This window comes from Pipistrellus hanaki, assembly GCF_964339955.1.
Source record: "Pipistrellus hanaki genome assembly, chromosome: 4".
In the NCBI taxonomy this organism is placed as follows: Eukaryota; Metazoa; Chordata; class Mammalia; order Chiroptera; family Vespertilionidae; genus Pipistrellus; species Pipistrellus hanaki.
This window is the reverse complement of record NC_140506.1, coordinates 22,548,549-22,620,637: the sequence shown is the minus strand read 5'-3', so window position 1 is coordinate 22,620,637 and position 72,089 is coordinate 22,548,549. Positions and strand designations below refer to the sequence as shown.

General features: G+C 42.4%; 2 protein-coding genes across 2 annotated transcripts; one reads left to right on the top strand and one right to left on the bottom strand.

Annotated features, from left to right (window-relative positions):
- Window positions 1–20,150: 20,150 nt before the first annotated feature.
- Window positions 20,151–46,127, bottom strand: NSUN2 (NOP2/Sun RNA methyltransferase 2). Its single transcript, XM_084881659.1, has 19 exons — window positions 45,944–46,127; window positions 45,680–45,837; window positions 43,719–43,823; window positions 41,542–41,647; window positions 39,521–39,592; window positions 38,486–38,570; window positions 37,329–37,521; window positions 35,177–35,251; window positions 33,258–33,388; window positions 30,087–30,160; window positions 29,124–29,254; window positions 28,649–28,745; window positions 25,549–25,733; window positions 25,156–25,248; window positions 24,456–24,591; window positions 23,776–23,856; window positions 23,287–23,425; window positions 21,805–21,844; window positions 20,151–21,089 (listed from the first exon to the last, which is right to left on the bottom strand). Exons 1-19 carry the CDS (start codon window positions 46,040–46,042, stop codon window positions 20,798–20,800), a joined length of 2,292 nt encoding a protein of 763 aa, XP_084737785.1. The 5' UTR covers window positions 46,043–46,127; the 3' UTR covers window positions 20,151–20,797.
- A 211-nt stretch (window positions 46,128–46,338) lies between these two features.
- SRD5A1 (steroid 5 alpha-reductase 1) lies at window positions 46,339–66,339 on the top strand. Its single transcript, XM_084881661.1, has 5 exons — window positions 46,339–46,907; window positions 55,986–56,152; window positions 59,458–59,559; window positions 61,741–61,891; window positions 66,185–66,339. The coding sequence occupies exons 1-5, from the start codon at window positions 46,627–46,629 to the stop codon at window positions 66,249–66,251; spliced, it is 768 nt and encodes a 255-aa protein (XP_084737787.1). The 5' UTR covers window positions 46,339–46,626; the 3' UTR covers window positions 66,252–66,339.
- Window positions 66,340–72,089: the final 5,750 nt, after the last annotated feature.

Genomic DNA, 72,089 nt, shown 5'->3' with positions numbered 1-72,089 from the left:
TAGATGAGATGCCTCCCACAGGGCTGGGACACCCAAAAGCCTCCCCTCCAATTACAGTACAGGTGACTGAGGGAGAGTTTCTTTAGAATCCACTTGTAGGAGCAGGACTACTGAATCATAGGTATTCATATACTTTGCTAAATTCTGATGGGTTGCACTAAAGAATTTCACTAGTCTATGCTCCCCAAGAAATGCAAGAGTGTTCCCTCCTTAAGAACAAATGTTTGCCCAGCTTTCAAATATTTGCAAGTCCAATGGGTTTAAAAGTGATTGTTTTAATGAGTTCAAAGTGATAGTGTTTTCCAGGTTGCAATCCTTTAATTACTAGTGAGTTTAAACAACTCTACACACACTCTTTGAAGCTTCTTCTGTAAATTGCCTCTTTGTACCCTTTGCTCATTTTTCTAATAGGGTTCTTGACTTTTTCTTGTTCATTTCAGTATTTCCTTGAATAACTTATTTTTCAGTTATTGTTTTTAGGCATTACAGATATTTTTTCCCAATCAGGATTGAACAAAATTTTTTACCATAGTATAACTAAGTTCTTGAATAGTTTATTTTGTCATATAGTATTTGGGGATTTTATTTAACACATCCTTCTTCACCTCTGTATTACAAAGATACCCATTTACACTACCTTCTATTACTTTAAGGAGATGCAGCCTTAATTGTATACAATATTCCCATGTGTACAGCGTCTCTCTCTGAGCTCTGTCTTCTATTTCATTGGGTCCTTTTTTTCATTCAAAATACCATATTGTTTTTATTACTACATATTCACAGAATGTCCTGTTATCTAGCAGGACAAGTCCCCCTCTTTCACTTCTTTTTCAAAGCCTTTAGAGATTCCAAACAGATTTCAAGTTTATCAAGTCCCTCAAAAAAAAAAAAAAAAAAAAAAAAAAAGTCAGCTACCAATGTGTTTGGACTTGCATTAGGTGTGGTGTGGCTTGATTTAGGAAGAAGTGTCTCTGGTCATCAGTTCTGGAGCATGGATTGCCTCCTATTTTTTTCACATCAATTTCTAGGTTCATTACTGGAGTTTTAAGTTTTCACTACAGAAATTTCATATAGTTTTAGATTAACTCTACACACTTTGTATTTTTTGTTATCATTGTGAGTAATACCTTACTAGTAATTGTATTTTCTAGTTGTTGTTGTTGTTTTTTTTCTGGAATCAAGAAACACTGTTTATTTTTGTTACTTCATCAGGTATCCACCAACATGGCTAAGCCTTCTTGTTATTATAATGACTTGTTTGATTCATTGTTTTTTTTCTTGAAAAATGATCATATAATTTGCAAACACTGATCTTATATTAAAGTTATTCATGTGTCTGACTCCTTGGAGAAGACAGAATACATGCTTGACCTATTTTTTTTATCACCATGGCACCAAGCAAAGTGAAAAAAATGTTCAATTAATATTTATCGAATTCTCAAATGAATGATGAGTCATCAAAAGAATGTGGTGAGCATATTGAGGCTGTTCAGAAGTGAAAAATTCATTCAAATTGGGTTGATGTCTGGTAGACTATCATGGGTGTCTGATTGAATCTAATTCAGGGCCCATGTCTTTGGGGACTTATTATCAAAGAGAAAGCACAGTCAAGTCAGCAGACGTAAAGACAGTATGGATGAGCGAATGAAGGACAAACGATAACTAAGCAAGTAATGCCATGGTACGCATCAGCGCCACGCTGAGCCGCACTGTCCTCGCCAGGTAAGGCCTGCAGTGCCTGAGTCCCTCCAGCTCCGTCTCCCTCTCGAGAACCCCATCCGCTGCCACTGTGGTTTTCCATCTCCTCTGACATTCCTCATGCCCCAGCTCTGACCAGGCACTGCTGATTCACATGCTTCTCCACCACCTCTGGGTGAACAAAGCTGTCAACTTCACCTTCCCCCAAGCTGTGTAAACGAATGTTCGTTGAATAAGTAAGTTTACTGATATTTCTTCTTTGTCAGACAAGATCAACTGTTTGGGGAACTTTACTTTTCCACATTAAAAATTTAGAAAAGTGTCCAATTGTCGAATGAGAGGACCCCTGGGGTTCATCCAGGCTGTGATTCCCTGCCAGGCTGCACAGGAGGCCTTTGAAATGCGGATGCTCAGGCCTTGCCCTGGTCCATGAAGTAATGTCCTAGCAAGCAGGGATGGGGGGGGGGTGTGTGTGCAGGGGGGACATCTAAAGGCTGCCCAGGTGGCTCTAAGGTTCATGCCAACGCTGTCCATTGCACAGATGGAGAAAGCGGGGCTCAAACAGGACAAGAAATTGTTGATGGGCAACTGGGATGGGGTCACTGGTCCTGACTCCCTGTCCAGTGCTCCTCCTGGCTCACTTGGCACAGGGACAAGGGAACTATCTATGCCACCATGAGCCACAATCTACTCTTCCTCCACAGCCTCTGCCCGCAGAAGGTGCAGTACCCAGGAGGCAGGAGCCAAAGCAGCTGAAACCTCAGTCCCCTTGTTCCTTGGGCCTCAGCACACACAGCCAGCACCGAACAATCTGAAACCCATGGACCTCAGGGGCGCAGAGGGGGTCTGGGCATTTACAGAAGCAGCTGTCTCACGTTCCCTGTGCAGCCGAGGGCAGGAAAGTGGTAGGGGAGGACCATTGCTCTCCCAGCACGGCAAGGCAAGAGTGCCAGACAAAAGAGGTGTCTGCCAGCCTCTGCCTCCCTTGAACCCAACTGCAGAATGTCTATTTTTAACCAACAACGAAATGAAAGTGCTCTGTGGCTGCTGACCCAGCACTCTCAGTGTGCAGCTGCACAGTGTTGGCTGGGACCAAAACAAAGGCCAGGGTGGCTTCATGAGTCCTCCCACTTTTTATGCTTCTACTGAGTGCGTGAACAAGAAAGCAGGTGGCAGAGGTGAAGCGGGGAGGAGGGAGCATGGCAAGACCGACGGCTGGGCTTTGCATCCAGCTCCACTGACACTGGCTGTGTGACCTACTAAAGCATCCACACCTCGGTACCTGGTTTCTTTATTTGTCAAAGGAGATGGAGAGGAGTTCTGCCTAAGGCTACTTTCTATATTAAATAATCTAATCTGTGTGAAGTACTTGGCACCCTAGGTAACCTTGAATATGAACTGTGGCCAGGAGCCCCTCCCTTTTCCGCTCCACTTCCTCTTCTGTCCAAGAATTCAAATCATTCAAACCACAGCCCTCAGGTTGGCTTCCTTCACAGATCCATTCATCTGTCCCAGAGCGGACTGGAGTCTGCCCTGGGCAGGTGCCAGGGTGCTGTGGGTGCGATGGTGAGCAGGACACACGGAACAGGGGAATCTATCCAGACAAAAACAGATGGGTGTCACTCAGGTCGGGGCCAAAAGGCAGGTGATAGCTAAAGGGTATGGCTTCTTTTTTGATGTGATACAATGCTCGAAAGCCTGCTGAGGTTGCACGTACCTGAATATATTAAAACTATTGAGTTTTACACTTTCAATGGTAAATTGTATGGTATGTGAATTGTATCTCGATAAAACCATTTTCAGTCGTCATTTCAATGGAAGCTTTGGCAGAGTCTTGTGAACAACCTGCTACAGGAAATGACAAAGACGAAGGAGAAATCCCACTGCTATGTAGTGCAGCATCTTGGTCGCTGGAAATTTCCCTGATCGGTGTCAAAACCTCCTCCCTTCCTGGGGCTTGTCCACCTCCTGGGCTCCAGGGTACATAATGGGCACAGGGTGAGAGGGGAGAGTGAGGAACAACCCCCCCCCACACACACCCACCCACCCACCCACCCTCAATCCCCACGCCAGAGCACAAACACATCTGGGATACACTTCATAACGAAGCCCCTGAAAGGTGATTGGGAGGAAGGCTTTAAGAGCAGAATTTCAGCATTTTGAAAGCTGGCGTGAGAAAAGAAATTCAGCTTCACCTCTGAGTATTTAGTGTGCGTATCTCCAGGCCTCTCCATTAGTCAGAGATGTTTTCCAGATTTGGGCAAAATGGCAGGTAGATTTATGAGCCCGAGAGGAATGGAGCCCAAGTGCCGGCGTGTTCCCTGTTTGCTGTCAACAAACGGTCCCAGCTCCAACCCCATCCCTCGCTGCTGTGCACTGAAGGTCACAGGCGCAGATTTTTAGAAACTTGTTTCTGCTAAAATGTAATTTTTAAAAATGTTCTTGCAAAGCATTTATATCTGTCAAGTCTTTGAAAATTGCTGAGTGCTAATAAAATGGCCGAGATTATGATGGCCCCTCTCCAGGGAAACAGCAGCACAGAAAAGCAGAAAAAGCTTCTTACAAACTGGACGTGAGCAGGCATGAAATCCACCCCCACCCCCCCATCCCCAACCCCTGGCATTTTCCAAATTGCAAATGTCCTTTTTCTATTGCTGCTGGGAACAAAGCTTAGGCAGTCAAGTGAAGACCATTTCTTCCTGGGAAAACGGCTTTCTGTTGGGTTCTCTTACTATTTCCGCAGACTCCTCCTCTGGCGGAGTGAAGGCCCCGCAGTCATGGACATCTTCGTGATGGCCTGCCCCCACCCCCACTTCGGACAGAGACCCAGCAGGACACAGAGGAGCAGGCATCCTCATCCATCCCCCTAGTTTTCTTCCCACATACTTAGGAAGAGGGAGCTAGTCCAGGGCACACACACAGTGAGACTGAGGCCTTGCTTGCAGGCCTGCTCCCCACCTGTTTCCAATCTGACAAATAAAAACAAGAGAAGCAAGTTGCAAGAACTGTCGGTCGTGCTGGTGGGAATGTAATTGGTGCAGCCCCTATGCAAAGCAGTAGTATGGAAGTCCCTCAGAAAAACTAAAACTAGAACTACTATGTGACCCAGCAATCCCACTTTGGAGTGTTTATCTGGAGGAAACAAAAGCATACCCTGGACCTCATGGGTCTGCCCTGAGTTCTTGACACCCAGCACTAGACGCAGCCCCTACCACAGGGATAAACCCCTATGGTTGAGGCCCATGTTGTCCCAGCTGTGACACAGCTGTGCCCTACTCTCCCCAATGGGTGGCCCTTGGGTGGCAATGATGAGGCCTCAAATTCCCAAAGTGCAAAAGCCCTATCCAGGTAGCTGTGTGTCTTGCCTTGAATGGACATTGTGGGTACCTTTAGGAACAGGTCATCCCCAGGAAGGGAGATGGGTGCCCTCCCCATGTTGCTACAGGCCATTAAGAAGCTGCCTGCGATCTCCCACTGGGGCCAGCTGGAGGGATGGAGTGTGTCCCTGGTAGGGGACGGAGCCAGGTGAGGCCTTCGCCGAGCACAGCATGGTGCAGCAGGGGAACTGGGGAGAGGACAAGGTCCCAGCTCCCAGCACCCACTCTTGCCTCCCCTGCTGTCTGAGTCTCCCCAAACTGCAGAACGACCCTTCCTCACTTTCATCTCTTCCTTGGGGAGCCAGCCAGTATGAGCTGGTGTTCCGCAGACATGGATGGAGGGTGCCCTTCTCTGGGAGAGGAGGCAGCCCTCTAGCATGCCTACCCCGGCCTGGAGGGTTTGGGGTGAGTCAGCACTGAGAGCTCTGTGGTCCAAACCTGTCTGCCACCTCCCAAGTTTCACTTGACACAGGCCCTGGGTCTTGGCAAGCTGGCCGTCTAGACGCCAGGGCTCTGGCCAAGATGAGCTATGTTTCTAAAAGAGCTTGTGGCTTTCTTGGCAGAGGGGACAGAGAATGGCCTTCCCGCAGCACAGCCAGCCCATAATGCTCTGAGGAGCAATGACGCTGTAGGGATTTCCTCCTTGTGAAAGCCCAGTGGCCCTGGGTGTCATGCCTTGACTCAGTCCACAGGCAACAAATTGAAGAGGTGAAATCTGAATGGCCACCAAACCCCTGCAGGGACCCTGTCACCCTCCCTCTGGGATTGTTGCCTCGTATGATGGATGGACAGGGAAGTCTGCAAGGAAGCCCATGGGCTGAAGCCCCTGCCAGCTGAGGGCTTGGCCGCGCCCTCCAAAACACACACGATGGTGCTTGGGGGAGGAACCCAGTGGGCTTTGCTACCTCTCATAGCTGCACAGGGGTGACCAGCATCCACCCATAGCTGCAAGGGACACTGGGAACATTCATTCGTAGTAAAGCCTCAGATAAAATTGGGTTTCCATCGGTAAGAAAATGGGTGAACTCTGGACAGGCAAACAGCAGCATCTGGCCCAAACATGGAGAGGTCCTTTTTAAGGAAATGGGTGACAAAGTGACCCTAAGGCAGTGGAGGGGCAGGGATGCCCAGGCTCCTGGGCTGGGCAGTGAATGGGGTGGCGAAAGGTGGGCAGTGGGTGCAGGTTATGCTCTCAGATTGCAAAGGAACAGAATGAAAGAAGGTTTTAACTTTGCCTTCTTCTAAGAGTAAAGTGTAATCACCCTACAGTGGTGGGAAGGAGCTGGGGGAGGTTAAGAGGTGGGGAAGTGGTAAATCGATGAATAACATCCCAAGAACAGAGTCCCGTGGAGCCAACCTCCCAGAGAACATCAGGGGACAGGGCCTGGAGAGCAGACAGGGCCATCTCCTGGGGACAAGGGAGCAAGGGGTGGGGGGGTGGGGGGGTGGGGGGCAGGGTTTTGCCTGAGGCAAGGGGGAGTGCTGTCGATTGGCCCTGGAGCCAGGCTCTCTTCTTTCCCCCTCGCTGGGAGCCTGGCTGAGGCACATTCTCCACCCTGTGTCTACACTTTTCCACTAGCCTCTCCCTTTCGTCTTCTGACCCTGTCCCCAGAGTCATAATGAGGCACATGAGTGTGGGGCCCCTGAGCAATGGGATGATTTTCCTGGTCTTCATTGATCCACCTGCCCCACCTGCTTCTCCTGGGGAGCCAGTGGAGCATTGCAGCTGGCACCTCCTGCCTGCTCCCTGTCACACTGAATGAATCGGGAATTGGTTGGTACCTTCCGTTTGGCTCATTGATCTAAATGAACATCCTGATGCCTGGCTGCTCAATGGTCTACTGGTTTTTCACATGAGTCTGGGGATCTCTGACCACCAAATACAGCTGCTGATGCCAGAGGGAAACTGGCAAGGATTCAGATGCAGAAGGGAGCATAGGGGCCACAGTTGACTGACTGCCCTCCAGGCTGAGCCAAGGTAAAGGCTCCCAGGATCTGTGGGAAAAGTCACCCTTGCTGCCAGCTCTGGAGGCCTCACCACTGGACACTCTCACAACCACAATTTAACTCACTCGCTGGGAACAAGGGTGACTGTCCTCTCACACTCTAGATTGTGGGCAGTGGAAGGCCACCTGGACCAGCTCTATGTTCCATTACTGCATGTCAGCGGGGACTTCAAAGAGTGTTTACACAGCACACACTCTGGACCTCATCTACAACAAGCTCTTGGGACCAGAAAGACTAAACCAAAACAGTGTCAAGGAGGTTGGTGACAGCTGTGTGATGGCCCGTGTAGACTCTGTACCTAGAGTCCAGAGCAGCACAGACAAAAAGGTGTATTTGCTCAAGGTTCTTTCAGATTGTCTGAAAGAATTTACAGCATCGTAGTTCAAGGACCTCTTAGTCTTTCAAATGTACTCTTTGAATCAAGAGGGTCTGTCAATCTTGGAAGGGAGATTTGGAAACTCTTGTTCCCAGCCCACAAGACTTGTAAACAGTGCATTTGTTCCTGTGATTCTCGAATATGGTAGTTCTGCTAAGTAAGGTTTCTTTTCCATTTTTCTCTACTTTAAAAAACAAAACTGGATCTCAGATGCACAGAATCGGGCCTGCGTATCATCCAAAATGCAGGTAACAATATCATCACTGGTGCATATAGGGCCCTCTGTATTAGGTATGTGCATTTCCCTGTCTGTATTTTACAATGAATACTCTTGAGTTCACCAGCCAACACTGCTGATAATGATACCTTCACATGCACCTTTCCATTATCACTTTGCCTCTTCTCCCAGAGACAACTGGTATCTTAAATTTGGAGTTAGGGTTAGGTTATTGTACATCTTTGGATATTAACTTTTGCCTGTCAATCTTATATCCAGCTGCCTTGCTAAACACGTTTTTTTCTTAATGACTATAGACTTGTGTTATCTATGTAAATAATCATATCATCTGCAAATAAAAACAAATTTCTCTCATTTTCTAGCATACCTTTTCTCTATATGTAATGTCAAAAAAAAAACAAACAGAGATATGGGACATCCTTGTATTGTTGCTGATATTAAACTGGTGCTTCCAATGTTTCATCAGTAGAATAATTTTTGTTATTTTCAGGTAGACTTTATCAGGTTAAGAACATTTACTATTATTACTCATGCTTTAATAAGAAAGTTTTATTTTTAATCAGAAATGGTTACCTTTATCAGATGCTTTTCTACATCTACTAAGATGTTTTTCTCTTTCAAAGCAACGTCAATTTTCAGATTTTCTAATATTAAATCTTCCTTACATTTCTAGGCAGTTCTTAGATGTGGATTATCATCATTTTCCCACCCTCTGGCATTCAGTTTGCTACTATTTTGTCTTCATAAGTAATATGAGTTTGCAATTTGGTTCTCTTAACATTTTAATATGTTTTTTAAAATTGATTTTAGAGAGAGAGGAAGGGAGAGGGATAGATAGGTAGACAGATAGAAACATCAATGAGAGAGAACCATGGATTGGCTGCCTCCTCCATGACCCTACTGGGGATTGAGCCTACAACCCAGTCATATGCCCTGACCAGGAATTGAACTGGTGACCTCCTGGTTCATGGGTCAATACTCAACCACTCAGCCACACCTACAGGGAGCAATTTGGTACTCTTGTATTATCCTGGTTTTGTTTGAGTTTCATTCCAATCTCTCAAAATGAGCAAAGAATAAGTCTCTCAACTAAATTACTTTATGTCTCCACTGGTTGATTTACTCAAGTTAACCTGGCCATCTCAGTAAGCAAGATGGGAAGGCGTTCGAAAAGAAACAAAAGGGGCATTTCATAAGTTATTAAATATAAACAAGCACCTATTTTATAGATTCCTATTTCAGTTTACTTCAACCCCGGCTGAAAATTAGAATCACCTGAAGAGCTTTTTTAAAAAGTGCTTATGACAGGAACACCCAGGCCAATTAAATTTGAATCTCCGGGGTTGGGCCCAGCCATTGTATTTATTAAAAGCCCCCTGAGTGTGTCTAATCTTCAGCCAAGATTAGAAAAGCCTGGCACACAGGATCTGAATTTTCTTTTCCATGAAGCGGTCTCACAGATCTTCATCTTATTAATGGACCAGTCTGTCAATTTATCAACCAGTAAGTGTTTGCTTACTGCTGACTTATTCCTGCATGGTAGCAATAGTGCTGATCACAGCAAAAACAACACAGACACTCAACAATATGCAATCCAATGAACTATGGCTCATTTATTCAATGAAATCTAGGCAGCCACCAAAAAAAAAAAAGTTCAGCAATGATGTTAGTGATCTAGAGCTGATGCAGATGACAAAACAGTAGGTGCTGATTATAACATTTCATAAAATGTTTAGATACGGAACAAAGTTGCATGGGTAAGCAACAGATAACCATGTTCATTGTTGTGTGTTCAAAGTAGGAATTGTTTTTAATTTGCTTTTATAGGTTCTCCTTCCCCAGCCTATTTGAAAAGCATAGAAATTTCTAATGGAAAAAAGAAAAGCAAAAACTGTTAAATAGTAGCTTGTTTTATTTAAGCTACTAATTGTTTACAAAAACAAATTTGCTCATTTTCGCTTCATGTCGGGGCACAGGGGTTTTTCTTTGGACTTGAACAGATATCAAGAACTGAATTGAGTCAAACTGGCATTGAAGTCGACATAAACCTGGGAATTCAGGAGCAGCCCTTCTCTGGACTACTATCTCTGTCTGAGGACCTGCTCCTGCCTCCATCTCCCCAGAAGTCCATAGTATTCCGTGGAGGGCCTCAGACATTAGTCATGACCACGTGATTTTTTGAAGCCAGTGTGGTCCCTTTAGGCAAGTTGAGAAAACTCCCCAAGCCTTAGTTTGTCCTTTGTAAACAGGGAAATAATAGAAAGATCTCAAATACTTGAGAATGAAATTTCTACCTACTGCCTCAAAAAACGCTCAGCAAAGATTCACTATAAAACATTGTTATGGATCGTTGAAGATGTGCAGTTAAACCTCACTTTTCCCAGTAGGAAGAGGGGAGCAAGGACACTCTGGGAGGGCACAGCAGCAGGCACCACTGTTGGCCATCCAGGAGAGCTGGTGAGGAGGGAGGCTCAAGTTCAGTGGAGACGTGGCTGCCAGGAGGATGGGCTCCTGGACATCATACGGAGGAGCTGGATGTGGAAGGACCAGGACCCAGAGCCCTTCCTGAGCATGAGGCTGGGAAGGGCAGTGGCCAACCCTCCCCCTTTGCCATCACTGATCTGGTACCACAAGCCTGGATTTTACAGCCTTGGCCTTGAGGAGACACAGAGGCTGGACTCATTGACATAAACCAGGATAGGTGCAACTTCCTCATGGGCTTGGTATCCCATCGTAGTCACAGGTTCTGCTGGCCATCCTGGGAGGGGATTATAAAGGGCATGCTCACTAGGGAATGGGAATTTGAGGGAGGTCACTTTAGAATTCTGCCTACCTGTGTATGTTACCAAGTCCCACTAAATTGAACTTAACCTTCAATAGCCAGCGGATGCCCACTGAGGTCTCCGTTTGGCTTGCAGAGTCTCCTGGGAAAGAGGTTTCACTGTGGAATAGAAAAAAAGGAATAAAAATGGGGCTTTAACCTTCCAAGGGGCCTGCCTGCTTTGAAGACATCGGGAATAATTTGCAAGACACAGGTGACAGTCTGTTTGTTGCTTTATTGTCTCTGTATCTATCTTTTTGTTCATCAGTTAATAATGTTCTTTATTATCCATATAAGCATAACCAATGGACGCAAAACTCTGGGGAGGGAGGGCAAGTCTGGGAGTGTGTGTGTGTGTGTGCGGGGGGGGGGGGGGCGGGGAATTGGTAAGATATGTACACATATAATACCTTAAAAAAAAAAAAAAAAAAAAAAAAAGACAGGTGACTGGGCTGGGCCAGTGCTGCCACTCCATCACCCTGGGAAAGGCGGCCCCTGGTGGTTTTCAATTAGCTGTGCTTGCTGGTTTAATAGTCTGGCTTCAGCTGTTGCCTAGACTTAAAAGGAAAAAACTGGGTCAAACAAATGATTTTGAGAATCCGGAGCGGTTAGTTTTTCCGCTGATCATCCTATCTGTGCCTGGGCACTGTCGGTGCTTGGAGGATAGGTGGACAGCAGTCTGCACCCAGGCTACTGATGACAACCACTGGGGACCCTGAAGAACCCCCTGTGCCTGGGCCCCACCCACCCACCCAGACCAGGCGGGTTCTCTAGGCAAGGGCCCCAGGGTGTTCTCAGGTGATTCAAATGGGTGGCCAGGGTGGAGAACCATTGGGTTGGATAATCATTTGGGGAACAACTTCTAATAAGATGAAAATTAGGATTCTAGCTGGTTTCGTTGCAGGGATATGTAGCTTATTAGAGCAAGAAGTGGAGCCCTGCAGGGGGTGGGAATGCAGCCTGGAAAGAAATTGGTTCCCTGCAAGGGGGGAGGAAATGGCTTGTTTCAGCACAGTTATTCCCAGTCATTCCACGGGGGTTTACAGAGCCTCCCAAGTGCAGGCAGTAGAGACACAGCCAGTTGTGCACAAGATTGACAGGGCCTCCTGGAGCTGGCAGTCCCTCGGGAACACACAGTAGTGACATGATGTGTCCTTAAAGCTGCTGAGATCCTGACCTTAAAAAAAAAAAAAAAAAAAAAAAAAAACACTGGAGCACAACAGTACTCAACTCTGAGTCTTGCACTTTCTAGGTGAGAAAATTTGAACAAGGTGTGTTAAGAGAAAGTGGTGCATCTTTTCTCTGAGAAATTTATGAATGAAGTGATAGAATGACTTGGATTTGCTTTAAAACAATCTGGAGTGTGTGTGTGTAGGGTAGGGGGGAAGGGCAGTGTTACTTATTGGAGTTGGGTGATGGTTGTGTGAGGAGGGTTCATTGTACAGTTTTCCCACTTTTGTATGTTTGAAATGTTTTATAATAAAACATTTAAATTAAATGTATAAATCAAGAGACAAAAGAAAATGGTGGTTTTGATAATAACATAAAAAATGTTTTCAAGCTGAGTTCAAAGCTATCTTTCAAAGAGTATCTAGAAATGCACTACAGCCAAGGTCTGTCTCTCCTGGTCAGTCACCTGGTGACAGAGCTTCAGCTGCTGCCAGAGTCAGTGGGAGGGTTCTCTGCTGTGGGTGGCACCCAGGGCAATGGTTCCAAAGGCACTTGACAACAGAGAGGCTGGGGGAAAGAAAGGCCTAGATTACAAGGTCCTCCAAGTTGCTTGGGCACTCAGATGCTGTGATGGGGAGGTGGGGCACTGAGTGGACGCAGTTTAAAGCATTCCAGATGTCTGCAAGTACTTCTCAAACCACCTCACCACTTCCCAGACCAGTCCTCCTGGGGCTGTTGTGTTTTCACATGACGGAAAGCACAGATGAAGTGAGCTCGAGTCTCTAGTCTTTTCTATAAGGACACTAACCCATCATGGGGCTTCACCCTCCTAACCTAATCACCCTCCAAGTTCTTATCTCCAGATACCATCACATTGGGGATTATGGTTTCAACATATGAATTCTGGGATGACATAGACATTCAGTCTTTAGCAGCATTATTATTTTAATGTATCTATTTTTAACAAGTAATACATGCAACAGAACAAAATTTAAAGGTTATACAACAAATTCCGCTCCAATTTCTGTCCTCCAGATGCCCAATTTCCTCCCTAGAGACAAGAACAGTGACAAGTTCTGGGTATCTCTCCTCCCAGAGGTATCTGTGTCAAAATGAAAATGCTGAAAGGACATCTGGGCCATTCTTTACCTTACTTTTTTGCACAATGTATACTTAAGATACATACCAGGAAATACAGAACTGCCTTATTCTTTTAGCCATTACATAGTAATAGTCCATCATAGACACATGGTCATCTCGTTCATCAACTTCCTGTTAGCCAGTGGCTTCCAATCCTTTGCTCTTGCCATACTGGCGTATTTTAACTTGCACACTCACCCAAATATGTGTTGTATAAGTTCTGGAAATATAATTCCCAAGTGAAGAATCTGAGCACTTTAAATTTGACGGGGATTGTCAAGCTGTCATCCAGAGGAAGTAATCACTGTGGACCCCACCAGCAATGTGCGAGGGAGCCTTGCCAATACTGTGCTGCAGAGAGAAGGATGAATTGTATCTCGCTGCTCACATTTGCATTCTCTTATGAGGTTGAGCATAATTCACATTTACTGGCTGCTAGTATTTGCATATTTTTCCCATTTCTCTGCTTGTTGGTCTTTCCCGTTTTGATTTGAAGGCATTGTATTTATCGGAGAACTGAACCTTTGGATTTGACAAACCTTTCAATTTATCTATTGTCTTGACTATTTTATAGGGTGCTTTTTTTTTTTTTTTTTTTTTCCCCATACAGGAGATTTTTACGTAGCTGCATTTATAATCTTTTCTTTTGTGTTTCTGGATTTGGGGTCATATTTTTAAAAGCCTTCCCCAATCCAAGACTGTAAAAATTAGCTGAGTTTAAATCCTGTATATATATATATATATATATATATATACATATATATATACACACACACACACATACACACACACACACACACACACACACACGCACATACACACTGTATTCAATGTAACTCTACTGTAGTTGTGTTACTTAGTATTCACAGATGGAACTACCTATCTTCTGAGCTGGAAGGGACATCAAAGAGCACTATATAGAGCTTCTTATTTTAGTGGGAAAGAACAGAGAAGAGACCCTTTAAGTGACTGTGATCACCTGATTTCACATAGCCAGCTGGCCATGTGATTACGTGAGCACAGGGCACCGGGAAGCCACCCTGTGTCCTTGGAATTTTGCCCAGCCCCACATCACCTCCATGCCTGCTATCTCTGTAAACCCAGAAGCAGAGCTGAACTGTGGCTTCCACTTAATCATATTCACATACAGCTTCTAGTTGAAACTCAATTGATTTTAAAATAATACAATGCCTTACGTTGTGCGGGTTGGCAGGAATTTTGAGATACAAATACAATCTCGGAAAGTAGAGAAATGCTTTTCCTGCCAATTCTTTTTCAGGGGAATTTTTAAAAAACAAGGTTTTGAGAAAGCTCATCCTGGATCTAGATTCCCCTGGGAGAGTGGCACAGATAACAAACAGGATTAAGAGTTTAGAGAGGAGGGGTCACACTGTGCCACCCCTGGGGGAGTACCCAGCGGAAGACACCTGGGCCCCTGACCAGTTGGAAGGTGGCTGCTTTGCTGACATGCTTTTCTTTCCTCGTCTATAAAATGGAGTGATTCATTCCCATCCCATCGGGACAATTCACTTCTTTTTAAATATATATATATTTTATTGATTTTTTACAGAGGAAGGGAGAGGGACAGAGAGTTAGAAACCAGCTGCCTCATTCACACCCCTTACTGGGGATGTGCCCAAAACCAAGATACATGCCTTTGACCGGAATCGAACCCAGGACCTTTCAGTCCACAGGCTGACGCTCTATCCACCGAGCCAAACTGGTTTCAGCAACAAGTCACTTCTTAATGCCTTTAAATCAAAGAGCCACACTCTCTAACCTGCTGGTCTATCTCAAATAAACTCACAAGACCTGCTGTGCACACTGAAAGTCCTGGGGCCGAGTCAGGGAATGAGCACAGGGCCCCAGCTCCAGTTAAGGGAAGGCAAAGCCACCACCAAATGGGAGCCACTGTTGTGAATAAGGTGGTGGGAGGTCAGGCCTTGGAGAGAGGCATTGTTGGAGAGATGCATTGTATTCTCCCTGACTTCTCCCACCAGGCAAAGATGAAAATAGGAAGGCGGGCTGGAAGGGGAGATGGAAGGGGAACAGTATGTGGGGAAGGGGAGGGTTTGTTCAGAGGGTCTGATCTGTTATTTACTACCATACCCTAGGATGCCTTGTGGCCTGTGGCTGGAGTTAGTCCCGAACAAGAACATGCACCTGTATAACCTTCTATAATAAACTAAGGGTGCATAGTCCCCACCACCCCTGTGTATCTCACCTTCCCAGGCACCTGAGGCTCACTCTAGTCATCTCTGAAGAAGCATTATGTACCATCCTTCTCCCTACTCCTCCTCCAACCCCAGGCATAGGGAACCAATGAGCTTGTGGCTCACCTCGCATTTCCTTCACTTGTCAAGCAGTAGCCCAAGGCACCTGGTACACAGGTTCCTCCTCCAATCCAGCCCACCCTGTTGCAACTCCACTGAGTGGCCAGCCAAGGAAAGCCCACAGCTGCAGGATCCGGGGGAACAGGGCCAGGATCCTGGCAGAGAGGCCTCAGCCAGCTGGGTCTCTCTCGCACGCTCAACTGCAAGGTCCAGGTACCTCTACAGCTCCGGGGGATAGGTACACTGTTTGTCCCCAGAGACTTGGGTTCAAAGCCACACCTGTGTTTGCCCTGGGTGCACACACTCCATTCAGTTCTTCCAGGGGACAAAGCAAGAGAGGTGGTCAGCGGGCTCAGGGCCATCTGAGACGCACCTGGGTCTGCGTGCAAGACCCCAGCTGGCCTTCCTGTCCTCCAGCTCCAGGTGTTCTCCAGACCTTGTAAAACCCTTCCCACGAAAATCAGCATCGTTTTTCAACCCTCACCTCCTAGAGCTGTGGGTCCACTCCTTGTGTGGGTGGGGGTGGGATGGGGTGGGGTGGGGTGGCCCAGGTTGGAAAGAGCGTCTTCTACATACCTCCACCTGCTAGGATTCCCATGAGCTTAATTTTCTGCCGTTAATGTTTTTGAAAACGTTTTTAATGTCATCTTCCACATGTAAAATTCATAATCATCATCTGAGAAAGTAAGCTTTCCAAACCAGGCCCCCACCAGGCTCACAGGGAGTGCCCTCCTCCCTCCAGCGTAATCCTTGGGAGGCAGGAGAGAAACCCAGCGAGGGCCAGCCCTGAGCAAACCCACTAGCTTTACTTAGAGCTTTTCTCTGGAGCTGGACAGTTCCCCAGAGAAGGGACTTTCAGTTACTCCTCCGATTCTGGGAGCCAAGAGAAGGGCAGGGTGTGGATAGTCCTGACCTGAGACAAGTTAACCCCTGTGTGGCACCCAGGTCCTCCACCATGCTCAGCGCCCCCAGTCTGGGAGCTCAGATGAGGGAGACCTAGGATCCAGCTGCTTCTCAAACCACCTCAATCAATCCTGACTCACCAGGTCTGCGCCTTTTAGGAATTCTGTGGAGCACAATGGAGTACTTCTCCACTGTTCTCACCAGTGGCTTAGGGTTTTGCTCCTCTGGTTCTATGATTACCACCTGCCCCTTTGCCTTACAGCTTTCAAAGAACCGTTGCTTCTGTAACCCCCTTCCCTCTGTTGTTAAAACATCGTTACTGTCGTTTAACGAGGGATTGAGCGGCTGTGACATTAGATGCATGGATTCAATCCATCTCAACCCAGACAGGCCCTCCTCATTATCCTCCCATTGAGAAAAGTTCCTAAATGTACACTTGACAAAAAAGCTTAAAGCCTTTAAATAGCCTTAATTTTAAAAGAAGAAAACATACATGCACATATCACGTTTGTTCCTCTGGAGGTTCAAAGATTTCCAGAAATTTTGAAAAGCTGCTACAATCATGAAAATGAAATCACTAAAAAGCAGCTGTTGCAATACAATTGTCCATTGGAGGGAGGTGTCCTGGGCCAGAGACCCCTTGCCACTGAACTCTCGGCTCTGCTCCTGCTGGTCAAGACATTATAAAATTGAAATCCTGTCTTTGTCACTTACTCTGTGAGGTCTGGTTAGTTGTTCAATGCTGCTTCGCTTTTCTTATCTTTGTTGCTGTTAACTAGAGGTCTGGTGCATAAAATTCATGCGGGGGACAGGGGGGCTCTCAGCCCAGCTTGCACCCTCTCCAATCAGGACCCCTCGGGGGGTGTTCTACTGCTGGTTTAGGCCCAATCCCTCTCACAATCCTGAACTGCTGGCTCCTAATCACTCACCTGCCTGCTGGCCTGGTCGCTCCTAACTGCCCCCTCCCCACCAACCTAATTGCCTCCAATTGCACCTCCTGCCGACCTGGTTACCCCCAACTGCACCCTCCCTGCAGGCCTAGTTGGCCCTAACTGCCCTCCCTGCTGGCCTGGTCACCCCCAACTGCACCATCCCCTGCTAGCCTAATTGCCCCCAACTGCACCTCCTGACAATTTGGTCTCCCCCAAATGCACCCTCCCCACTAGCCTGGTCGCCCCTCATAGCCTTCCTGCCGACCTGGCCGCCCCACACAGTCTGCTGTTCAGTTGTTTGGTTGTCCCTTACTAACCCCTCTGCTGGCCTAGGCAGCCATCTTGTGACATCGTGAGAGTTAATTTGCATATTACCTATTTATTATATAGAATTTGAGGATACTCTTTTCCATTGATTTTTAGGGGGGGGGGGGGGGGAGAGAAACATTGATTTAAGAAACACCAATTGGTTGCCTGCCACATGCACCCAACCAGGCCAGGATCTATCAAACCTGCAACCAAGGTTATGTGCTCTCAAACCTGAGACGCTTCAATTTTCTGGTTGATGCTCTAACCACCGAGACAAACCAGCGAGGGCTCTTTTGTTATCGTTAAGTAGGGGTAGTAATGACCGCCCACTCCTCAATTGGGATTTTGGATTAAATGAGTCATGTCAGTTATCCATTTATAGTCTCCCGACACCAAGGTCTGGCTGCACCAACCCTTCTGGGAGCCAAGATTCATTCCTCATTACCCTCTCTGCCAAAATGGATCAGGGCTCTTGAACTATCTTTTGCCAACTGGCACCATGTTAAGTTTCATTGGTAGAAGGCACTCGAGAGTCATCGTGGGAAGGCGTGGTTTTTCTTGGTTCTAGTGCCCATTCCTTGGGCTACTCCACTGTATGCAGCTTCCTGATGCTGGCCAGCCACACGCAGGCACCAGCAGCCACCCCGTGCCTCCTTGATGTTCTTGTAGCGGGTTGCCTCTGCTGAGATACCTCTCCATAAAAGATCCCCAGCACCCTACAGATTGGATTTCCAGCAAGTTCAGTCCACGCACACACACAGTAACATTTCTGCCATTCACCGAGTTGTGTTCACACTCACCCAACACATCCCAGGGTTTGGGGTGCTCTATTGCAGCCCTGGGGGTCATAATTTCCATCTGTCATGCCTACATTCTTCAGCATTGTTTACTTTTCATTAGCCAATCCCTGTTACTCCAACCCCACCCCATTTCCCAGGACAAGGAGCTCTCCGCACCAGACCCGGCTATCCGAGGCTAACCGAGGCACCAAGGCACTGCTGACTTAGAGGCGTTAACTCAATCCCACAGATGGTAGTTTTGCCCCAGTGGTTCCTCAGCCCAGCACATACACAAATGTCTGAACTCTAGTTTTGATATCAGTCAGGTCTTACACCAACCATGTCAAACTCAAAGGTTAATGAGAGCCAAATAAACAAGGTTTAAGTTTATATGGGCTGCAAAAAAACAAAAGCTTCAATTTTCGTAGAAATTTAGGTTTATTTCAGTAGAGACATGCTGAATACAAAGGGCTGAAATGAGTAATTGTTAACGTAAAATAATAGCATTTTAATAAAAATTAGTTTGTCTTGAACATAACACACTGAATAACTACACAAATAAGCATTAACGCAAATAAACCTTTCTTATCCTCTGAAAGTGAAGTATTTCCTGTTGCGCACACCAAACAAATTAGTCTAAGATAATGACGTGGCAATCGGTTGCTAAAATATTCGCTGCTAATATTAGTGGAGAGAAATGGCACCTGCGCATAGGAGCGTAAGGGAAATGACTGCAATACGATTATAGTAATCAGTCATTAGTGAATGTTGTAGTTCATTATTAATAATGTATAACAGGATATTGTAAAAATTAAATTACAAAATTTTTATTAAAACTTTTCTTACATACCATATTATTGGCTGGGTCACAATAATATTCGTTTTGTCTTACACCAAAGTCTTGGCCATTTTGAGTTTTTTATGTATGGTGTAAAAGATTGTTTCATTCTTCTGCATGTGGCTATCCAGTTTTCCGAGCACAATTGAGGCTTTTCCCATTGTATATTCTTGGCTTCTTTATTGAAAATTGGCCATACGGGTGTGGATGCATTCCTGGGTTCTCTAACTATACTATTGATCTATGTGTCTGTTTTGATGTCAATAGCATACTGATTTACAATAGCTTTCCAAAAGGAATACAGTTTGAAATCAGGAAATATGATGCCTCTAGCTTTACTTTTTTTCAAGATTACTTTGGCTATTGTGAGTCTGGGGTTTCAAAATTTAAAAATGTATTTTCTATTGTATTTCTGTGAAAACAACTGTTTATAGGTATTGCATTAAATCTGTAGATCATATTGGGTAGCATTTTAACAATATTAATTCTTCCAATCTATGATAAAGTTAGTGAGGTTATTTTTATTTTTTTCATGTATTTTTATTGATTTCAGAGAGGAAGGGAGAGGGGAATAGAAACATTAATGATGAGAATCATTGCTAGGCTGCCTCCAGCACACCCTATACTGGGGATCAAACCTGAAACCCAGGCATGTGCCGTGACCGGGAATCAAACCCTGACCTCCTGGTCCATGCTCAACCACTGAGCCCCTGCTGGCCAGGCAGTGAGGTTATTTTTTTTTTCAAAAGGTCACTTTCTATTGCAATTTACTCTAAAATAGTACAAGTAGGTGGGATGGGAAATAAGGACAGGTATTAATGAAACAAGATTGTGTTAATAAGTGTAACAGCTAGGTGAAAGGAACATGAAGTTTCACACACTACTCTTTTTTTTTTTTTTTTTTGAAAATTTGAAACTGTCTGTCATGATCAGCCGTGCCCCAGCCCCCAGAACCCTGCCTGACACACAGCAGGAATGTAATAAGTGTTAAACTGAAATAGTCGTGCAGCCTGAATAATATCGCCTACAGGCTCTCTAACCATAGAGCCCGAGTTCTGGGCAAATTTCTCAAATTGCTACCAGTAAGTGAACCTTGATCTACCCAGATCTGTCTCACTGTAGCTGCAGCACTCATACTGCCCCCTGGAGGATAGAAGACAAACCACAGGGAAGCCCTTCAAGTTTGTTCCTTCTGCCTCATGAAGGTTAAAACAAGCCATACACACATACACGTTTATCATTAACTCTTTATTTAAATGTTCCAAGGATCCCAAACACCATTTAAAAATTAAAAGTGCAAAGCACTCCATCAACAAAAGCACATGAGTATCACAATTCACGATACAGCTTTTACTCCGACAAAGTTTATTTTACCCTTTATTACAAAGGCACAGAAGTTATCTGAGACCTCAGATATTTACCTCACTGCATGTTAATGTTGCACTGCTACGGTGCAACTTAATATAATTATTATAAAGCTCATAATGCAGTTTTCCATCAACTCATAGGAGATATAGACTCTTTCTATAAATAATTAAAAGAAATACTGGACTTAAGAGCAATATAGGCACAACAAAGGGGACCTGAAAATTTCTGTAAGAGCAGTTATGTTTCTCGATGGAAATTAAGACTTAACTGTGAAACTCTACCTGCAACAGGTAAACTGGACCCAGTTTGCCAAAGAACAAAGTAAAGTGAGCAATTTCTAACAAACTAAAAAAATATTTTTTAGTAAACTCCTTATGAAAGCAGTACTGAGATCATTCATAGATGCTTCCATCATTCTGTCAGTTTCCAGTCTTTAAAAATATGTACTTTGCAGGTCCAAAGTTCTGGATTTGGTTGTAGACACCAAGGTGGAGGCCCCGTGGTCTCCTCACCGGGGCACAGTGGCCCCCCCGGCTGAGTCACTGCCTGTGCTGGTGGCGTCTGGACTGGCACTCTGTCCTGTTTTCTGGTCGGCACTCACCTCCTCATCTTCAAGAGGTCCAGAGCTGGCTGCACTCTCGTCCGTCAGAGCAGTCCCCTCTTTCCTCTTTTCTGCCAACACCTCCAGCCCCATCATCCTGAGATAATGCAGCCTTTCATTCTTGGGCACAAAAGTTCGAATTGATGTCTTTCCCCGCCATCCACACAACACAATGGGACACTGCAGGGTATCTGGTTTCCTACAAACAAAGTGGCTTCATGTAAGTATTAAGTCTTTAATCATTGCCTCCAGAGGTTTAATATGCAGTCTCTCCAAAAAATTATACCACTAAGCCACTGGGAAGGCATTTCAGTCTGTGATCCTATGGGTTTTCTCAAAGATCAGCTTCCTCCCTCCTACTCTGAATATCATCAAACACTCAAATTGGTCAGTTTTTCCTTCACTAGGTGGGGTGCTTTGGCTCTCTGTCGTGTTCCTGGAAAGTGCTGACAATTTGGGACCTACTCCACTAAGCATTTCTGTCAAGCGCCAGTGGTTACACAAAAGCAGGGTTGGTCCCCTGTGAGCCACTGGGGAACCCCCATGTCCCACCCTAGAACAGCACTGATGCTTAACAGGTAACCCAGGCACTGAACCAATGGAAGAGATGGCAGAACATAATCTCTTTTAACTGTTCAATCTTTCCATTTATTGTTTACGACAGAAATTAGGATTAGGTTTCTAAAACACACAGAACACATACTATGCATTTTATTATCTAAATAAAAATGTTTGGCCTGAGCTGAACATTATATAGAAAATATTTTCATGATGATATACAAGAATGTAGTAGTTCAGTTCTAAATTTTCCCTATATTGTTTTAAGGAACATTCATAAAAGGCTTCTTTCTAAGCACAACCACAACTCCCCAACCATAACACCAAAGCCCAATGGCAAGAATATCCCCACTTACGTAGGATCAGGCTCATACTTCAAGACGACGCTCCCCTTGACTAGAAGAGAAAGAGACAAGCATTGGCCAAGCTTCCTACAGTGGACACGAGAATAAGCAATAATCTACACTTTGGGGTCTCCCGGATCTCAATGAAGAAAGGACTTTTCTTCTAAAAACATGAAGGCATCGGCCAACTAAGCACCAAGTAGGGCCATCAGAACAACATGGTTCAGGACAATGTGGGAGAAGACCAAGACAGACCATCGGGATTTAGGTGAAGCTACTTAGCAAGTCTCAGACACAGGGAGGTGGGACTAACTACTGGTTAATTCTCAAAGTTCAAGGTTAGATAAAAGCTCCAACTCCCAGAAACAGCATGAAACACATAAAAATTATCAAAAATTATACTTCAACCATCTATACGATTAAAAAAGTACAAATGGCTCCTTTATCCTTTAAAATCATCTCTACTCTAAATTGAGGTTATGCCTGAGGAGATAAGAGGATTCGGACTCAACACAGCATGTGCTATGTTCTCTAGGACTCCAGTCTTAAATGTAAAACAAACTATTATATGACCTCAATAACCCATTTGTTCAAGTTTTCATCAAATTGAGCCAGAAATAGTGAACACATAAAAGTTAGTAAGAGTAAAGGTGAAGGGATTAGAACCCCCTCACCCCACCCAAAAACAACTCACAGACAACAATATGGTGATTACCACAGGGAAGGGGAGCGGGGGGAAGTAGAAGAGGGTAAAGGGGCCAAGAAATGGTGATGGAAGGAGCCTTGACTTGAGGGTGATGAACACACAATACAGATGTATAGAATTGTATACCTGAAACCTACATAATTTTATTAACCAATTTCACCCCAATAAATTCAACTAAAAATTAGTAAGAGTAGAATTATTTTTATTCTTAAGTAAAAATATCACTCAAGTGATCTAAGTGGAGGTTTCAGAAATATAAAATCAACAGTGTTACAAAAATCTGTTTTGGGTGAGAATCTATTTTGGCTGGCTAGCAACACCATAGCAAGATTGCATATTCTGCTTTAACAGGATTGATAAAAATGCATTCTTTGCTGCCACATGGGTACCTTTCCTGGTGGGCAGTGACATGGAGCTCCAGCTGGTGGGCTGGCCAGGCCCTAATAACTGCACACCATCAATGCCACATGGGTACCTTTCCTGGTGGGCAGTGACATGGAGCTCCAGCTGGTGGGCTGGCCAGGCCCTAATAACTGCACACCATCAATGGCAGCTAGGAGATGCAGGATCTCCCAGAGTCTGAGGAAGGAGAACAGCCCTAAGGTGCTCTTGACCGTAAATACACTGAGACCAATTATGTTTCCATAAAACCCTCTGGAAACCAACAGTCAGTAAAAGACAGTCACAATGTACTGAACATAAGACTAAGATTCAACAAGAGGAAACAGCCACGGCTGTACTGTCTTTATAAGGACTAGTGAGGCCTCCACACAAGTTAAAATGCTTACCCAGGTCCTTGGCTTGGATGTATGCCTCACTGCTAAGTTTTCTAAGAAATGGATTTTCCTGGGTTAATAGAATTTTAACATCTTCCAATGATACAGTGATAATTCTTGAATTAATAAATGGATACAATGTATAGATTCCCTGTGGGAACAAAGAGAGGTCACTTTATGAATGGAAACAATCACCTGGTAAAGTGAGCACCCATTGTCCTCAGGGCCTTCCCAAGGACCATGTCCAGGCCTCACCTCACTATAGCCCTGGGCAGGTGCAGCAGCACCCTCTGCCCGGAACCTGTAATAATCTGTAAGCAAACTCTCCAGAGCAGGAAACCCAGCCTCAGAGAGTGCAACAGTGAGACTCAAATGGCTGGTAGTACTAGCCCAGCTCTGAGCTATCCAGACCTGTCAGGTTGGCTCAGAAGCTCCTATTTGTGCCCAACTGCTTCCCATTTATTTGTGGCTGGTGCTGTCCAAATCTGTTCCCCAAATTACCTCCTGTGCTAACCGGAAAGCACAATCAAACTCTTCTCCACTGCTATTTCGACACCAGACTTTTATCCCGGTATTAATAACCTATAAGTTAAAAAATATGATGAAACACACATAAATAAAAGTCAGGATAGTCAATTAAAATAATCCCTTCTACCTTGAGAAGGCAGAACTGTAAGTACCAATGAAAGAAGGAAAAGAGAAATGAAGAACCTTGGAAGACCAGGAAACTTTGAAAATGCAAGACTATGTCAGCACACAGAATGAAGGAGCAAGGATCCTGTCCCCCTGAAAGCTCCTGTGAACACCAAGTCCCAGTCAATGTTATGAAACTACTTTGACCTCATGGACCTCCAGACAACACTTGGAGATATAATGCATTAAGTACATAGGCAAAGGGAAAAACAAGTTAGGAAAACAGTAAAGCAAATGGAAACAGGGAACTAAAAGTAGAAACACTCTAGAGAAAATAGAAATGACAACATTATACCACAGCAGCAGCAGCCAGACCCTCCAAACCCGTGACACCTACCTCCCATGATACATTGAGAGGGACAGTGGGACAGAAGGGACGCAGGCTACACATACTGGACTTGGGAGAGGCAGTGCCAGAATCTGCTTCTCCCAAGGAAACCTGAGCAGGAGTCCTCAATTATGCATCAGTCCCCATCTGTGACCTGTACCTTCATCCTCTCACTATTGTTCAGCAGCACGTTTCTCAGTTCTTTGGAAACCATGTAGAGTTGTCTCTTCTTCCCTTCTGTAGTTCGAGTTAACAAATTCATCCTTGGGAATGAAGGATCCAAAGCATAAAATTTCCTACAAATAGAGCAGAGGTGCTTATGAATATAATTCAAAATTTAATAGACTGTCTTTAAGCACACCCCATTCTCCCCGACAAGACAACGTAAGTGACCATTCTGGTAAATATATACAAAAACTTAATGAATAAGGAAGAGAGAAGTTGAGACTATTATCCTTAGCATATATTCTCTCTGTTCTGCCTGGAGATTCCCAATCAAGGCTCTACCCAGCCCCACTATTCCTCATCTCCTAAATTGGAACTGAGTAAGGCAGCCGTGGCCACTGATTTCATAATTCAACTGAGTAATTTACATTCAGGATCTGAGTGAGTTCTTCCCTATCTCCACTGTCTTTACCTTTGGGCAGTCTATTTTCTCTGATTACTGCTCACTTTAAATTGAAGGGTTCAGTAAACACACCCTAAAGTTTCACCCAGCTGTAACATGCAATTAAAAAGTAAAAATACAGTTATACAGAGCTAGATAAAAATAAAACTATGGATAAATGTTATTAGTTATATATTTATAACCCCACAGTGAATTTATTTAAAGAATCAAAAAAGACTGAATTAATCCTTACTGGATTGGTGGAAATAATGGGTCATCTTCAGGAATAAACACAAATGGATCTTCTTTAAATCCAAATAACTTCATTTTCTTCGATGGAGGGGGACTAAAGGAAATGGGATGAAATCAGTCATCTGAAATCGGAAACAGCACACTCTTCCCTGCCCTCAAGCTCTGTGCATCACGGGGCTTTATACACACGCTTCCTCAGGTCTTAAATCTCTCCCCCCAGACACAAGTTCCACACCAAAAGTTCCTTAACACTGAACTGAGTACTTTGCCAGCCAAAATGTGTTCACACTGCCTGCTGAAAAACCACCACAGGAAAGGTTCTGAGATACCAGTCAATCTACACAGCTGGGAAGGCACTAGAATGTTAAGACTCAAGACAGACCGTGTTTCTTACCCACACACGCCATCTTTCTTATTTCCATTATTCTCTAAATCCTCAGTCCTTTCTATTATTTCTGCATCACCAATTCCAGTGTCCAGTTTCCTTTCCAGCTCTGAGGGGCCCTCAGCTTTCTCTCCCGTGGGAACTGCAGGGCTGGACTGCACAGGGTCTCTTGGCTTCGCAGACTCCCCCTGCAGCTGTCAGAGGGAATAGTAAATCTATTTACACTACAATCCACTTTGCACTGCTATAAAAAGTTAATAAAATGGAACTTACAAAATCAATCTCAATTATTTTCCTATAACATTTTATAGAAAATATAACATCTTGCTGTTATAAACAGAACTCATGGACATTGTTTCTTTTAGGTTAAAATCACTTTTCCATAATCCCGTAAAAAGCATAACAGCTGGCAGGTAATGCCAGCGTGTCTTCATTTAAAATGCTGCCGGCATCCACTCTGTATTAGGCACACTGAGAGAGGCAAAGGAGTCAACATAACCCCTAAATTGTAGGCAGGGCGGAAAAGACAAGTATAGGAATAATCACAACGTAGGAAAGGATAGTGATACTGTTCCAGAGCACCTGGAGAAACTTCGAAAATCAGAAGAATGTACCTCCAGAGATAAGGAAATACCTGTTGAATAATAACTGAACAGGGCAAAAGTATAAATGTGGTTTTGAGAAGGAGCAAAATGTTTTACTTATGTTAAATGCTCAGATACTTTTTATATAAAGTCTTAAATGAAAAATTATTTAAAACGATCTGTCCTTTCTAATAAGTCCCAAGATTGGTAAAAGTAGAAATTCCCAGTCCCTATGAAGCGAACTTACAAATTAGACACCTAAGCACAGAAAAGTTCCCCAGTTCACAAAGTTGTAAAGTGAACTAGCTGATTCTAAAGCTATTAACATTATACAACACTGCCTCCCAGAGAATAGTTTATTTAAATGTAGAAAAAGGCAAAAAACAAAACCACCACCTGAAACTGCTTGGCAAGGCCAGCAGTGGCCCACATCCTTTCTAGCCCCATCTTCGCTTCCTGAAATGCTGCCTCTTTTTCAGAGTCCATATCAAATGCCCCTTTCTCCACAAAGCTTTCTCTGCTCCATCCCAGCGATCTAATCTTACCCTCCCAGGAACACCAGCAGCACTGTGCAAGTACGGCTTTCCCTGATGCAAACTCTGGATTAGTGGCCACATGTTTTCACTCCAACTAGATGCCAGAATCATGAATACGAAGAATCTCAGAAAGGCCCAAGGAGCACAGGCAACCAAAATATATTTACAGACAAACAAAATAAGAAGCTGATATGAAAGAAAATAAGTTGTTCTAAAAAGTGTGATGCCACAGCAGAGACAGACTTAACAAAAAGTTCAAAACCCATTTACATAGGTGATCATAAAGCAAAATGTCAACATAGCCCCAAATTCAAGTGAATCTAAAGTACACTTATGTGAACCGATCTTCAACCTATGTGTGGTACAGTTGTCTGACCCCTGCAGAGGTGACTAGAGTTAAGATGCATCTTAGAGCATAATATCTATACTATTTTTAGAAACTTAGTATAAAAGCACATAAAATACCTCATTAATAACTTATTTTGATTATATGGAAATAACATTTTAAATATACCGGGATAAACAAAAAAAAAATTTATTTCACTTTTCTTGGGAAAAGAGGCTGCAAAAAAACCAAAACCACACATGTGGCTGGGGCTCCTTTTCTGTTAGCAGTGCTTTGATTGGCCAGCTCTCCTCCCAACCAGGGTGTTAGGGATCAATTAAAAGTCAAGACCACCACACAGAGACCTTCACTCTCTAAGGGAAATGCTCTCTAGCTTAACACCAATGCCATGGTGACTACCCAAAAGTGCCAGTTCCAATCCTGGGCCAGTTTGAGGCGGTATACTCCTATATTAATCTGGATTAGCCATATCCCAGAAAACTGTTTACTTACTATTTCTCCAGAGTCTAAGCATTATTTGTCCTAATTTTTAAGCATGGATCTGAAAGAAATGCAGACCTTCAGACTGCGACTCCAGGCTAAGTTCTATGAAGGCTGGCATACAAACTAACAAAATAATGCCAAACTGATAAGGAGGAGAGTACATGTTAAATCACAACTTTGTGTCAAGTCTCGAAAGGCAGCTCTTTCTCAGCCGTTCTGCTTCACAGTTGCCCTTACAATGACCCAGGAGGCAGTCTAGATCCATTGCAATAGGTCAGGGCCAATCCATTCCTTTTTAGCTAGGCCTGAACAAACTGTAATTATTCACAGCCAAGGTGAAGACAGGCTTGAGATTAGAAGAGCTCCATCAAACTTAAATGGGCTAAATGGAACAAACCTACAGGGAATTATAGGGTTCAGAGCCAGTTTGAGGGTAGGGTGGGGGATACTCTGATTTTGAGCCACAGAGCAGTCTTTACATGTTTTCAATTTTTATTAAATAGTTAGATTTAAGCCCTGGCCAGTGTGGCTCAGATGGTTGCGCAGTGTCCCGTGCAATGAAAGGTCTGCTGATTTGATTTCTACTCAGGGCACATGCCTGGGTTGCAGGCTCAATCCCCATTGGGGTGGACATGCAGAGGAGACTTCTCTCTCTCTCTTCCTTTTAAAAAAAATCAAGCCCTGGACAGTTTGACTCAGTGGATAGAGCATTGGCCTGAGAAGGGTCCCAGGTTTGATTCCAGTCAAGGGCACATGCCTGGGTTGTGGGCTCAGTCCCCAGTCGGGGGCGTGCAAGAGGCGGCTGATAATGATTCTTTCTCGTCATTGATGTTTCTCTCTCTCTCTCTCTCCCACTCCCTTCCTCTCTGAAATCAATAAAAAGTAAAAAATAAAATGTTTTAAAAAAAATCAATAAAAGAATCTTTAAAAAAAATTAAATTTAAGGTGCAGAAGAAATGAATTTTCCAGACTGCCTTTTCCACTTACATATCCCTTATAAGAAATTGCTTTTTGTTTGGAAAACTGAACATTTAAATGAATCCCTCCACACACCATCAGGCCCAGCCCCCAAAACACGTTCCAACTGACCTCTGTCAGCTCCTGCCTTGAATGCACAAAGAGATCACATGGTATGCTGTGGTATTTTGGAAGACGTTTACCTTTGGTGGACGTTTATTCCATGGCATTGAAGACTTTTTCACTAATACTGCCACAAAGAACCCTCCAGTATTTTGATGATGTGGTAATATTCTAAGACTAAACAAAACAAAACAAAACACAATTTTCACTTTTTAACTGATCCAGAATACATTCTTTTAGTATTAAATATTAAGACAAGTACTACAAAGATGGCCTGTGATAGAGAAGTGATGTCTTGTTAATATTCACACAGCCCTCATTCAAGGAACAGCCAATGTGTAATATGCAGAAAATTAATGCAATATCTAATGTATTACTATTAGGTTCTAACTACCTTCATTATTCAAAAAGGCTCAATGTCAGCAGCTAACAGGTACAGAATTCTCACGTGTTGAAAAGTTTACATATCTGAGGCCAGCCGGAGGCACAGCCCAGGCCTGTCAGGAATGCCCAACTTTCCCATTGTCCCCAAACTCTGAGAGCCCAAAAACTCACCACCGCTCTAGATGCATCGCCTGCAACTTCTCTGGGTCCTTTGGTGGGAACATGGTTGGCCGAATCTGGGTATGTCTGCTGTGAGGAACTTCATCCCATTCTGCAAACCACTGCCCATCTTTCGTCATTACCTACAAAATGAGAGGGGAAGATTCTAAATTACCAGCACTACCTAATAAAAAGGGGCCAGTGTACATATTCTCAAAAATGATAAATGATGATTTTCATTTCTCTAAAGCTAGGAAGACTATTTGCAAAGATAAAATTGATATAAATAGTCCAGGCCTGTTTTTCTCAGTAGTCAGAATTGTCAACCTGCACACTGAAGGGTCTGGGTTCAATTCCTAATCAAAGGCAAGTACCTGGGACGCAGGTTTGATCCTCACCTCCAGCTGTGCGTGCAACAGACAACCAATCATTGTCTCTCATATCAATGTGTCTTTCTCTCCTTATTTCACCCTGCCTTCTACTCTCTCTAAAAATCAATGGAATAAATATACTATCTTCAGGTGAAGATTAAAAAAAAAAAAAAGAAAAAGGAAATAACTGTTTATTCCGCTAAACAGGACAATTATTTTATAAAGCATTTTCCATGTGGAATTTAAAAAAAACATAAGCCTCATATTATTTCTAGTTTAAAACTGAAAAATGTATTCTTGTATATTACAAATGAAGCTTAAATCTCAGCCAATAAAATAAAGCAAAGTTGTACTTATAGAGATAAAAATAAACAGAGCTGATGTCCAATTAGGAAAATGAGGCAGGAAAACTCTTCCATGGCCAGAGAAAAGTATTTGTATAATCATACTATTTATGTATGTATAATCTTGAAATTGATTCTAAAAAGCATAACCAAAGCTATTATTCAAGTTACCCAAATATGGATGCTTAGAACTTTCAGGACTATGAAGGCTGGGTGGATTGTACCTACTCTGTTGAGCAGGGTCTTCACAGAAAGATTACCTTCCATTGTGTGAGTCCAGGCATCCATTTCAGTCCTGGCAATTCAGAAGACACATCAGCAAGCTCCAAAGCACCTACATATCAAAAAATAAAATAAAATAAATTTTCCCACATGATGCCCAGTGAATGAGATGCAGATCACATACTGCATGATTCTATATTTAGGAGATGTCTGGGTGGGGCAAAGCAGTATAAACAGAACATACATTCGTGGTTCTTAATGGGAACAGAGAGTGACTGCAAATGAGCAGGAGGGCTCTGCTTGGGGTGATGGGAATGGACAACTAGTAAAATCGGACTGTCGTGAGGGCTCTGCAACAATTTAGTAAATTTACAAAAGATCATAGAATTGTACAGCTGAAACCAGTGAGTGTTATGGTATGTCCATTGGAGCTCAATAAAGCTCTTGGACCAGGGAAGAGCTGCAGAGTCCCAGGACGCATCCAAAGCTGACTGATTCCATGACCAAAATCAAATTCCATGACCAAGATCAAGTTAAAGACATCACAAGGCTAGAACTCAGCTAAGGGAACCCTCCTGGTGTTCAGAATTGGCAGTCAGATGTTGTGGATCACCTTCATGCCTTTATGGCAATCCCAGAACCAAAAAAGTAACATTTTAAAGTGAACTGTGGCAATTTTTAAATACTCAGTTTTAGGTCCAAAATAAGTTTTCTAAAACTGCCCATTAGAAAAACAGCCTAGTTTTAAAAGCACACGTCCACAGTAGCAGTATTACCAGAAGCTGTGAATGGGGCAGGAAACCTTTCACGTGAACTACCACTCACAGGCCACAGACATTGATTTGACAGCTTCACAGAAGAGGAAACACCAACAAAGCCCTACATAAGCTACGAAAATTCAGACAATAATTATAGACAACAAAGCAAGACAATACCCAACAAGCATCTAGTAGTGAGACACCTTTGACCAAAACATTGTATTGACTTCCACTAGTATATCTGAAGAAACTTACTTTAAAAAGTGAACACTAACAGTGGAGGTTCCCAGAAACTGGTTTCTTCAAACACTGTCTATTGCTCAGTATGCCTGCCTGCCAGTATTTGGGTCAGAAGCTGCCAATGCTGGCTCAGTTTTGTAGACTGATTGTTTTGTGGGCTGTCCTTCCTCTAGATAAGTCTCTTGAGTACTTTTCAGGTGGGGACCACACCCTGTCCTGTCACAGCAACTGCCAAGTGCAAAGCTTAGCAAAGGTCTATGCTACCATGAAGCCATGTCTACACAGGATGCCTGTCACCAAGGACTGAGAAAGAATCTACAAGCCTGAGACAACCACATGTTTAATGGTGGCTGAGAGCAAGATCTAGACTGGAAACCCACCTGCCTAGTCACTGAGAGGGATGCCCAGTTAATCTATTCTATATATACTAGAGGCCGGGTGCATTAAAATTCATCCACTGGAGAAGGATCCCTCAGACTGGCCAGCCCCTTTCTCACAGTCCGGAAGCCCTCAGGGGTGGGAGGTGATCTAATGATCAGTGGAAGGCAATACCCCCATCACACCTCTGCTGCTGCCACTGCCGGCAGCACAAACCTTGGCTGGCCCTGGGCAGCTGGGGAGCTGAGGGGACTGGGCGCTGCCATCTTTGTGAGGGTGTGACAGTCAATTAGCATATTCCCTCTTTATTAGATAGGATAAAAGCTTAAGCGACTAGCCAATCATTCAACTAGTAGCTATAACATGTATTGACCACCAGTGGGCAGACACTCAATGCAGGAGCTGCCAAGCTGTGGTGACTTAAGAGGAAGGAGCCCAATTCTAGGGTGCGTCACATGAGAACTGCCCTCTAGCAATCAGGGACCTGTCAAGGGGATGTCAGAGAGCTGGTTTTGGCCCCAACCCCTCAGGCCAGGCCAAGGGACTCCACTTGTGCACCGGGCCTCTAGTTTTCTATAAAATTACATCACCCACAGTCTTTCTCTTCATATACCTTCTGAGATAAAGTATCAACATAACTGTGGAGATTATGACCATGTAAAAAAACATCACTCAGCTATCACATCTTTCTGTAGACCAACATAAGTACAGCGAAAACAAAACAAACACAGTAAATGCAGGCTGAAAGACAAGAGTGAGCACTGACTTACACATAGAACAACCAGCCAGTGAAAACCTAACTGGAAGTCCACAGCCTGTTGCAGATACCACCACAGGAAATGCACTCTTGTCTTAACTTCACAAAAATGCATGTAGTAAATTTGATAGCACTCTATTCTGGAATGAAATTTGCAATTTCATTCTATTTGAAATTTCTCATTATTTGCTTTAAGAAGAATATGACAGGAACCCTGTGCACTGCTGGTGGACTTATAAAATGGTGCAGTTACTATGGAAAACAGCATGGGGTAGGTCCTAAAACAGAATTATCACATCACCCAACAATTCCTCTTCTGGGTATTACACCTCAAAAAACTAAAAGCAGAGCCTCAAAGTTATTATCCACCATAATATAATGAGGAAGCAACCCAAGTGTCCATGGATGGTATACATACAATGGAATATCATTCAGCCTGAAAAAGGAAGGAAATTGACATATGCTACAACACAGATAAACCTTGAGGGTAGTATGCTAAGTAGGCAAGTCACAAAAAGACAAATACTGTATGATTCTACTCATGAGATACCTAGTCTGTTCCAACTCAGAGACAAATACTACAACAATGGGGAGAGGATAATAGGGAGTTGTTTAATGAGTTCAGAATTTCAGTTTTACAAGAGGAAGAACTCTGGAGACTGGCTACACAACAACGTGAATGTACTTAACACTACTGATCTGTATACTTAAGTATAGTTAAAATGATAAGTATTAAGTTTATGTATGTTTTACCACAATTACACTGATAGGATCTGACACAAATATTCACACTCAGATAATGGGGCAAAGCTTGTAATTCATGAAAAACATATCTATTATATAAGCTTGTTTTCTATTAGAGCTATCTCATTTTAGGGTTTACAGGTTAATAATATAAACAAATGCCCCAGGAAAAGATCTATAGAAGTATACAGTATAGCAGCAATTTTCAACTTTTTTTATCTCATGGTACACATAAAGTAATTACAAAAATTCTGCGGCACACAGGCTGAAAATCACTGCACTATAGCAATAGTAGTGAAAAGTCTATACTTTTATTAATACAGCGTGCTTACCTTCACTTTTTTCTAGTAAAGATGCTATGACTGCTTCATCTTCAATGGGATTCAGTGAACACGTAGAATACACCATCCGGCCACCTTCCACTAGCTGTTCAGCACCCCGGGTAGCAATCCGCAGTTGTAAGCTAAGGGTTGGATATACTAAGTCACTGAGACCGAACACAGCCAGAGTGCATTCTTTATGGGCACCCTTTATGTCACATATTCATTATAAGTTTTTATGACAGACTCACAATAAAATACAAAGTACTCTAAAATAAATAATTTCAATTTTTAAAAAACACTTAAATTCTAATGAATTTAAAATAAACCTACAAAAGATGTTTCATCTGTCCTATATAATAAAAGGCTAATATCCAAACAGACCGAACAGCAGAACAAAGTGAACTGGTTGCTATGACGTACGCTGACCACCAGGGAGCATGTGTGGAACATGGTGGGCATTGGCCACTGTGAGATAGTGGAGAAGATGAGCATGAGTGCCAGACCAAGGTGGGGCACTGTCTCTGTCACTCGGGCAAACCTCAGGTGGTTACTAATAATTCTTTGCTCCCACGTGCCAGTCCCACCCGGTGCTTGCACCCACTGCCAGCGCTGGCCCTGCCTGCACCCACAACTGGCATTGGAGCACCACTGCTGCTGGTGCCTGGCACCAGATCTGAACAATCGGTGCCATCAGCAGGTGTGAGCAGTGGCTGCCGGCCCTGACCACCGGAGGGCTTCTCCCCCTCCCCCTGCTCCTGAGAGGCGATCTGAGCAGCAGCTGCCACTTGCACCTGCTGATGGCGTCGGCCCCACTGGCATCCACTGCTGGTGCCAGCCCTAATTACTCCACACCATCAGCAAGTGGGAGAGGCTGCGACGGGAGCAGGGCTGCTGGCAGACAGGACCGTGGCAGGAGGGGCTGGAAGTTTGAACGGGGGACTGATTGCTTGCTATGATATGCTTTGACCACCAGGGAGCAGCGTGGAATAAAGGAAGTCCCTGGCAAGCAGCTGGGGAATATCAGACCTCATCACAGGCCAAGCCTAGGAACCCTACCAGTGCATGATTTCCATGCATCAGGCCTCTAGTGTAAATATAAAAAAAAACCTATTTATATAAACACTGGTTTGTGGATTTCCCCAGCATGTTGACAAGCAAAGCATAGTGATTAATGACTGAATTCAACATATTAGATGAATTTCACTATTAAAAAGCCTCATAAGTTATACAAATATTTGATTTTTCTTTTCTATGAACAATTTGTAGCCTTCAGCACATTCCAATTTTAATGCCTATTTCACAAAACAATTTTATTTATTTAGCAGAGAAATAAAATCTGGTGCTGAAGTTATTAATGATGAACATTCTTTAACTACTTAGACCATCCACTGTTATACATTTAAGTTAAGAATGTATAATTTTAATAGTAAATGAAGAAAAAATATAAAATATTCAAAACAGGAACTTAAAAAATCCATAGGAACAGAAAACTGTAATACACTAGACATGACAGAAGTTATTTTTGAGGTATGAGATTCTTTTTAAGAATTCTTCAAAAAAATTTTAGGGATAATAAATATCTGAGATAAAAATGTTGAACAAAATAATTAAACACAAAAGAACAGGAAAACAACTGGTAAGACAATAAGTAAATAGTCATTTCATTTTAAAAAAATTTGAAATGTTATAGGAAATTCTTATAAAAAGCATTTTTAATAAATGTGTATAATCTTCAGTTTACTACTCTTAAAGATTTTAAAAGCAACTATTTCTGATATACAAGCAAATTCCCATGGAGCAAGTTACATCATTAACACTCTGATGCTTACATAGAGTCAAAGATCTGGATGCCCAATTAGGTGATGCAACAATAAATTTTGGCCAACTGATTTGTCAAACAATGCTGCCAGCTATTAAGTCTTACTTACCCATGCAGCTGCAAGCTATTTAAGGTGGTCCACTTTTTCCAGACATCAATGTTTTTTCTCATGGTGCCATCTCCACTGGAAAGATATTTAAGAACTTAAAACTTTCTACAGGGAGATGATTAGAGTTTAACAAATATGTCACATTCAAGCGAAATTATAAAATAGGTATCCTATCTAATAAAAGAGTAACATGCAAATTGACTGTCACTCCAACACACAAGATGGCCTGCAGGGGAGGGCAGTTGTGGGAGATCAGGCCAGTAGGGGAGGGCAATTGGAACCAGGCCTGCAGAAGACAGTTTTTTTTTTTGGGGGGGGGGGGCAGTTGAGGGAAACCCAGGCCTGCGGGGGGGGGGGGGGGGGGGGGGGGGGGCGGGGGTAAAGCTATTAAACCCTTGTGATCATTGGAGGGGGCAGTTGGAGGACCAGGCAGCAGGGGAGAGCAGCTGGGAGGGACCAGACCTGCAGAGGAGCAGTTAGGCATCAATTAGGCTGGCAGGGGAGTTGTTAGGGGGTGATCAGGTTGTCTGGCAGAAGCTGTTAGGGGCAATCAGGAAGGCAGGCAGGCAAGCAGTTGGGAGCCAGCAGTCCTGGATTGTGAGAGGGATCCCAGATTAGAGAAGGTGCAGGCTGGGCTGAGGGACACACACACCCCTGTGCACAAATTTCATGCACTGGACCACTAGTAAATTTTATAATAGACTTGCTTCATTAATCTCTCTGAACATATCTATTTTTATCTACCCAGTTTTTCTGAGGTAATTCCTGCATCTGTTGCTTTTTCTGTCATTTCATTTTCCTTGATGGTCAAGTACCGTGGTCGGCAAACTGCAGCTCGTGAGCCACATGCGGCTTTTTGGCCCCTTGAGTGTGGCTCTTCCACAAAATACCACGGCCTGGGCAAGTCTATTTTGAAGAAGTGGTGTTAGAAGAAGTTTAAGTTTAAAAAATTTGGCTCTCAAAAGAAATTTCAATTATGTACTGCTGATATTTGGTTCTATTGACTAATGAGTTTGCCGACCACTGATCTAGTCACATGTCCTTGAGGTGCAAAGTTTGCAGGATGAAAACGTCTTGAGACATGATAGCTTTCGTATAACGGCAATGGGTTAAAAATCTGTATTTTAGGAATTTTTTTCAGCTCACAACTTAGTGCTCATAAGGTCACTTTACTTTTACAATATTGGTATAAGAAATGAGTTAGGCTCCCAATCAAATGAACAAGGTTTTAGGAAAACATCTGATCCAGAGGAAAATTATAAAATTGCAATCTAGAAAAAAATTCATTTCATGACCAATTTTAAATTTTACTTTAAAGGGAAAATTTTCCAGGTATTTAAAAAACTCAGCCATATTCAGCGCTACCAGCATTATTTTCAAACTCAGTTCTGTTACTAACAGTAAATCTGTCACTTGTTTAAACAAGATGAAGTTAATACTGATGCATCAGTTAAATACTACTTAGTGCTAACAAAGTTTTGTGGCAGTTTTTGAACTCTAACCTCACAAAATCATGTGTTGAAAAGCTATTAAACCCTTGTGATCATTGCCTATGTCACTGCCTCAGAGAACTTAACAGCCATCTTTAGTTTGACTAATTTCTTTCTGGAAAAACTCATTCAGTTATGGCATAAAACTTTAGTAAAGGCAAACTCTAAAAACCTAAAGTTTATATGTAAAATGTGAGGAAAGTATGTGAACAGATACAGTAAAATCAGTTCATCAAAAGTTTGAACTCCCAATTTCACTATGCTAAACAATATAAAAGTCACAAGTAAAAACGCAATGTGTTTTTATTTGATGACTGTTTTACATACTCACTGAAGTACAAGCATATACACTCAGATCAACAAATCACTCCAATTGACTACATCCTGAAATGCATGAGTTTATGATGCCCTTTTCCTCTCAAGTATTTTCTCTCTTCTTTTAGACTACCAAAACCACCCCTTTCTTAACTGTGCTCCACATGCTCAGTGTCTGTATTACTAAAACTCTGTGTCTGTCTTCTAATTTAGATCAGGATGTCTTTCTTCATACCAGCTACCACAAGAATCATACAGACAATGGTGTGTTCATGTGCAGTTTCATTTCAGTCTTTATATGATTTCTTAATGGATCGTGGGCTTTCTGGTCCCGATAATATAAATACCTGCATGGGACGTCACACAGGATGCGATCGTAGAAGAGAACCTCTTTCTTTCCATTCACATCTATCATGAGTCTTGGTATGCTGGACGCATCGTGGTTGACCACCATGATGCAGGGACTGCTCAACCTTTTGGCCTGATGAACAAGCAGATAGCAGCGCTTGTTGTCCACATCATTTGCAATGACAAATCCCTCTGGGAATATAAAATTGTAGTGTTGGGTGACATGCAGCACAAGTACATTCCTGAAATACATAACCTGTAGGCTGGCATGTGAAAGGTGAGGATCCACGAAACTTGAGTCCCGAGTGTGAAAGATTGGCTAGGACTACAGGAGTGATCCAAAAACAGAAACCCCGGTGCTCAGCATGGATCTCATGGTCCCTTAAAATTTCAAAACCTCAAGATTCATTTGTTCAACTAATTATTCACTTTGTACCAATTATTATGCCAAAAATGTATTTTCTTAGTAGCTATTAATAAATTAGGAGGATGAAGTGAGACAGACAGGTGTACAAACTAACAGAATCACCTGACAAGTGTTTTAAATACTGCATGTTGCTGGAGCACTAATCTAGTCTCTGGATCAGACTCTTGGGGTGGGGTCTCACACTCCAGAACATTTAAAAGCTGTTCCCTGGAAGACTCTGAGTTGTACCACGGCTAAGTACCTGGTGGAATGTTTCCCGGGTGCCACTTCCTCTCCCTTTGGCTCCTTTCTCATCTCCAGCAAAAAGGCAAATATGTCTAGTAACATTTTATAATCAATATTGCTCTCTTAAACGAAGTAGGAGATAAAGATACATAAAAATATTAGAAGACTAAGACTATACACAGTATTTTTGTATCTTTATAAAATCTCTATAAAGGAGCATCACTGATACTACAGTAATAGCTGCCATATTCTGAACACTTTGTAATCTTGTATCACACACTCCAAGTTCAGGACTGATGGCTCATTTCATACGTGATGCCTGTAGTAATATCACCTAACTCACCTCGTAAATGGTGATGGGATTTGAACTCGGGAAGACAGACAGTAGTTCTTAACATAATCCAGTTCGACTTTCAGGGAGGCTTCAGGCAATGTTCTAATTTTTCCCTGTCTACATCCCACCAAAGTTGCAAAGCTACCTCCAAACCCCAGTCCAATGCATACCTGGAAAGGGGACATTCATGTCAGCATGCAGCATTTCAATTAATTGTGTGGTCTTTGATCCAGGTGCTGCACACATATCTAAGATCTATTAAAAAGCAAGGAAATATTTGAGACTTTGATTTTAAGAAATCAAACATTCTACATTTAATTTAAAACAATGAGTCATTCTAATATTTTTATTTCTATTCCAATACCTAAATATATTTCTTTATAGAATGAATCTACAACGTGAACTATTTAACTGATAGGGATCTCGTAACATAGAATGCCCTCAAGTCATAGTTACAATACTCTCTCAAGGGACGGGAACAGACAGTACTATAAGCCAGTAAATACATTTAGGGATGAATGAGTAAAGATACTAAATGCAAGAAGCACTAGAATATATTGCTAAAAAGAGAGCTATTTAGTCTCAAATCTCAGCTCAGCCAACGACTAGTGCTGTGACCTTGGGCCAATTACCTCAACTTTTCCTTATCTCCTTTTCCTTATCTGGAAAAATGGGGATAATCATAGCATCTACCCCCACAGGGATGTGTGGATAATAAAATTAATTCAGGCAAAGAAAAGAGTGCATGTAACAACCTCTCAACACATTTTCAATATGACTTTTAATCTGATTTAGTCAATCAACACCACTGCAGATAATCTGTATAGTAAATAAACAAATTAAGAAAAAAATTTTGCCTGGCCAGTGGGGCTCAGTGGATTGAGCGTTGTCCTGTGCACCTGGAGGTCACAGCTCAATCCCCAGTAGGGAGTGTGGAGGAGGCAGCAAATCAATGGATCAACGTTTTTCTCTTATTGATATTTCTATTTCTCCCTCTCCCTTCTGTTCTCTGAAACCAATAAAAAAAATATTTTAAAAATAATTTTTAAAGAAGAAAATAGTTAAATAACATAAAAATCAAATAGAACAAAAATATGAAATACCTAAAAAAAATTATCACTTTCTATTTATCTAAAGTGGAAAAAAATTTCATTATATTAGGAAAAAAGGTCTCAACCACAAAGCGGCCTTATAATACACAATACCTTATGGTGAGGTTGAGCATTAAGCAGCAATGGAGGAATCATACTAACAGCTTCTTGACGACTGATATTTCCCTTAGAAAATAAAATGTTTAAAAAGTCAGCAATGACATTAAAAAGTGCAGAAAATTTCAATACTGGAAATTCAAAATTTTAAATGCCACAGAAAAAGACCATAGAATCAATCATACACAGAACAAGAGTTAGTACTACACACATTAAAGAGGTAGGACAGAATTTCATACTAGTGGATACATGGTTGCTATCTAGAGGTCAAGTAAGAATGACCATTTACCAAAACTTACCTTTAAAAAGACAGTGCATTTTGAAATTGCATTAAAACAAAGGGAATTTTAAGCTTATGTAGTCCCCAATTCCTACCTTCAGAAGATCTAGAAGTTGGGTAAACATGTCTCAAAGGCAAACAATGCCAATGAAATATCTTCGGTAAGAGGAGCAGTCAAAGGGGGCACAGGACAAAGTCACTGTTAGCAAGTTTTTCCCTCTCAGCTAAAACTACAACTTCTATATCTCAGTCTGTTACAGGAACAGCCCATGTCTGCTTTCTATTACTGAGAACTGTCTCTCAGAAAGGTGAAAGCATTAATCATTGCTTTTCTCTTTCCTTTCCCAAGATAAATTATTTAAAATTCTTCACTAAATTGTCTGTTCTAAAGAGTGAGTTAAGGCATCTCTGAAGATGTATGACAGTTTAGAATCAGACAAAATTTTCTTATGAAGTCCAGCACTTGCCTCAATCACAACTCTATTTTAACAACCTTAAGAATGAATGTTTAAAAAGGGAAAGTAGCCCAGTTGGTGTGGCTCAGTGTACACATGGTTTGATTCCTGCTCAGAGCACATGGCGGGTTGAGGGCTAACCCCCAGTAGGGGGCTGCAGGATCAATTATTCTCTTTCATCATTGATGTTTCTATCTCCCCTTCTCCCTTCCTCTCTCTGAAATCAAAATAAAAATGAGAGAAACCTATAAAATATCAGCTAGTAGGAAACTTCTGCTCCATTACAAGGGCCTAAAAAGGGCTATCACTACTTACTCATCGGCCTTTTAGAATCTAAATATAGACTTTTACATTCATTCACACCTGCTAATTTTCACCATAAGGATTTTGGGCTGGAAATGAGTCTGTGAAGACTGAGTCTTGCCTAAACCGGTTTGGCTCAGTGGATAAAGCGTCAGCCTGCGGACCAAAGGGTCCCGGGTTAAGGGCATGTACCTTGATTGCGGGCACATCCCCAGTAAGGAGTGTGCAAGAGGCAGTTGATCAATGATCCTCTCTCATTGATGTTTCTAACTCTCTCTCTCTCTCTTCCTCTCTATAAAAAATCAATAAAATATATTAAATGTGACGGAAACACATCAATTGGTTGCCTCCTGCATGAGCCCTGACCAGGGTCCAGGCCGGGAAGAAGCTGCAACTAAGGTATGTGTCTTTTACCAGAATCAAACCCAAAACCCTTTGGTTCGAACTCTTTACACTGAGCCAAACCAGCTAAGGCTTAGGTATTTTTTTGTATGTATGTATGCTTGTTATGACAAAAATGGAGTAGAGACAGGACAAAAAAACAAAAACAAAAACAGAAGTGATAAAAAGTGAGTTTAAAAGTCTCACTATTAGTAAAATAAGTAGCACAGCCATAAAAACATACTACTTTCTTGTTATAAGCACCTGGCATATACACTTGAGAGTGGAATAAGTGTTTGTCTCCTAAATGGCATGCTATCAAGCAGTCCTGTGCACACCCCAATTCTGCAGCCACCCAAACACAATCAAGCTAACAACTGTGATAATATCCCTATCAAAGTTCATGGTTAGTACAACCAAACAAGGTAACAGCTTCATAATCACAGATTACAGGTGAAAAATACAGATGCAGTTGTCTTTCCTGTATACTTTATCTACTTGACCACTCCCATTGACAAATAGGGCTAAAAATATAACTATGACACAATTATGCATTTAAAACTTTAAGGAAACCAACAAGTCTAAAAAATTCTACTCACAGATTCCGTTTCGCTAACCAGAAACTGGTGAAACTTTTCTAATTGTGGAGACTTTCTCAAAATTTTTCGGCTCAAATTTGTGTGCCAGGCAAGTTCTTCAGGATACCTGACCAAAAAGAAAGTAAAATGTTTATGGACTGTATATATTAAAGTGCTCTCTCACTGACTTCTTGTTTATCCAGGTCATATAGCCAATGAAACACCCAAATTTGTTCTGCTTGCTCATCCATGATCCTCTCCAGTTCAGTCAGCCAACACTGATGATGTCCCCTGGGACACAGGAGCATGGTTCTTAAAAGTCCCATGGACCGGGCAGAAACAGAAGAGCCTAGGGGTCACAGGAGAGACACACACATGTGCCATCACAGTAAAACCATGATGATAAATGTTTAGGATCTGACAAAAAAGTGGAGAATCCTCTGCTCTTCACTATGTATGGTAAGTTAACGATGGCATAAAGGTCATCAGAAAAGTAAAAAAACACATAAGATAATAAATTTCTTAAATTTAAAGTGCAGATCACACAACCAAAATAATATGGCAAACCAAGTATCAAAATGTTTGACAAGCATTTGATTACAATTTTGTTTACTGTATTTCTGATTCTATGAAAAGAAAAAAAAATTATATACAGAAAACAGAATTCCCACAAACTTTCCTAAATGTTATTCCATTATGTACCACAAGGTTAAGAAGAATCTATACTAATAAAATGGTAATATACTATTAGAATGTCTTCCGGACATCCACCAAGACAAAGCCCCAGCGACTGCAAAACCAGGGGCGCAGGCCTCGCATCCAACAGTGGTGGCAGCAGCAGGGTGATTGGGGCGGTGCCTTCCCCTGATCACCCCAGTCACCTCCCACAGAGGGAGGCGAGACTACAGCTTAGGCCCGTTTCCCAAGCCGGCTCCCCATGGCTGAGGGGACCACCTCTCCAAAGTGCACGAATTTTCGTGCACCGGGCCTCTAGTATTATAAATTTCTGCATTTTGAGCAATACAGAAAACCATCAAGCCTCTTGGTAAGTGTCTGTTTTACTTGCTTGCTGAGAGATGTATGTGTATCCCAAACCTGGTAAGTGAATTTGATTGAGTAAATGTTTATACAATAAAACTGCCATGCAGTTATGGGGGGAGGGGGGGGACAAAATGTAAGTATTGGAAACCCAAATCATATAATATGTTGTCCACATGCTTCAGTTGTGTTCAGAAAAATAAAACAATCAATAACATGAAGATAATGACTGGCCATTATTAGACAGTGATTCACTTCTATTCTTCAACCACAGAGAACTTCAGCTGAATAATGATTTTAGCATTGGCATTTGTCATTGATTCAAAATGTGTACCCTGCACATATCACTGATATGGACAGTAAAAATGAAAGAAAAGCAAACAAATCTACAGCCCATGATTAATGAAAACCTGACCCTGGTTTACAATCACTAAAGGATATGTAAAAAAGAAAGGTAATATCATTCATTTGAATAGTCAAAACCTACAAAAGTTACCAGAAAATGCTGGTTAAATTCACGGTTTTAGAACAATTATTATTGTTAATACATAAATATCTAAATATGTATGTATACACACACACACACACACACACACACACAATTTTGTGAGAATCTGCAACAACTCAAAGTTGATAATCTGAAATGTGGAACTATAACAATTAAATGACTCCCCAGGACTTGACCTGGGCCATGAAATACAAGTAACCGACAGAATCAGACAAGCGGGGGGGGGGGGGGGGGGGGGGAGGGGGGGAGTTTAGCACAAATATCAGGAGCATGCTGGGGCGCAAGAGACAGAAAGAGTCAGCTGGAACAGACTTGTGCAGCTTTGCCAGGTTAAGGCTGTCATTTTTCTGAAAGTAAACACTCAGCAACAGTTTGACATGAGAAAACGAGCTTAAATGGAAATGGTAGAAGTGGTAACATCAGGGAAGCAAAGAGGTTGGATTGACTGAGGGGAAAAAATCATACATGAAAACATGCACAACAGTATAAAGAAATAACAATAAAAAGCAGTGGGTGAAAAATATGAGGATATCTCATACGTATGTTCAGGTTCTTTTGTGCTAATAGCAAATACATTACCAAGACATATATTCAAGTGACAAAGATTAAAATCCCAAACACATGCAACAGCATGGAGCCTTCCTGTACCTACCAACTCAGAGGTTGTGGAACTTCAACTTTCTGACCATCCACCTCCAGGTCCTCCAATTCTTTGAAATACTTGTTCTTTAAGCAATGTAGAATCTCTTTTGCATGGCTGTTTAAAAAAAAAAAAAGCAAGCAAGTTTCAAACCAACCTGAAAGGCTAATACAGTTAATCTTTTGGTGAATTTAAGATTTCAAGTGATCTAAAACTAAAAACAACCTTTGCATGGAGAGAAGACATTCTTTTATTACTGCCTCTTTATTCCTTCAAAGCTAAAAGATACTCACTGTTTAATCACCAAAGGATAACAAACTAAATACATTTCTACTGCATTCCTTCCCTCTTAAATATTCCTACAGTTCCATTTTTGCTTGCAATTCATCTTGAAAGGGTATTAACACAAAAATGTATACACTCTAAGTAATTATAAAGGCAGTGTTTATTAAAATAATTTCATTTTCCACATGTGTATATATACCGTTTAGTGGAGGACACCCTTTATATCCTATATAATAAAAGGCTAATATGCAAAGCAACTGAACCCATCACTATTATGAGCACTGACCACCAGGGGGGTAGACGCTCAATGAGGAGCTGCCCCTGAGTGGTCAGTGCACTCCTACAGGTGGAGCACAGCTCAGCCATAAGCCCTGAACCAGGCTCATGGTCAGTGAGAGCAGCAGAGAAATATGGCAGTGAAATATGGTAGCAACCATACTTGGGTAAAAACTGCTGTTTGAATTTTAACCCTGTTATTCTGGCTTCTGTATCTGCTTAAAAATAGGGTAGTTACCTCAGCTTCCAGGTGGAGACCTGGAGGCTAAGGCAATTTTCCTATGCCTGGGACCAGAACTACAGGAGATTGATTCCCACTGACTCAGTAGCTTCAGGGGTAGAAACTGTAGGTAACCTTTAGAGATTAACTGCTGAGCTCTGCTTCTGAATTATCGGCTATCGCAAGATAGGGCCATATTCCAATGTCCAGCAGGATGTTGCTGGGAACAACCCTGCTGGCTAGTCCCAGCCTTTGAAGTTTAGAATTTAGAACAAAGGAAAATTCTTGTGGTTTGGACCTTTAAAAGGACTTCCTACACCTGAAACAGTGCGGTCATGAGTGTGGCCACCCGTGTGTGGTGCTCTTGTGGCGTCCTGGCCAGTTCAATAAATTCTTGCCTGCTTTTTTTTAATCAATCATCAGCCTCCAGTGGTCTTATTTTCAACCCAGGGTTCAACCCACAACAGCAAGAGCCTCTCCTGCCTCCACAGCACCACTAAGGATGACCCGCTGCCGGCTTAGGCCCACTCCCCATGCCAGTCAGACATCCCTGAGGGCTCCTGGACTGCGAGGGGGGGGTGGCTGAGAGACCCCCAAGGGCACAAATTTCGTGCACCAGGCCTCTAGTGTGTATGTGTACACACACACACACACACACACACACACACACACAGAGAGAGAGAGAGAGAGAGAGAGAGAGAGGGGGGAGAGATGGAGAGAAAAAGCTTTATCCAAACTTGGTAACTTCAGAAATTTTTTTTTCCTGTCTTGTAACTCCTTCCCACAGATCTAACACACAGTTCTGTGAATAAAGGAAGCAACATATTTATTCTATGAGGCGTTTCCAACGATGTAAGTCTACAGACAAAGACCCATCGGGATAGACCTCAATAATGTCAGAAATTTTCATGTGTTTCAAAGGGTAGGAGTCGTGGCTCACGAACCCCCAGGGGGTCCATCCTTTCTCAGTTTGCTTTTTCACTTCCTATTCTAGCCTTCCATCTCACATGCCTCCAGACCTCCTTGGCCTACCCCACTGGGCCCTGCGCTCCCTCCTCGATGCCTTATCACTCTAGGATCCACACCGCTGACTTGCAGCGGTTATCCAGCCATTTAAACGGGAAAACACTCTCCTTTTTTAAAATTCAACCTTAGGCATCCCAACCCTTGAGGAAATAAATGCACTGCTTACCTCTTGTAACCAGTAATTCTTAAGGTGGCCGGGAGGGGCTCCCTGAGCGCTTCCATGAACTGGTCCCACTCGCCCTCGGGTACGATCTTGAGCTCCTGGTAGTAGTGTTCGAAGAGCTTGTTCTCCTTGACGATCTCGGGGTACCCGCCTTCCCAGCCCTGAGGGGGGGAAAAGGGAATTACTCAGGCTTCGGGGAGCCACCCCACAGGTCTAGGGATCTGGGAGGCCCACGTGGAGCGCGGTCCGCCTGGCCCCGGCTCCTACCGCGTCATGGCGCTTTCCGGCGCCGTCCTCCGTTCCCTCGGGCCGCCGCTGCTGCTGCTGCTGCTGCTGAAGCCGCCTGCACCGCGCCCTCCGCCCCATGGCCCACGCGGTCGCGCACGCCGCCCGCACCCACAGACCCGCCACCGTCGGCTGCGCGTACTTCCGGGTTGCAGCGCAAGGCCCCCCGCAGGTGCGCTCCGTCTCTCCCGCGCCTGCAGAAAACCTCAAGACCAAGTGATAAGCACTGCGACCCCTACGTCCAGAAAACAAAGGGATCCGTTGACAGCCTGAGTGTGAAAGTGGCAAAAGAGAGCAGCCACAAAGGCGTCTCTGAGCCGGGTGCTAGGGTTCTCCGCGTTGCCTCAGGCAGCTCCGCGGACAGCCCGAGGTCGCGCATGCGCAGAGCGACGAGAGCGCGGCGCCCCGGAGGCCAGGTTCCGTGGAGTGGGCGGGGGTGGAAAGCCTGCAGGCCCGCCCCCGATTCCGCCCCCAACGCACCGGGCGGGCAGGCGACTGGTAGGAGTGGCCGCGGGGGCGCACCCCATCGCCTCAAACCGGCCCGGGAAGAGCGAGGCGCTGGCGGGCCAACCTAGCCTCAGGTAACCGCGCCTCCCGACCGCTCACCGCCTATATGTGGCCCGCCACGATCGCCCTGCAATGGAGCGAGCCTGCCATCCTCCGTGATGGCGCTGGCGGAGCGGTACCTGCTCGACGCGCTCGCCTACCTTGAGTGCGCCCTAGGCCTCCTGGCCTCCGTGCTGCTCATGCTGGTGGGCTCGCCCTATGGGCGCTACGCGTCGCAGAGCTCGGCCTGGCGGCTAGCTGCACCCACCGCCTGGCTGGTGCAGGAGCTGCCCTCGCTGGTCGTGCCCTTCTTCGTGTGCGTCCGCACGGCGGCCGAGCGCCTCTGCCACTGGCCCAACCGCGTCCTCCTGGGCATGTTCTTCGTCCACTACATACAACGGTAACGGCCGGCTGTCCCGCGCCCTTCTCTGCGCCCCCGACCCGGCTCCCTCTGCTCGCGCCCGGCTCTCCCTTTTGTTCCTGTGTCCCTGGCACTCCTTTCCACCCACCCGCCGTCCCGGGCCGGGCTCCTCGTCCCTACGCCCCCAGCCGGCTCCTTCCGCCTGTTTCTACACACCTACCCCCCCAACACACACACACACACGCACACGCACACGCCCCCTTCCCCCAGTTTACTGCTCTTTCCTTGCGTGTGCCCCAGGCTCCCTCTGCGACAGTCCGCTCCATTCTCACCTGCCCCCCCCGCCCCCCCCCCGTAGTCCTTGGTGCCAACTCACTGCGCTCCCACCAGCCCCGAGGGACCCCCCACTCCCCAGTGCCTGGTGTCCTCTCCCTACCTTTAGGCCCGCTTCTGTACCCTGCCAAGCTAGCTTGGAAATATTGGTCTGGAAAAGGGGTGAAGCGTTAGAGAACTTGACAGGTGGTGGGGGTGGGGGAGATAGAAGAGACTTGTGTAGGTGAAAAGGGGCCACATGCTAACCCGACTAGCTCCGGGAAGGCCTGTGTGGAGGGGAGGGCTTGCAAACCCAAAGTCACCACAGGATGGTCTGAAATTAAAACTTTTACTAAATAAAAAACAGGCTATACTGGTGTCTTCCCTAACAAAGATCAACTTTAATCTTGACTAGCTTATTGTCTTTTTGTATCTGTCATAACGTACCTTTGGAGTGTCCAGGTAACTTCGCTTTTTCGAGACCCTTCAGGGCACAACTAATGCACCAGGACAAAGACCACCAATTTCCTCGTTGTTGTGATCAAGTTAATTATTGACTTAACTATCCTGTAACTCGCCTGTGTAAAAGAAGCGTGTGTCTTGTCATTTTACTTTTTGTCCAATCCTTTTTCACCCGCCTCCCTGATCTATGACCATTGGATTTCATGTAACCCACTTACCTCTCCTCCTTTGATTGTAATGTATAAAAGCAAGATGAAAAACTGCCATTTCTCTGGAACATTATCACAATCCGTTTGGCTCAAATAAACTCACAAAAATTCTTTACAGGTTTGAATGTTTCTTACATTAACACTTGTTAGAAAATTTCAACCTAGAACGTGTTAGCTATACAATAATCCTGGGCTTTATTGAAGACCAGAGCGTCTGGCCAAAGGTAAACACACCCAACCCCCCAGCAACATTTCTGGCTCCTTTTCGCCCTTTTCCATTTGGTATCCTTGTCAGTGGGACTGTTTTCTCCTGGGTAGGTGATTGCCTGGAAAGCTGCTTTCCTGGAAGGACTTTGTAAATCCCCCTGTATAGTACTCGGGGGCAGAAATTGGTCACTTCTGAGACTTTAACCTCTGAATTATGCACAGGACCAAGGATTAGGGTAATAGCTTTCCAAGCAGTGACTTTAGACATAGATAGAGAACTTCCAACTCTTGGTTTTTGTGAAGAATTTTAGTGGCTGTGTCTGAGATCTTCAGGTTCTTCTGATAAGCTGGGCTCTCCAGCTCTTAGGCTTTGGCTTTTACACGGCTAAACCAAAAGGCTGAACAAAAGCTGGAAATCAAAATATAAAATTTTTGATTCAGACTTCAGAAGGCTGCACAATTAAAAATAACGTTTTCTACATCAAGAAAGCTGGGCTCACTTATTCTGTGAATGTGGGCAGGTTATTGAAGCTCTCTGATTTGGTCCCACCTTACAACACCCACTGCATAGAGAGGTAGGAAGAAGTCAGCATGCTTGTATCTCTGTGTGTGTCTGTCTAGGAACTTCTCTTCTGTGTGGTTAATTAGGACACAGGAGTCCTTCCTGGTGCAGTGTGTTGTCATCTGCCTTTATGCAGGCACCTTAAGTAGGCAGAGTTCATACTCAACAAAGCCTGTCTGAGTCCTGTTCCCTAATATTCCAAGAGTATTTCATTAAACAAAGTTTCTGTCAGCCTGCTGGATTTTTTTATAATATGGTTGAACATTACCAAATTTGTGGGTGCAATTTGAATATCAGTAGAACTCTTGTGCTATATACACTTTGCCATACATATATCAGACCTGTGTTTGTCCATATGTCCATTTCTCGCTGGAGTCAGTTTGCCAGGTGTTACTAATTCCCATCACTTGGGACCTGAGATGAATTACTAAATTGCTTTCCAGTGGGTTTCCCCATCTATAAAACACAGTGATGATGCCAGCTTATGGGATTGACATTAAACAAAGGCAGCTCCATAAAATGCTTTCATAGTGTTGGCAAATTTGAATGCTAAATACATGATAAATAATACCATTTTAGATTGTCATGCAAGTGGGCAGATCCTTCCCTATACTCTGTGTCTTTCATGCATGCTGCTGCCAGCTTTGAGTGCCAATAAAATTTTTTTGAAGATATGGCATTGGGAAAGAATAGAGCACTTTAGAGAACTTTGTTTGAAAGCCTGGCTAAGCTTTTGAACTTAAGTTATGATGTTTAATCCATTCTATGCTCACTCTAGTGAATTAAAGAATGCAGCCTCCCAAAAGTCCAACGTCATTTCTAGAATTTTATACAAGGCTGTTGGACTAGAGATTGCTAGGACTGCAAACTCTGGTGCCTAGACTAGTAGCTTTAGAAACTCTGCCCTGAGGATTTGCCTACTCAGGTGTAGTTTTGAAATCCCCTTCCCTACCAGCTCCCTAATCTATGACCAACAGATTTCATGTAACCCCACTGGGTTATTTTTTATTTTTTAAGTTGCACATCTCACTTTGCACATAGCCTGTGTGGTTTCAGGACATTGAATTTTTCCAAATAGAAAAGATAAACATTTTCCATTCTACCCTAGCAACTAATTTATTAAACAGTCATCTGACCTAAGTTGGTGAGCATTTAGAAGAGAATAGAAGCACCAGCTGCATTTAGCACTTATTACAAGGAATGCAGCTGAGCTGGGAAACACTTAATGGAGTCCCTCATTTGTACAGAGCAATGCAAGTGATATTGGCCTGAATAAGAGAGAAGATTGTATGAATACTTCTCTTGCCTTTAGCCAGAGTCTGGCTAAGGCAAGAGAAGTATTAATCGGGATGTGCTCCAGAAAGAGACTGACCAGGCCCAACTGGTGGCAACTTACAGAACTTGGCAGATGTTTGGGGGGTGGAGTGGAAGGGGGGGGGGCAGTGTGAACTCTGAAGAGGGAGGCTAGGCCCTGTCCTCAGTAAGTTTTAGCCTCTCCAGGGGGTGGGAAGGACTGAAGCCAGATGGAGGGGCCCTCTAGGTCAATGGGAAAGAGTATTTGTGTACAGGAGAGGGGACACTTGAACATCTTTCTTCATCCAGCAAATATTTACTGAGGATTAAGCTGTGTGTCCAGCACTGCACACATTATTGGGGTTATAGAGACAAGATCGGCCTTTAAGGAATGGAAGACAGATTATAGAGAATCTGAGAGATCTTTTTGGCTGAAGAGCCAGGGATGGAAGGGAAGTCTTGAATGGAAAGAGGGAACAGCTGTGTGAAAGAACGTGCCATGGCCCTGATCTCTTTCCTGATAGGTGGCAAAGGTCATCTGTGGGAACATTTTATCCATGACAAGGAAATCCCACTCAAGCATGTGGTGTCTTTACTATGACAGGTTGGGATCCACAGAGGGAGAATATTGAATGGCCCCAGATTGCAGACTTTCAAATACCCACAAGGCCTCTTCCTGACAACCACCCTAGGTCTTAGCAGACCCCCATCATCAGATGTGTTCCATATTCCCCATTGCCTTGCAGACACAAAAATGTGCAAATTTCCACAAGTAATTAAAAAAACATGGTGAAAGGGAGTCTGCTTACATGGAACAGAAAGTAAAATGGAAAAATTGTAACATGATGGAGAACAAATGCTGATTTCTGTCCATAGCCAGCCTCTTGAGTGAGAAAATTGAAATGCTTTGTAGCTCCATGGAACCTGGCTATTGTATAACCTTCAGCTCACTATCAACAGAAAATGGATTTATATAATACATTACCTAAACTACCTTTAAGTCCAAGTATTTCATAGTTACTCCTAAAGATAATTTCCATTGTAAAGGATTTTCAACTTCAGTCTGACTTAATTCCTTTTCTCAAAGAGAAGGAATGCTCATTCCCTGCAGTTCCTAGATGAAGACAACCTGTGAGAAAAGGCTTTTGAATACCCAGACCTGCTGTAACAGACACTCTGGACCCTAGACCCTGGGTCTTGACAGGGGCTAAGTATGTCAGTCTAGCAGGTGTGCTGCCTTTTTTACTATCTGAGCCTGATTCCCAGTCCCTAAGCGACTCTTCACTGTGAGAGACTGCCCTAGAGCCACTCTGATCCTTGAACTGCAGTCTAACTAGATGAAAAGTCAGATAAAAGCCATGCCTGGAAGACACTCTCTCCACTCCCATTCTGGCTCCTAATTGGTCTAAGTCTGTGATTGCCAAACTCATTATTCAACAGAACCAAATATCAAGAGTACATGATTGAAATTTCTTTTGAGAGCCAAATTTTTTAAACTTAAACTTCTTCTAACTCCACTTCTTCAAAATGGACTCGCCCAGGCCATATATTTTGTGGAAGAGCCACACTCAAGAAGCCAAAGAGCCACATTTTGTCTGTTGGCCCACGAGCTGGTTTGCCGACCAGGGGTCTAAGTCAAAGGAAAATCTGACAGCTACATGTATTTCCAAAGCAAAGTAAAACTAAAGGGAATAACATAAAAGGAGAAAGGCTGAAAACTGCTGAGGGGAAGCAGAGTGTTCCCTTCAGGAAGGCGTGCTGCATCTATCGATAGATGTCTGGCTACTGAAGACCGGGCTCTTGTGTCTTCAGAGCCAGGAGTGTTTGGTCCACCTGAGGATGCTCAGGCTTGGGGAAGGACAGGATGGAGAAGAGGACCTTCTCTCCCTCCTGGAGTTCTGAAGGCATAGGCATCATTGCCTGAACCTGCCTTTTCTCCTCCTGACATTGGCTGTGGCATCAGGGTCACTACTGTCCTCTTCAAGAGCAGAAATTAAGAAAGCAATAGAATAGACCTGTGTCATTCTTCTTAAGGCCATTTTGGGCCATGGCCACTTTTCTGACATTCACATGAGACCAAGGTCCTTCATGAATATCTTTCCCAGTGTACATGCTGGGACTCTGTGTAACACTGTCTTGAATGCATGTTCTCCACCTCCAGCACAAATGCCCCAGACTGCAGCATCTATCTGAAAGCCAAGTGCAGGGTCTTGTACAAGAACATTTTTCTAAGGAAGTATAAGTGATGGCTCCAGACTATAACTGTTTTTTTTTTAATTTTTAATTAAATTATTATCTGTGTACATATACCATTGCCCCCCCTCCCATACTTCCCCTCCCTCCCCAGAGTTTTGTGTCCATTGGTTGTACTTATATGCATATATACAAGTCCTTCGGTTGATCTCTTATCTATAACTGCTTTAACACATTGCAGACAGATCACGAGGATTCTTGCTTCATATTACACAGTGTTTTACAATGATCATACTTTAAAAAGATATTAGCTTATAAGAACATGTAATAAATAACTTCGAAATGCAATGGGTATTTAATTTTAAAGCTTGCCTTTAACATTTATGTAAAACGTTTTTTTGTACTCTTTCAATAGAAACTTATCTGGCCATTGGATAAAGCTAGCAATTAAACTATTGGTTCGAAAAATACTAATCTAGACTAAGGATTGGCAACATTTTTATTTATTTATTTATTTATTTATTTATTTATTTTTAAGAAAAGGGCTAAATAGTGCATATTGAAACTTTGTGGGCCAACAGACAAAATAGGGGATATTGTGTAGGTATTTATAACAGAGGAGAAAACAAATTTTCACAAAAATTTTATTAACACAATTTAAAATACAACAATATCTCAGTGCAGTTTTTGTCATGCAGCTGTAATGAGAAGGAAGGACTTATTCCTTTGGTGGGGGATGACATTTCCCATCCTTGGACTTCAGTGTTAGTATCGATATTTCCCAAAGTCTGTTGTAAGTGTCCACCTCTTAGTGCTAATTAGCACCTCTTAGTGCTAATCTGCAGTGAAATTTTATCTTGGAGAATGGCTTTCCACACAGGCATTGCCAAATATTGATATCAGTCCATGAGTTTATTATTTTAATTGAGCATGTTCATTCCTTGAGAGCCATTTATCAAATTATTTTAGATTTTCTCAATATTTGTCTTTTAGTGTGTCATTGCTTGTAGATTAGTATCTTCCAATTGAATATTGGGTGTCAACTCAATTACACAGTTAAATTATTTTTTAAATATAGAAATCAAGGTTCAAAAAACTACTTTGATTCTAGAAATTATATCCACTGCAAATTTCTGTAAGAATGGAGACAGCACCTCTTCTTTTAACTTCAACAGCATAAAAAGTATATAAAGCAGTTTGACATGGCTTGCCATTCAAACCATGTCAATTATCATTGAAATGACTTACACACAATATAAGTTTTGCATTTAAGTGATGTTTTGTCTTACAGTGTAGGGTTGAATTCACTAAGAAACATTATCAAATCTGCAGCAAAAACTAATTTCCAAAGCCCTTCAAAACTCAATAATAATGAGTGTATAAGCCCTGGAGAGAATGTAAAATTCTCTGTTGACCCTAATGTTCAATCACATGACATAGATTGTTCTGGAAAGTACAGGGAGTAGCATTAAACACCTACATCTTAACAAGTTTTATAAATTTGTAATGGGTCCATTTTTCTGTTCCATACATTTTTACTATCGGGCTGTAACAGTAGATTCTACTTTGGATTGTATAGAATTCGTGTTTTCTCAATTTCTTTGGAAATACTCTTGTTTCCAGTTGTTCCACAGAGACTATTTTAAAAGCCTCGTTCCTCAATCAAGTCAACCTTGGCATTGACTCCTTAAATAAACAACTGAGCAGTATCAGTGACATCCATGGACCCAACAAAAGCCGAGGAAGACTGCTCAGTCAATCTTGTGCCTTGTTTTTTAATCTTTATTGTTTATATTATTACAGATGTGTCTCTTTTCCCCCCATATCTCCCCTCCATCCAGTTCCCACTCCACTGTCCCCGTCCATAGGTGTGAGATTTTTGTCCAATCTCTTCCCAAACTCCCACACCTCATTCCCCCCAGCCTTGTTTTTTAATTGACTATTGGCATTGCTCCTGATGCCCCAACTCCTCAAGCAGCTGCTCTCACGGAAAAGCTAGTGCTGCAAGTTTGTATTGTCTAGGCATGTTCCTTTGGCTGTTGCTGCAACCAATTAATTCCCCATGGGGGTATGGCTTCCCTTGCTTGCCTAACTTGGTAACTTCCTGTGGTTGTGGCCTCATTTTCATTTCTTTTGTAAAGAAATTCTGTGATGAGATTCTGTTTTAAATTTTCTTCATTTTTCTGACCTTTCCTGTGAGTTGGAGATACTCTGATGAGTGTGTGGTCTGGTAATGCCAACCTCTATGCTTTTGGCATAACTGGCATGTCATTGCATAACAAAGATTGCTTTGCCACCTCTAGTAATATCCACACTCCACCTTTCCTTCAGGACATGAACAATAAGTTCACTTGTCTTGACATGGATATCACTGATACTAAAATAAATGTATCAAACAAGGATACCCATAGCACTCCAAACACTGTGTCATGGTAATTTACAGTGCACCAAGCAGCCATGCAGAGGCTTGAAATCACCACATACAGGCTCTATCACAACCACTCAAGTCTGCAAGGGTAACTGCAGAGCAGCTGCAGAAAGTATGTACACAGGTGACCAGACCTGTTCCAATACCACTTTATTTACGGACAATGAAACTTGAATTTCATGTAATTTCCATATGTCATAAAATATTCTTTTGATTTTTCTCCCTACTACTTAAAACTGTAAAAGTCATTTTTAGCTTACAGTCTGTACAAAAAGAGGTGGTAGTGCTGACAATCTAGAGTCAGGTTACTACGCAGCACAAGACATGAGTGTCAGGAGGAAAGGAGTGTGAGGGAAAAACAAGAGAGGTTTGGGTTTCACCTTTACAAGGTGCCAGCCAGTGTTTGCTGCATTCAGAATTCAGCCCTGCACTTGAAACTGAATTGGGAGGACTATCAAATGTTAGCCGCCCTATACATGCTTCTGATGTCCTGGAGGGAAACACTACCGCCTTTGCAGAATGTTTCATCAGAGTCACTTCTTTAACACTTCATTCATCTATACTTTTGAAACATGCATCCTCTTTTCTTCATAAATTTGTAATTTCTTGTCCTTATTCTTTTTTCTCTTTAAACTTAATGTGCACCTAAGCCAGTATGGTATAACAGAAAAACATGATCTTTGAATTCCCCAAATTAACACGTTTGGCCAGTCACTAGCCCTGTAATCTGAAACAGATTACTTAACCACTCCAAGTCTTGATCTCATCCTCTGTGGAATGTGTATAAAGTCTCTGCTATGCAGGTAGCTGGGAGGCCTTATAGCTGATGGTGCTTAGTAGATGAGAGAGAGCCATTTGTGATGGTGACGGATAAAATGCTCAGACTAGGACGAGCTATGGGTTTTCAGATAGTAGAGGTTTTGAGAGCCTCTTGAAAACCTCAGTTTTCTATAACTCCTCATCAGTTTCACCTTCTTTATAATGAGAATCCTGAGTTTGCGCACTATGGTGTACATTATTGAAAGATGGTTAGTTTTCCCCCCTCTTTTTTCAAAAATATATTCTTTATTGATTTCAGAGAGGAAGGGAGAGGGGGAGAGAGAGAGAGAAACATCAGTGATGAGAGAGAAGCATTGATTGGCTGCCTCTTACACGCCCCCTCCCCCCCCCACTGGGGATCGAGCCCACAACCCCGGGCATGTGCCCTTGACCGGAATCAAACCCAGGACCCTTTGGTCTGCAGGCTGATGCTCTATCCACTGAACCAGCTAGGGCAAAGATGGTTAATTTTTTTTAATCTATAAGTTGTACCTTTAACAGATAGAGTAAATCAGTATGTGTTACTGAGAATAATTTATGTACAAGGAAGTGATATTAAAGCCCCAAGGCACTTAAAATAGAATTCCAGAAATACTTTATTGTTCTTTTTTATATGTTTCTTGTTTCCTCAGGTCCTTGATTTTCCCATTTCTGATCCGAGGAGGGAAGCCTACACCATTGTACTCATGTGTAATTGCATTCATATTCTGTACCTATAATGGCTACTTGCAAAGCAGATACTTAAGCCAATTTGCAGTGTATACTGATGACTGGATCACTGACCCACGATTCCTAACAGGTGAGTGACCTTAGTCGTGCATTCCACCTTGCCAGTCATACTTCATTGTTCATGTTCCAGTTATTTGCAGTGAGAAAGCCCACACTTTCCACACTTCTTGGGAGAGCAAAAAGTCAGATGGTTCATGACCTAGCTGCTGGGGTGTGTGAGGAGGGTAAGGGCGAGGGGGATGGAGTGGGGAGGGGGTGAGACTGGAGTGCTAGGGGCAGAATCAGGCTATCCTAGTGTCTCAACAACGGGAGATGATGCAGATGCACATCTCAGACACCAAAAGTGCAAATATCTGTGCTTTTTTGAGCAAGGAAAGGAGAGAAAGAAACATTGATGTGAGAGATTGGCTGCCTCCCATGCATCAAACCCACAACCTGGGTATGTGCCCTGACTCAGAATTGAACCCAACACTTTTTGGTGCACAAATCAGACGACACTCCAACCTCCTGACACACACCGACCAGGGCACAAATACCTGTTCTTAAGACAAACATAAATATAGCAATAAGGTTCAGCAGCTTGAATAGCCAGAACACTGAGGAAACTTGGGCACTAATTGTTCATCTTATCTAAGATAGCCGTGCACCTCCTACAGTTAATTGTAACACGTTCATATGTAACTTGCCCCTATAACCCCTCCTAAGAGATATGAGATTAAACCTCAAATTCTCAAGCTGCCCCACAGTCCTTCATCCTAAACTCCATAAAGTTACCTTTTGTTTGGCTTTTTCCCTATATAAATCTGTAATGATAGAGAAAACTAACATTTGAAGTACTTTGTTGTTAACAAAGTGCTTTTACATTTCTCAGTCATAGTTTTTTCTGTGAATTAAAATTTTATTCCCAGGGCAGTGCCCTGGTCATATCTGAATTCTTTTCTTAGGAGGGAGCTGCCTCCTCATCTATCAAAAGAAGGATGGGGGAGAGCCGAAACCGGTTTGACTCAATGGATAGAGCGTTGGCTTGGGGACTGAAAGGTCCCGGGTTTGATTCCAGTCAAGGGCATGTACCTTGGTTGTGGGCATATCCCCAGTAGGGGGTATGCAAGAGGCAAGATCGATGACTCTCTCTCATCGATGTTTCTAACTCTCTATCTCTCTCCCTTCCTCTCTGTACAAAATCAATAAAATATATATTTTTAAAAAAAGAAGGATGGGGGAGAAAATGTTTCAGTATCCTTTTCTAACGCCACAAATCCGTGCCTCCGGGAAACACTAAATTATATTGTTTGTACACTATCCCAAATATCTTCTTGATTACCTGCCTTTAGACAACCCAATTTTCTTCTGCCCCAACCATTAAACGCAGGAGAGAGAACAGGCCTGGCCATCAGCCAGGAGCTGCACATGTATGTGTCTTATGCTTCCCCAACACGCTGAGAAGAGTAGAAAGTAAGTCCTTTCACAGGAGAGAGGGAGAATCCGTGGGTTAAGCTGCTGGCCCGCCATCTAAATTGAGTAAATAGCAGAGCAAGGGTTTAAACCTGCTCACCACACTGGTTTCCCAAAAGTAGCGAGGGGAGGGTTTTAGTTTTTAATCTAAGAGATAAGGGTTTTAATGCTTATTTGTGATTCTCACAGGAATCATTATTTGAATAATTTTGATGAACAACAACAAAACAAAAGAATAATTTTGGTCTGTGAATATCATTGTCATTTAAAGGAGACAGACCACATCACCTGCAGATACTTTGGAAGCTGTTTAAAATTTAAGACACTGATAAATTGTACACAGACCTATTGGCTTCTTTACAATTGAAGGGAAGGTATCAAAAATGAAAAAAAAATAATAGGGAAACAAACTAACTCTTTTTGCATTTTATTTCATAGAGCTCAGTTTTGTAAGGAGACTAACGAAATTGCATAAATAATTGATTACATTTAAGATACTTACCATGAAGAGGTAAGCAAATAATAATGATAATATCTTAACAAAAGATTTTCCAGAGCAGTAAAAGTCATTGATCTAAAAGAGTTTTTACAAAAATTTTCAAGATTCCCCAGATATGGAATCAAATGTTTAGCTTAGATGGACCCCAATCTAGACAGCAAAGGAAGCTTGTCTCTTTGAAGAAGAATAAAGTAAGCATGGAATTTTCAGAACATGATACTTTCTGGGACCTCAAATTGGGGGCCATATCACCTAGCAGTGACATACTGAAATGAAAAAGAAAATTAAAAAATGTGGTGAATCAGCTATAAATTTACGAATTCACTAAGTGAGTTATATTACAAAATCTGGTAGGAACTGTTACAAGCATGCCAAACTCACGGTTGGCAGACCACAAGTTTAACATGCCTGGAAGACAGCAGCCTACAGTGGCAAAATCAGAAGGACATTTTGAGACCCTTACCATAAACCAAAGTGCTTTAAAGTCCCTTTTCTAATTGTGAAAAACTAATACCATCATGATGACTGATGAGTAATTCCTAATGTTACTTTAAGCATACTTTTTTTTTTCATATTGAATGGAATACCACCATAAAGCAACATCTGCCTTTCACATTTTTGAAATATCTTGGAACAGTCAAGTTAACTCTTTTTTTTTTTTTTTAATCAAATCAAGTTATTTCTTTCATAAAACTCTATTTTAGCATTTTGCATTTTCATTTTGGCATTAATTGATGTGATGCTAATAAATCTCCTGTGAGGATAGCCCTCTGAAGACTTTTAAGAATGGGAGGGAAAGCTTTCTGAAAGCTATGAGGTGTCCACATGCGTGCCGTGGCAGTGGAAGATTTGTTGGGAGCTGAGGCAGGTGAGCAGACCTAGGAATACTGACTGATAAGTGAGCAGGAAATCAGCAGTGTTGGAAGCCATGGATATGTATGAAAATGTTCAAATGAGGTTATAAAAAAGGAAGCGAGAAGGACCAGAGATTAGCTCCTGGGAACCAGCTAACCAACCTCTGGGGACCTATGTGCATCACAATGAGGCACATGCTAAGATGTCACTTTACTTCTCTGCCGCATGGAGGAGGCAGCCATGCTTCACTGCTGTTACCACCATAAGTAATACTTCTAATCATCCCAGTCATTCTAAAAACATAGGTTGTGGCCATCATGTCAAAATATTTTGACTAGATCAGATAATTAATCTTATTAGAAAAACAAAGCCCTATTGAGCATACCTGAGAACAGTAATTATCTTTCTAAATAAAGGACCATATTATGATTTTTATTGTCAGTTATGGCTTATATGTTATATTAATAATGATAATTTGAAGGAGTACAGTGATATTGCTTTTTCAGGTCTGGGTTCACAAATTTTGTAGTTTATCAACCGTAACACACTCATGTGTTTTTTTCTTTCAGGTTTTGTCTTGTGGCTGGTAGGCATGCTGATAAACATTCACTCAGATCACATCCTGAGGAATCTCAGGCAACCAGGGGAGACTGGATACAAAATCCCAAGGGGTATGTACTGAAAGTGGAGAATTCATTCTAAAATTGCATTGCTATTCTATGGTGCCTTGCTATTCTAATTTTGCCAGATCTAGTAACTAATGTATAGTATGTATTAGCCGTAGTTTTTAATGTGAGTCACTATTATTCATAGCAGTCACTATGAATATTGTTTTATTAAAATGATAAATTCTGGCCAATTGAATGGTTATTAACCATAAAGGAAAGTCTAGTTATTTCTGTTTGGAAAGAGAAAATATGAGGAAGAATTTATGGTTTACAAAGGGTGTCTAATCATTTTTTAAAATATTACATAATAGATACCTTGACTGACCCTCTGAAAACAATCAAAAATGTTAAGTGAAATTTGTGGCAGGAGTCTGGCTAGGAGTTCAAGTTTCTTCACCTATGAAATGGAGATCATAAAATCTACTTTTTTGGGTTAACTAAAAGCCATTATTATTGCTCATAACATATAAAGGATTAATTAAATTAATAAGAAAAAGTCAACCAAACCACTAGATACTTAACACCAATAAAAACCTATCTACCCTTTTTCATCTTATTTTCAGCTTCTTCCTGATACAATTTAAATATATCAAATTATCTTAGTTCATATTCTTAAATTGTACTTCTTTGTACTTCTTTGCTCCATGCTTTGCTTTCACTAGATGAAAATTTTTTAAAAGTCATTTTAAATGTATGAATGTGGTGTCAGGAAGGGAGTCATCATCAGAGAGCAAAATCTAAGTGAGTCCTAGTGTCCAAAGTACACACAACAGAATCTGTGGCCATTGCTGCCCTCATGCTGCTTTGCAGCCCAAATTAGTGCCACTTGGAGGGTCTGAAAAACCTCAAGCCGTGAATTAGGATCCATGTCGTCCTGGTGGGTGGTACCCTCATACATGGGCCAGGCACACAGAAGGGTCCTGCCATCAGCTCAGGCCTCAGAGAGCCCCACAGACCACAGAGCACACTCCAAGGCTGCAGAGCCAATGAAGAAATCTGGCACAATTAAACGTGAGAGACTTCAGATCTTAGAGTTAATAGAAACAGATTAATATATTCAGTAATTAATATAAACAGATTAATATATTCAGTAATATACTGAATACTTAAATGTTTAAAAAATAAAAAGGATTGAAGTTATGAGTAAAAATGTGTGTGTGTGTGTGTATATACACACACTATATAAAGGACTAGCAAATATAAGTTATAAGTCAATAGAGCTTTTAAAACAGGAATCAAGTAGGTAAGACTAAAAGTTCAATGGAGCTGGAAAGCACACTTAAATACCTGGAAACCATACAAGGAGAATAGCAACATAAGGAACAAATGACAAAAAAAAACCTTACAAATATCAAATTACTTAAACTGGGGCCCTATAGAGTATGCAGCTCTGGCCGCAGGGCCTTTGCTTCTCCTGCCTAGAGGGCTTCCACCCCAATAACTGCAGCCCAACCCTCCCAGAAAGTCTGGGATCAAAATTCACCTACCCAAGGAGGCCTGTTCCCAGCCAGTCTGTTACCATGACCTCCCTCTTCCCCCATTTCGACTTCTGAGCCCTCTTACCCTGCTCTGCTCCCCACAGAACTCCAGACTGTGCTTTCCTTGTTTAGTACACTGAAATTTAACATTCCAGATGTGGGGGGAGGGATCTTATCCACAGTTTGTTTTAAGTGTCTAAACCAGGGTCTGGCCATAACGTAGACTTGATGAATCAGTAAAGTTTTGATGAGTGATTAAACCAGTGAGTGAGTGAGTGAGTGAGTGAAAGAATGAATCTGTCCTTGAAAATTAATATTTTCTTTAATTTTTAGTCTAGATTTCTATACAGATTCATTTTATTAAGCTGATTCATTAATTGTTCTGTATTCTCTGTCCTTGCTCAGGTTTTATCAGTTTGATCCATTAATTAATGAAGTAATATATATTAAAGTATATGAAAACTAGAGCATTTTTTTTTCTCAGCTAAAAAGATAGATATTGATACAGTTAGATAGTTACTACTAGAATTTGTGATATGAAATAGTAAAACTAGTAATGTTGGAAGTGTTTCATTGATTAAAATTCTGTAAAAGTTATATTTTCCCCATAGTTGAATTTATGTTCTCCAAAGTGGTATTTACTGTTCTCTCTTAAGTCAATATTTCCTTTTTAGTCAATGCAAGCTGGGTCTGTGCTTTCTTCTAGGAGGCTTATTTGAATACGTAAGTGCAGCCAACTACTTTGGAGAATTGGTTGAGTGGTGTGGCTATGGCCTGGCCACCTGGTCCGTTCAAGGAGGGGCTTTCGCTCTGTTCACCTTTTGTATTTTATTCACCAGAGCACAACAACATCATCAGTAAGTTTTAAAACATTTTCAACAATTTTAATTTGTTCTCTGACTTACTATATCAGTTTTTAGGTTAGATTTTTGAAATGTTAATATTAATTTGAATTGCCAAATCCCAGTTTATACCATGCGGTGTCTAAAAAACACAAAATCATGGAAATATCTGAAGACTAATCCAGCTATAAGGAATCATTGGTTACACATCAGCATTATCATTTTGTCCACCCTGTTCTGAGGCTCTGAATTTATACTGCTGGACTCTGGACCTGATGGTCAAGTTAAATGTCAAGCAGGACATTTGGGATCTGACCTGGAACACACTGATTACAAGGAGGAATGCTGACTGTGCAGTGATGGGAGCGCAGAAGGCCTGCAGCTGGAGGGAAGGTTCAGCATCCTCCCCACAGAGCCTGTTCATACCTAGGTTCCTGATGGACTATGGACTCTGTGCATCCCCCCGCCCCCCTGCCCCCCCCACACACACACATCACCTTCAGATTCTTCCTTCAGGACCAGAAGGATTCATACTCTAAACAGGCTTGACTGAAATAATATGTCAGTACTTTAGACTAAATATACATTACAACGTCCTAAAAATGGACAAAACAGCTAGATTTCATTCATCAATAATGATGACAATAGCCAGCTAATCTCAGCCCAACTTGAGGTCCTGTGTTTCCGGGAATCTGTGCTCTACCCCCTTCCACCTCCACCTCCTCTTTTTAACTACCTTCTCCTGGCTCCAAGATGCTGCTCCCAGATATTTGTTATGTTAAGTTTTTAGAAGTGAATATTGGCTGATTTCTAATGATAAAAACAAATAAGATTATGCTGATATTTTAAGAAACTGGATCAGGGGAGGATTGAAAAAGAGCATGCCAGGCCAATTGTTAGGTTCACTCCTCAAATGAAAATGAAACAGGAAAATCCCTCTCAGTATTGGAATATGTAACATACAGAAATAGAAAATACATAATTTCATTTTATGAAATACATCATTTCATTTTCTTTGCTTCATGAAGATTCATGAATTGAAAGGGTTCTTTGCCATTTGTTTGGTGTTTAAATTAATGTTGGTGTAAACCAATTTTAATTGCTGAGTAATCAATCAATTCAGTGTAGTGGAAGTATGTTTACAAATGTTGGATTTACAAACTGAGTACAAAATGAAAGCTGTTCTTTTTTCCCCCCCTAGTAATCCAGTGAACCCAACTAATTAGCCCATCTGATAAACTGATTTCAAAAGAAAACAGTCCACAGAGCTATCCCTGCATCAAAGCAGCATTTTGTTATATTAATTTCTGTCTGTAACAGAAGTATTTAATTCATAAATGATTATCTTGATCATTGAGTGCTAGGTCGGACACATGTTGGGTCAGCTGTGCCAAGTGCTAACAGATATTCTGATTTGAGGGTAACATTTCAAGGAATTTTAAGACTTGTTTTCACGTGACTTCCTTCCCTTCTGCCTTGGGCAATCGTGCTTGCTTATGCAGTGGACCAGAGCGCAGGCTGCCCATACTTCTGCAGCTGTGAGGTGATAGAGTGAATACATATGTAAACCTGTCATGTCTCAGAGCTGCACCTTGGACCCCAGCTAGGGAGGATAGCCTTTGAGCAGGGGCTTTGTTGAAATAAAAAACATACTTACCTATTTGTTAAGTTTAATGTCACTGCATTGTAAATTCAGTGTGTCTTTAAGACACTGATAGTGTGATGATTACAAATATGTTAACAGCCCCATTCATCACACTTAAATACAAAGAGCAGGACTTGTGAGCCCTTGCAAAGTGTTTGTTCAGCTATCACCAACCTATCTCTACTAGAGAAAGACTTCCACAAGAGAAATGTAGGAACAGGAAACTGTTTGTGAGCCAGAAAAATAGTAACAGCTTTGAAGAATTACCTCAGAATTAGCATAACCTAAATTAGATGAAGTGGGTAGTCCTGGGGGGCGGGGGGGGGGGGGGGGAGGGGGGCGGTGCTATAATTTCACTTTCAACCAGAAGGCACATTAGTTCAGGCACCATAATCACAAAATCAAGACAAAAAATTGGCATCCAACCCTGGTCCGTTTACATGAGTGAGAGCTTTTTTATTCTATAGATAGATATGTGAGTGGAGCCGAAACTGGTTTGGCTCAGCGGTAGAGCATCAGTCTGCGGACTGAAAGGTCCCAGGTTAGATTCTGGTCAAGGGCATGTATGTTGGTTGCGGGCACATCCCCTGTAGGGGGTGTGCAAGAGGCAGCTGGTCGATGTTTCTCTCTCATCGATGATGTTTCTAGCTCTCTATCTCTCTCCTTTCCTCTCTGTAAAAAAATCAATAAAATATATTTTAAAAAAAAAGAAAAAAGAAATATGAATGGAAAAAAAATAATAGAAATCATGCTGCTTATTCCCCTTTTAAAAGTATTTATGCATATACCCTTAATCATAAATCTTCAAATATAATTTTTGAGGTGGATTTGTGATCTTAGTGATGAAGTAATTGGGAAAATTTTCCTCTAATCATTTAACAAGCTATATTTTATTCCTATGAAATGGTTTCTGTGAAGTTCATTTAACATATTTCTTGTTGGGTGAGAAAATTCTGCTCTGATAAAGGTTCTTTTTGACAGCGGGTAGAATCCAGCCTGCTGCATAGCACTTCATGGCAGGGCTGTCACAGCCCTCTAACATCCTGCAGGCATGTGGGCGTGCTGGCCTGCTTTTTCTATTTTAGGCTGTCCTTTGCCTCCATTCTTATTCTTTTTAGGCTAGTGTGTCTCTCTTCAATGGACAGTTTCATCTCCTGCCTCTCCTAACACAGTGCCCAGCGATGTTGATTTATGGGGAAGCTGTTAGAAACTTGTTCATGGTTCATGTTTTAAGTCCCAAGCAGGCTGTCTTAGTCTGTTCAGGCTGCTATAACAATACCTTATAAATAGCAAACATTTCTTTCTCACAATTTTAAAGGCTGAAAGTCTGAGGTCAGGGTGCCAGCATGGTCAGGTTCTGGCAAAGGGCCTCTTCTGGATTTCAGACAGTACCTTCTTGCTATGTCCTCACATGGCAGAAGGAACAAGGAGCTTTTGGAGGGCCCCTTTTATTAGGACACTAATCCCACCATGTGCCTCCAGCCTCACTTCCCAAAATCTTCATCTCCTACTACCATCACCTTAGGTTTTTAACATACGAATTTGGGGGGTACACATTCAGACAGTTGCATAGGCCTATAAAAAATGTCAGTGATTAATGAGTAAATATATGTATAATGCACTTGTGCACTCTTTGCACTGCTGTTGCTTGTGGCCATATCTGCCATAAACATTCTTGTCTGCAGCACATCACTGAGCTGGAAAAGGCTGTTGTTGCTACACTTGATCCACAGGTCCACTGCCCGGCTCCTCGGGACTTTGCTCATTACATGTCCTTTTGGGTGTACAGAACAGCATCTGAAATTAAACATGGTATTCTCCCATAATTCTCTATTTGTGGTTTATAGTGCTAAATCTCACCAAAATCTAAATTTCATAGGACTTCACTCACTCACTTTGTTTGGTGTTGTCATATGTTGCTGTCATGTTGACAAATAACTAATTGTTTTCCATCATAAGTTTTAATCTGTTTAGAATTCTTTTGAGCTCATGGAAACTCCATTTTTCTATTTCTTCATCGTGTCAAATTATTTAAAATTTTTATTCTGTCTACTTAGTTTCTATCCTTTTCAACTAGCTGTTACCCTAACATGAAGGAAGGTGTCTTTGTTGATATAATTTATATCAGAATGGAAAAGACCTGTTTGTTCAGAATGCAGGGCCCAATGATGAATGAGCCCATGTTGTATTTTCCCAGGTCTGTTTCAGAGTTGCTAGTTTGGGTGCCCCTTCATACCAGACTCTGGGTATGAAGCAGTAGTTTTCTCCTGGGGATTGGAAAAAACTACCAGTCACCAGAAAATAATTAAGATATAACTACTGGATTCCTCTCCTCTCCCCCAGTCTGCACACTTCCTAGGTCTGGAAAGATGTCTCCTCCGTATTCTAATCAGCACCTTTATCACAAATCAGTAGTTTTTCTTGCCAATATAAGGGAGGGTTATGTGAGTCACTTCTTTTGAATCATACTTTATAATCACATATATCTAATTGTTCATAATATAGATAAAATCAACCTATGTATCTGAAATGCCAAAGTTTTTATTACTATTAAAAACTTTATGCCTTGGTGATAAAAAAAATATTGTTCCTTTTGCTAGCATGTATTATATTTTTAAGTGACAAAATTATTTCCTTTTTTAATGTCTTTTTTTTTATTGTAGGTGGTACCTTGAGAAATTTGAAGATTATCCAAAATCCAGGAAAACTCTAATTCCATTTTTGATTTAAGTCCATTGTCAGTGTAATTATCTTCAACTTGATGCTTTTTTAAATAATGTTTCTCTAGGGATTACATAAATGAATTATTTCTCTGTCATTTTCCTGCTACTTCATCTTTTTCAAGATTTGCCCTAGGAATTGTTTTCCTAGTTAAAAAAAAAAAAAAAAAAAAAAAAAAAGAGCTACCTAATAACTTACCAGTCAAACTGAAATGCAGCTTGGAAGTATTCTACTTGAAGTATACCAGGGTAGGGCTCTGGAGCTCTGAGTAATGGCTGCTGACCATTTCTCTGATTTTGGACTTTTCGTTATGTCTAGCTGAATGTGCACAGGACCAGAATGTACATACCGTCTTTGAAGACCTTTATGGACCAAAACCTTCCATTAGCCCTTGTACAATCCCATAGAACAGTTCTGACAAGATCAAAGGCAATATTGTGCCTTCTCCCCATAGAGGCATGATCTGTCTTCTGGGTCCCTCTCATCCCACTGGGTACCCACAGTATAGACAGGGACTCGGGGAGATGCATGGCCTCTCCCTATTGGGTGCTGTGCAGGCAGAGAACTTGGGGATGGAGAAAGGAGATGTCTGAGGCCCAGCTGAGGCCTGGACAAAAGGCACCTGCTGCTGCTCCAGCCTGGCCCACCAGGTGACTGCGCTGGCAGGGCACGATGCTGGGATAGTTATAAGGAGCAAGCTCCTCTCTCCCCCACAGAGGGACTTTGTGGAGGTGTGAGGGTGGGAGTAAACAGGTGCGGCAGGGCAGTTGGACCTCCTGCACATCCCAGTCTCGGTTCACTTGCCGTAAACCAGCATTATTCCCTGGTCTGAGGTGCTTTTTCTTTTCTTTTCTTTTCTTTTCTTTTTTTTTTTTCCCCCTAAGTTCCAGATAGATCTAGATTTTTTTTTTTTTTTTTTTTTTTTGAGAGGGAGATAGAAAAACATTGATGTAAAAAAATAAATAAATAATTGATGTAAGAGAAACTGATCACCTGCCTCCTACACATACCCTGACCTGGGATCGAGCCCACACCAGGGCATGTGCACTGATGGGATCAAACCAGTGATCTTTTGATGCATGGAGCCACACTCAACCAACTGAGCCACACTGGCCAGGCCTAGAACTAGAAATTTTGAAGGCACTTTTTTAAAAGTACATCTCAGCATTGCAAAATGACACCTTGAAGCAGAATTTCTTGCTTAAGATGCATTTGAAGGTTCATGAATATATCATAAATGGCAGTAAGAGAAAATGCACTACTTGCCAGCCGGCATGGCTCAGTGGTTGAGCATAGACCTATGAACCAGGAGGTTACAATTCAGTTCCCAGTCAGGGTATATGCCGGGTTAGGATTTTGATCCCCAGTGTGGGATGTGCAAGAGGCAGCCTGTCAATGATTCTCTCATCATTGATGTTTCTCTCTTCCTCTGCCTCTCCCTTACTCTCTGAAATCAATTAAAAAAAAAAAAAAATATATATATATATATATATATATATATATATATATATATATATATATGGCCCAGTGCACGAAATTAGAGCACGGGTGGGGGTGGGGGGTGTCCCTCAGCCCAGCCTGCACCCTCTCCAATCTGGGACCCTTGAGGGATGTCTGGGATCGGGCCTAAACAGGCAGTCAGACATCCCTCTCACAATCCAGAACTGCTGGCTCCCAACTGCTCGCCTGCCTGCCTTCCTGATTGCTCCTAACCGCTTCTGCCTGCCAGCCTGATCACCCCCCTAACTACTCTCATGCCATTGATGTCCAACTGCTTCCCTGCCAGCCTGTTGCCCCAACTTCCCTTCTCTTCTGGCCTGGCCACTCCTAACTGCCCTCCCCTGCAGGGTTAATCGCCTCCAACTGCCCTCCCTTGCAGGCCTGGTTTGGATCTTTGACCACATGGGGGCAGCCATATTGTGTATTGGAGTGATGGTCAATCTGCATATTACTCTTTTATTAGATAGGATAGAGGCCTGGTGCACAGGTGGGGGCCAGCTCGTTTGCCCTGAAGGGTGTCCCACATCAAGGTTAGGGTTCCCTTGGGGCGTGGGGCAGCCTGAGCAAGGGGCCTATGGTGGTTTGCAGGCTAGCCATACACCCCCCCGCCCCCCCTCCCCGCAACCCAAGCGGAGGTTTGGTATTGGGATTTATTTACCTTTTACAATTGAAACTTTGTAGCCTGGAACAGAGCCAAGCCTCCTGCTAGCTTTGTGGCCAGCAGCCATTTCTTTTGGGGTTTATGTATCTTCTATAATTGAAACTTTGTAGCCTTGAGTGGAGGCCTGGGCCGGCCAGGACAGGCAGAAGCTTGGCTTCTTCCATTGCCTGGGAAACCCAAGCTTCCCTCCTCTCTGTGGCTGTAGCCATCTTGGTTGAGTTTATTTGCATACTCACTCTGAGTGGCTGGTGGCTGTAGCTGAGTGATGGTTAATTTGCATATTATTCTTTTATTAGGTAGGATTTTAAATGTACTACTGGGCGAGGTATTTGAAAGAAATCTCCAACTAGAAAGCTGTTCAATCTCTGTGAAAATCTAATGAACTCTTGGTAAAGGTCCTCTCCCTTGTCCCGGGGGGCAGTGTTGCCTCAGTTGCTGCCACATTTGCAGAGGTGAAAACCAAAAGAGAAATGGAAAAGGAGAGACTGTTCACTTATGATCTGCTGACAGTGCTAGGTTCAGGAGTCCTCCAGACACACCTGAAGTGGTGTCTTGTCAGCTTACTCACTGCTGCCCCCCATCTCTCCAGACCCCTAAAGCCCCATCAGCTCTCCCACCCTTCTCCTGGCTCACCTACCAAGTAGGGCCTCCCTCCCTCATGAATTTTCATGTAGAAACTCTGTTCTCCGTGTGCTTTTGGAGTCTCTTAGGGGTTTAGAATTACACAGAAATCTTCCTGATGCAGCTGTGCTTCATTTTCACTAAAATCAGAATTTTTTTGCAGGGAAATTTTATTATTAAATGAACTTTGGCTCCTTTTCAGACCAAATAATTACTTGAAACCATAAAGCAATAAATATTTGGTATCTCAGGAAAACTCAAACAGTTGAGCCACTCTTGATGGATTCGGGTCCCTGTGTTTTGGAAGGCACACCTGGGCAGAAGATGTGTCCAGAGCCAGAGAAGCTCCCTGTGAGGGTTACTTCTAAGTTCTGCCATTTGATTGGAATGGTCCACATGTGCAGAAAGTTGGCTTACCTCAAGATCTGATGCAGAATTTCTGCTTTCCCAGCACACATTGGATGGATGATTAACATGGAAACAAATCCTGTTCTATCTTGCTCTGTCCTTCATTTCCTTACAGCTTAGGAAATCTTCAGTCTTTCTGTTAATTATACTAATTAAGGAGATTAATAAAATTACTGTCAAAAGTCCCATCGTTTTTGTTAGTCTTTATTGACATTTCTTCACTCTAGAAGTTCAGACAATAACATTTTTAGCCCTGAAAACTTCCCACATACATTAGCATTTTATAACATCAGTATTCTTATCTACATCAATAGGGCCATGTATCATTCTTCCTATAAGTTCTATGCATTTCTGTTAAAGTTATTTTTAGGTAATTGATATTTTGCTTATTGTGAATAAGAATGTATCCCTTAATGTTTTTTATAACTAAGGATAAATTAACAGACTTCAATAGCTTTGACTTATCCTAGTTATTGGATAAATTAATAAGCTATTGAAGTTTTAATTTGTCATATCTAGCCATGCTTCTGAAATTTAAGCTCTCAACTTTTTTGTTGTTATTGTTATTCTTATGTTCCCCAGCTTTGCAGTCATATCATTTGAAAATATCTTTTTATAAATATTTTTGATTTTTAAAAAAGAGAGAGAAACATCAATGTGACAGTGAAACATTGATTGGCTGCCTCTTCCATGCCCCCCTAATGGGGATTGGCTGATAACCTGGGCATGTGCCATGATGGTGGAATCAAGCCCATAACCTTTTGGTGCATTGGATGATGCCCAACCAACTGATCACACTGTTCAGGGCATCATTTGAAGCTATTTTGTTTTTGTTTGTTTAAATTAGCAAGAAATTTAAGAACAGTTTTGATAATAGAGGTGATTGTCAGGATTCTCATGTCATTTTAACAGGAATGCCTTTTTTTTTTTTGAGATTACCATTTTAAGCATTCTTTTCTTTTTATACAAGGTTATTTTCTATATTAGCCATTGGGACTATGTCTTTGCTTTAAAAAAAAAAAATCTATTTTGAGATTTTCAAATGTGTTGTATCAGAAATGAGAAAGGGGGTTTGCCAGCAGATGTAGAGGAGATAGCAAACTAGAACATGTCCTTGTTGACACTCTAATCTTGTGGGTTATTCACTAGATGTGTTCTCCAAGGTTTTTTGTTGTTTTACTCTACCTTTTATTAAGGTATTTTCCTTATTAATATCTGCAAATATATCAAATCTTTTTCAAATATTTAAGCTGGGTAGTTATGTTATACTTTGTCGTTTTATGTATTTTTTAAATTTTAAAACAGAGATGGGCCATGGAGTGTAGATTGTGAGGAAAGGGAAGCTAAGATGTTATAAATAGAACAGGAGAAAATGGGCAATGAGAAAGCCAGATTCTGGAATCTGCAGTGTGCACCGCGGTACTTACAGGACCATGGAGAGCTCTAGGCAAGCACCAAAGGCTGGGTTCCCAGGGCGGGGTCTTCCACACTTCTCTGCCAACCTTGATGGGGGATGGGAGGCTGCACAAGGAGTTCATGAGCTCCGCTGTGATCTATTGACAGTTTCTGCACACTGAATGCGGCAGTTGAACAGAGAATGGGTACTAAATCCAGAGTTGCCTTACCCCAAGGGAGAAAGCTGGGTGGTTATGTTATATTTTGTAATTTTATGTAATTTTAAAATCGTAAAAACAATACAGAGATGGACCATGGGCTTGGGTTCTTTTACTCAGGACAGATATCCCAAAGGTCTGCTTGGGAAATAACTTGGGTAGAGGCCATTTATAACTGTAGAGACCACAGGAATGAAAAAACAGGGAGGCTTCCTGGGTCTTCATTTAGTCCAGTTGGTGAAAAACAAACAAATGAAACAAAAGGGGGAATGGGAGGAACTGAAATAAAACAGGTGAGAAGCACGTGAAGAAGATAGCCTGTGAGAGGATAGAGAGCCTGTGAGTCAGGACCCACTGCACTAGTCTGAGCAGGAGAATGACACATCAGCACATCTAGGCGTTGGAAGATGTCTCTGGTAGCACTGTGGAAGATGCAGGGGAGGTGGCTGGATAAGGGGCTGGGAGACAGGGAGTCCAGATCAGATAAAATAAGAATCTGAACTAGAGTTGGGTTAAGCAGGTGGATATGAAAACTAGGAGTGTTTTGAAGGTTATATTCTTTAATGAGCAAAAGATTTGAACAAATACTCCACTGCAGATGTACCTGTGGCAAATAAGCACATGAAAAGATATTTGCCGTCTTTAGTCACTCGGAAAACACATTAAAACCATAAGCATGTCACCACAGGTGATGGAACTGTTCCAATTTAAAAAGCCTAAGTGTTGGTGAGGACATGAAGCAACTAAAATTCCCACACATACATTACTGGTGAGAATGTAAAACAAAGACCAACTTTGGAAAACTAGCAATTTCCTTTCCTTGCTTCCCTCTTTTTTCTTTCTCTTCCCACTTTTCTTCCTTTCCTTCTTTTATTCTCATTTTCTCTCTCTTCCTTTTTTTAAATTGTCAAATATTTAATGCTACTTAAAGGCCAGATAATTCATGCTCTTTTTAGTTAAGATTAAAAAATTCTTGCAATCTGCCAAGACCGGTTTGGCTCAATGAATAGAGCGTCGGCTTGGGGACTGAAGGGTCCTGGGTTA

Coding starts and splice junctions, on each gene's coding strand:
- SRD5A1 (XM_084881661.1), top strand. CDS start 46,627: ATGGCGCTGGCGGAGCGGTACCTGCTCGACGCGCTCGCCTACCTTGAG. Junction 46,908..55,985: donor TTCGTCCACTACATACAACG/GTAACGGCCGGC, acceptor TTGTTTCCTCAG/GTCCTTGATTTTCCCATTTC. Junction 56,153..59,457: donor TGACCCACGATTCCTAACAG/GTGAGTGACCTT, acceptor TTTTTCTTTCAG/GTTTTGTCTTGTGGCTGGTA.
- NSUN2 (XM_084881659.1), bottom strand. CDS start 46,042: ATGGGGCGGAGGGCGCGGTGCAGGCGGCTTCAGCAGCAGCAGCAGCAG. Junction 41,648..43,718: donor GTTCCACAACCTCTGAGTTG/GTAGGTACAGGA, acceptor CTTTTTGGTCAG/GTATCCTGAAGAACTTGCCT. Junction 39,593..41,541: donor TGGTTAGCGAAACGGAATCT/GTGAGTAGAATT, acceptor TTATTTTCTAAG/GGAAATATCAGTCGTCAAGA.